At 42.9% G+C, this 72,089-nt stretch overlaps 2 protein-coding genes across 2 annotated transcripts; one reads left to right on the top strand and one right to left on the bottom strand.

The window, feature by feature from the left end:
• Positions 1–1,975: 1,975 nt before the first annotated feature.
• IL6 (interleukin 6) lies at positions 1,976–9,136 on the top strand. The gene is made up of 6 exons (XM_075316155.1): positions 1,976–2,073; positions 2,420–2,424; positions 2,649–2,818; positions 4,718–4,834; positions 6,727–6,870; positions 8,957–9,136. Exons 1-6 carry the CDS (start codon positions 1,976–1,978, stop codon positions 9,134–9,136), a joined length of 714 nt encoding a protein of 237 aa, XP_075172270.1.
• Positions 9,137–40,440: 31,304 nt separating this feature from the next.
• Positions 40,441–71,720, bottom strand: TOMM7 (translocase of outer mitochondrial membrane 7). The gene is made up of 3 exons (XM_075316720.1): positions 71,570–71,720; positions 51,166–51,214; positions 40,441–41,072 (listed from the first exon to the last, which is right to left on the bottom strand). Exons 1-3 carry the CDS (start codon positions 71,670–71,672, stop codon positions 41,057–41,059), a joined length of 168 nt encoding a protein of 55 aa, XP_075172835.1. The 5' UTR covers positions 71,673–71,720; the 3' UTR covers positions 40,441–41,056.
• Positions 71,721–72,089: the final 369 nt, after the last annotated feature.

The following is a 72,089-nucleotide window of genomic DNA, read 5'->3' as shown; positions in this document are numbered from 1 at the left end:
TTTTAAAACCAGCCAGATAAAGCCATACGGCTGAAGGCTGCTATTCTCAGGATGGGGAGCTCCACGTTATGGGGAGCTCCCCAGCCTAACAATATCAGCCAACAGCCGCCCAGAATTGCCGCATACATTAGATGCGACAGTTCTGGGACTGTACCCGGCTCTTCCCGATTTGCCCTGGTGCGTTGGCAAATCGGGGTAATAAGGAGTTATTGGCAGCCCATAGCTGCCAATAAGTCCTAGATTAATCATGTTAAGCATCTATGAGACACCCTCCATGATTAATCTGTAAATTACAGTAAATAAACACACACAGCCGAAAAAAATCATTTATTAGGAATAAAAAACACAAACATATACCCTGGTTCACCACTTTAATCAGCCCCAAAAAGCCCTCCATGTCCGGCGTAATCCAGGATGCTCCAGCGTCGCTTCCAGCTCTGCTGCATGGAGGTGACCGGAGCTGCAGAATACACCGCCGCTCCGGTCACCTCCACACAGCTAATGAAGACAGCCGCGCGATCAGCTGAGCTGTCACTGAGGTTACCCGCTGTCAGTGTATCCAGCGGTGGCCGTGGGTAACCTCAGTGACAGCTCAGCCGATCACGCTACTCACCTCAGTTGCTGACTGGAGCTGACCGGAGCGGCGGTGAGTAGCGCGATCAGCTGAGCTGTTACTGAGGCTACCCGCGGCCACCGCTGCATCCACCGCTGGATCCAGTGACAGCGGGTAACCTCAGTGACAGATCAGCTGATCGCGCGGCTGTCTTCAGTTGCTGTGTGGAGGTGACCGGAGCGGCGGTGTCTGCTGTCACCTGTCACTCAGTGTGGGGGGCGTGTCTCACTGTAACCAATCATAGGCGCCGGTGGTCGGGGTAAGCAGGGAATACGAGATTGTTTAATGGGCGGCCGGCTTTTTCAAAACAGTAAAAGCCGCCGGAGCAGTGTGAATGCCGTGCAGCGCCGGGGATCGGGGATCGGTGAGTATATGAGAGAGGGCTGCTCACTTCAGTTACTCAGAAGTTTAGCGGTCACCGGTGAATCCTTCACAGGTGACCGCTAATCAGGACGTGACACAGACAGAGCCGCAGCATGACAATGAAGTCGGGTGAAGTTCACCCAAGTTCATTCTGACAGTGTGGCTCTTTCTGTGTCTGCTGTCAACTACCATTCACCGCTGCTACATGGCTGTCTGTGGCTGCTGTCAGCGGCCATGTAGCAGAGCTGAATGGCAGATGACATAGTAAAAACGCATCCCTACACATTACACACGCTTGTCAAGTCAATAAATAAAAAAAAAAAAAAGGTGCCCAATGCATACGTCACAGAACACGTGATCTAAAGGATCGCACACAAAATTGATCAATTTAACATAGACTACTAACGCACGTGTGACAGCAAATGAACGACCTACGTGCAATCTCATTCAATCGCATATGCGACCTGGGCGTGTCACATCGCATACGAGATCGCACACCTAATTGTAAGGTGTAAAGCTGGCTTAAGGGATTAATGTTGGCTGCATCACGCTTTCACTCGACGAGTAGAATTTTAACACCCTGATGGTATCTTACATTTGTTATCTTATCTAAGTGGGCAGTTACAGTAAAAGTTTATGTTGATGTAATATGCCAAGTTAATATATATATATATATATATTTACTTAAATCTAATATCTAATTTACATGGAGGAATAGATTTCCAGTGACAAACTAAAAATGTCCAAATGTATGATAAAACCCATGTATTGCTTTTACTGTGTTTTTCCCACTTTTTAATATTCCAGAGAGATAGAGAAATAAATAGGCAGATATACTATAGATAGATGGATTACATGCAACTGGAATTCCGTAGTACAGAAACTGATTAGTAGCATGTCTGTATTAACTATATTGTACAGTATATTACACAATTCCACCTACGCCCCCTCAAATGGATTTTCCCCAAGAACTCTCAATAAATACAACCGGTGGACGACATGGAGATCATTCATTCAGAAGTTACTGTCTTTGGGGCTCATTCACTGAAGTGTGGATTAGAAGGAAAAGACATCGGCACAAGAAATGGATTGTATAAGTAAGTGAAACTTTCTGGACATGCTGAAAGTATTTGAGAAGTATCACACACGAGGATCTTGGCTTCTTCTACAACGTGCATTACATAATAGGAAATGCTGAGTTAACCCTGTAGACTTAGAGCTATGTAGCATGACCATGTCACTTTCTCTGCATATCTATCACCATATGTTTAACTTGCTTAGAATTTCCAATAATTAATGTATTCTCCATATTCTCCATTTATTCATGTTTTTCAATCATCTTAGTTATGGTATGTTGTCAACACAAGGATTACACGTTATGTATTGGAACCCCAACATTTTGTGGTGGCTCCTATAAAACCAGAAACTAATATCTTTTTTTAGCTTCTGTAAGTTGAGTTTTCAGAAGGACAAATACAGCAATGGATTATAAATCTGCTTTTCATGTAATATTTGGCCATTTTCATCACAAACCAGGAACAACTGTGTAAATTGAAAGTGTTAAGAGGATGCGTTAAGAGGATGTTCTTGAGGAAAAGGATGTTCTTGAGACATAAAAAGTACTTCTTTGCAGTTGTGAATTTCTTATCAATGACATTATTTCCTATTGTAGGCTCGTCATCATCTGCATGGCCCCTGGTTTATTTGGTGATAACTGCATTATTACCACTTGTGTCATCAGCACCTACATCCACCAACTATCGTTCTACTCATCAAACTAACGGAGGATTCGAGAATGTGCCAAATCTCTTAGTAATGGAGACAGGCAAGCTTTGTACTCAGGTGAGTGTCCCTAGATGATTTATTCCTGCAGATAGAAAATGACACATTTTTCTATTGGTATTATAGCTTGTTTCATCATTAATATCTGTTTCTTTGTAGGGATTATTCATGATTTCTATTAGCATAAACACATCAATTCAGCGTCAGTCATATCTTGATTTTTTTTTACGCTTTAAACATTTCTCTATCAACTGTTGGTACATGTGCAGAGCCCTGTATGTTTAGCTTTGTGAACTACGGCTTCTCCCATGCACTTCTGTACAATGACCCCTTGGGTGCCATATATACAGAGGTATTCTTCCCTAGAAAAAAAATGCTTATAATGGAGAATACTGTCATTTATACAGTATCGGATAGTGTATGACACAATTTGTTTTTTTTACTTAAAGAGGTTGGCAACTACTTTAATATTGATGGCCTATCCTTAGGATAGGTCATCCATGTCTGATCAGCCGGAGTCCGAGACCCGACACCCCTAGTAATCAACTGTTCATCGTGCCGGTGGCAGCAGCAAGTCGCCGGAAATGCTCAGTTCCAGAGCTGCCCCGTCTACTGATAGCAGCCACGGCTGGGTACTGCACATTCGTCTACCATTCAAATCAATAGAAGGTGAATGTGTTGAACCCAGTGGCCGCCACTGCTATCAGAAGATCCTTAGGATAGGTCATTAATGTCTGATCAGCTGTACATGGTGCCGGTGGTGCCAGTTAGAAGATAGGCTAGCTCTGGAACTGAGAATTTCCGGCTGCCTGTTGCTGCCGTCCGCACTGAGAACAGCTGATTGGTGGGTGTGCTGGGCATTGGACCTCTGCCGATCAGTCATTGATGACTTATCCTAAGGATAGGCCATCAAAGTTAAAGTAGTGGGCAACCTCTTTAAGTGTGAATCTTCAGATATAGTATAAGCTGACATACCTCTATAGAAGCCCTAGTAGGCTCTATACAAAATAGGGCCATAAAACAGTCATGTATAGGTGCCTCTAAGAGAGCTCTAGACCTAAAATCGACAGGTAATAATAGTATAGCTTACATGCATAGCTACTAATATCATAGATGTGTATATAAAGCGATTGGAGGATCTAAGAATTGCTATGATCAGTTTTACCAAAGCCTGATAACAAAGAACAATACCGACCCTTACTCCACACCAAACTATGGTGACTGAAACTTTTTATCTGATTGTTTTGACTAATACTAGTCTCTATACAATCTCACTGGCTTTTCCTGTACATTTTTTCCAGTAAATTGAGTATTCATATGTGTCTCAATCTTGGGGTGAGATACTCATGAATACTCCCTGGGGTGTTTGGGCAGCTAAGCACATCTCCTGTGTCACTGAATACCGAATACTCCACAATTGTGTCATTTCTGCTCAATATGATGCACTCAGCCTCATTCCCTGAAATGCACGCTCCAGAAGATTTTTATGTCTTGGCCTTAAATGTTCTTTAGTGGTCCAAGTTGTACTTTTGGTTTATAATTTAATTTATTTTCTTTTAGCTTTCTTCCTGTAAGAATATAATGTTATGTGAAATCAGATGCACAAAATAGGCCTTATTTATCAAAGCTGACAGAAGACAGGCCTTGTTGCCCTGAGCAACCAATCTGTGCTCAGCTTTTATTTCTTATATTGCATTGGTAAAATAAAAGCTGTTCTGTGATTGGTCATTTTTTTCTGTAACACATTTTTGATAAATTTGGGCCACAGGTGTTACGGGTCAATCATGTTCTGTATAAGACAATTATCTATGATTTACCTGTTTGTTTAATAAGGGAATTGACCAATTTTGAGTGGATGTATTCTCCATACAGAATACATTTGAGCATTATTTATAATGAGGTCATTTGCTCTTTATGTAATTTTAAATATATTTGATTTTTTTTTTTTTTTTTTTACAGATCTGCAAAACTCCCAACCTATGCCGTACCAGTATTGAACATTCTCTAAGAGTAGATCTGAAACTCCCTGAAATTAAAAACATTGAGTCTGGATGTCTGAGCACAAAGTTCAATAAGGTATAACAATATTTATGTTCATATTTTTTTGATATTTCTAATATAATATAATAAACACCTCATATTCAACACAAAATAAAAATTAAAGTGGTAACTTTCAGGAGAATTTGGTATTTTAATGGACTGAGGAGAGGACAGTTTTGCCATCTCTTATAGTTAAGCCAAAAAACCTTGAGGTACTAGACACATTAGATGGCTGTTGGCCAAACGACAAACGACAGCCTTCTCCAACGACACTTACATACACAGGAGAGCTCGCTTGGCCTGGTGACGTGTTGGCCCGCGGCTTATTTCCAGCAGAACAATGCGATTAGGCAGCCTGAGTTTGGACTTGCCCAATTTGCACCTCTCCAGACCATCAGTAGGCCTATCCTGTCCATATCGGCAGGTTCGTCCATCATTAGTCTAATGTGTATGGGCGCCTCTAAAAGCACATGCTGATAAAATTGTGTGAGAACATCTACAACCCATTCTCTTTAGATGGGTTCTTGTACTATCTGGTTTACCTCTCCTGGGCTTGAGCTTATAAATTTAGAGGGAAGTAGGATTCAGCACTAACTAAAAACAGCCTTAGATAGATGGGAACTTCATATCCAAGATCCCATCCCAATATGTAGTAGGTGTAATAGCAAATACCTCCAAGTAGATATGTAGCATTCGTCTCCTAATATAGCCATGTCTCTTACCTCATGTTCAGGACATTTCAGCAGCTTAGGTATCCATGGTTACGACCATGCATACAGTGACAGTTAGTTGCTAGTGGTCACAACCATGAAAACTTAAACTGCTGTATTGCCCTGCTCATGAGTTAAGAAACATAGCTAATCAGGAAAGTATGCTACATTTTTAATCGGAGGTATTCGCTAATATAGTATATTTAATAAACATTATATTCATATAATTTTTGTAGTGGTTCTTTCATATGTCTCTCATAGGACCAATAGCTTTTGGATTGACATATTTTTTGCTTGGTTTGGTTATAACATAGGCTATACTTATAAATGTGAGGTACTTAGTACACAATTTGATGAATTTGCGTGAGCCCATCAAGGCAAAGTCTTGAGGTGGGTACCTCTGCTAACAGACATAACTGTCCTGGACCTAGGCCTGCACATTTAAAGGGGTATTCCCATCTCCAAGATCCTGTCCCAATATGTAGGAAGTGTAATAATAATAATAATAATAATAATAATAATAACAAATATCTTCAATTATAAACTGACATGGAGCTCCAAGCAAAATGAAATAAATGTTCATGTGCAGGTTACTATAAATGCAGTGCACTAGAATACATAGAAACAATTTAGAGAATTATTCCCATCTACAAGATCCTATCCCAATATGTAGTATGTGTAATAATAATAATATTAGCAAATACCTCCAATTAGAAATGTAGTCTACTTCTCCTGATATAGCCATGTTTCTTACCTCATGTGCAGGGCATTTCAGCTTAGGTATCCATGGTTATGACCACAGGCTACTAACTAACTGCCACTATATGAGTGGACGTAGCTATGGATACCCATACATGAGGTAAAAGACATGGCTATATCAGGAGATCTATACTATAGTTCTAATTGGAGGTATTTGCTAATATTATTGTTATTACACCTACTACATATTGGGATGGGATCTTGTAGATGGGAATAATCCTCTAAATTGTTTCTATATATTCTAGTGCACTGCAATCATAGCAACCTGCACATGAACATTTATTTCATTAGGAGCTTCATGTCAAATTCATTTTTTACAGCATAAAATTTCTTTCTAATGTATGCTTTCACTAAGAACATCTTTGGATGGGGTTAAAGTATACATCTAACATGTATTAGAAAATAAAATAGTGCATGCTATGTACAAATATAGTGTTTAACATATTTATTTCTCATTAGGAAAAATGTCTGTCCAAAATCTACAGTGATATTCTGAAGTTCCAGGTGTATTTGGATTTTCTAAAGGAATCTATGCCAAGCAGTAAAAACATCATTGAGTTTATACAGGTCAAGTCCATCAGTTTGGCAGACAGTGTAAAAAATGTAAGTTTCTTTTATCTATTCCAATATTAAATTTTTTTAGAGTTTCGACAAATTTAAGTGGTGGCAGAGGCATATCTAGGCGGCCCCCCGGTCCTTGGACAGAGAGAGAATATCCGGGAGGGCTGGCGGGGCGCAGAATTGTGTGACGGACATTATGTAGGTCGTTTTAAAGCAGTGAAATGAATCTTTAGACCAATTATGCAAAGAAACTACAATAAAAACTACATCCTTATGCAGGAGTCATGTGTTCTGATCTGGACAGTTACTTTACATTTAGTATAATGACCCCTCCATTTATCTTTTTAGCTTTGTAGTTTCCCACTGCTTAAAAGTTTTGGTAATTACTGTAAAATGTGCTGTCCCCAATGTAGTTCACTCAATATAAACCTTCCTAAAACTAAATAAAGGACTAAAACTACTCTATTTCTCTGTTATAAGCAGCAGAGCGTGTAATGGGAGATTGGTAACTTTCGATTAGTAATAATGTTTTCATGCTATATTTGCTTCACTACTTGATACGATTATGCTTGAGATCTAGACTTTGTAGAAAGAACTGATTTTGTCCTCATATCCCCCAGATACCCCATATAATGCCTCTGTTGCAAACGCCACAAATTTTTGGATTGTGATTTTAGAACATTAGAGCAACTTATGGAAATTTTTGCAATAATAATGCTCTGTCATGTACCATTTTCAGGAGTATACTAGGAAATCATATTTGTGATACTCCATAATATAACATGGGTCAACACTAGAGAAAGGCAAATAGTAATTATTTGTGTTCGGATAATGCTTACTGAATACCGAGTATTCCAGTATTTGTCAGTACAAGAAAAATGCTCCATTTCGCCTTTGACTTGCATAAGGTTCGTTATTCAAGATGAATACTGGAATAGTACCTTGGAATTCGTTACGAATAATCCGAACACAAATAGTTACTATTCACCCATCACTAGCCAACAGCATTTAGAGGAACTCATTTGCGAGGTTAGAAAATGAGAGCATCATCTTAGGCCACTCTCACACTGCGTTCCTCTCCCCATTCAGTGGTCACATCAAGGCTTCCGTCCAAACCTCCTACAAAACGGGTTTTAGACATATGCGCCGATGGGACATTGATGAGTCTCCGTGTGCTCTGTCATGTACCATTTTCAGGAATATACGCTTACTGGAGAAATCTGGGTGTCTGCCTCAAATAGGAGTACACTCCAGAAAATGGTGCACAAAAGAGCACATGGTGACTCCGTCTGCACCATTATAATCAAAAGCCCCTTTGGCGCATACATCTGAAAACCATTTTGCGAGGGGATCGGACAGATGCCCAAAGAAGACCACTGAACGGGGAGAGGAATGCAGTGTGAAAGCGGCCTTAAGGGTGCTTTACATGCTGCGACATCGCTAGCGATTGCTAGCGATTTCGTGCACGATAGCACCCGCCTCCGTCGTACCTGCGATATGTGGTGATCGCTGCCGTAGCGAACAATATCGCTACGGCAGCATCAGACGCACATACCTGCTTAGCAACGTCGCTGGAGACACCGAACAATCTCTCCTTTAAGGGGGAGGTTCGTTCAGCGTCACAGCGGCGTCACTAAGCGGCCGCTCAATAGCAGAGGAGGGGCGGAGATGAGCGGCCGGAACATGCCGCCCACCTCCTTCCTTCCTCATTGCCGGTGGACGCAGGTGAGGAGATGTTCCTCGTTCCTGCGGTGTCACACGTAGCGATGTGTGATGCCGCAGAAACGAGGAACAACCAACGATATTATGAAAAGGAGCAAAGTGTCAACGTTCAACGATTTTTGACGCTTTTGCGATCGTTGATCGTCGCTCCTAGGTGTCACACGCTGCAATGTTGCTAACGACGCCGGATGTGCGTCACTAACGACGTGACCCTGACGATATATCGTTAGCGATGTCACAGCGTGTAAAGCACCCTTTACTGTCGCTGTGGGCTGCACCTTTAATTTTCCTTTTTACAAGATCTTTTTCCAGAAACAGCACCACCTTGGGCTACTTCTGGTATTGCATCTAAACCCAGTTGACAGTTTCCATATAATAAAAACCCTTCCCTCTTACTGTATTCTAGATAGTAGAAATTCCTTCAGAAGACAAGGAAGACTCCGCTCCAGAAATTAAAGTGTCTGACTTACATTCTGAAGATCCATGGAACCAAAACCTTACAAGCTATATCATCCTACAATCGCTCAATGAGTACATGGAGAAGGCAGCTCGAGCTCTACGTTACAGTGTGACAGTCACTAAATGATGAAACTCCCTCCACATTACTACTATGTAGTGAAAATCTGCTGTTCTATTTTCAGAACATTCACCGGGGTTTACGTTGTTAAATGTTAACTATTTTAACTATTTTATTTATAGTCTATTTTATAATTTCTTTATTTAAATATTTATATTTTTGTAATTTTAATAATTATGGTACCATGTTTTATTTATTTGACTTTATTGGTATGTTGTTTTTTATTTATAATGGATTTTTGCAGAGTCTAGTCATTACATTTTTTGCCTAGTGAAGAGGTCTGTAATGACGATATGGTCACACTATGCAGGGAATGTTTACAAAGAATGAGTAAAACTATGCTCAATAAATGCTCTCCATTTTTTAAAGAATTTTTCTGTGCTTTTTTCTTTTTCTGAAATATCAAGAATTTCTTTAGCGTCTCTACTACTTCTGATACCCCCCTGACTATTATTGTAACCAATGTCTGAGAATGTTAAAGGTACCACTCGTCTTCTGTCTTTCACTCCCACCCGTGTGTCAACAGAGACAAGCCTGAGGGGTTTTATGGATCTCTACACTCCAGATATTTTTTATGTAGTCAATAACATCTCCCAACACATTTTGAATGTTCGAACATTCCCACAGACAGTGAAATAGATTTGCACTCCGTAAACTATATGTCCTTTATATAGCTGATTAATCTGCAAAACAGATACAAATCCATCTGCTCACTGTCTCCCTTTCCTTAGTGTTAAGGGGGCTTTACACGCTACGATATCGTTAATGAATTATCGTCGGGGTCACATTGTTTGTGACGCACATCCGGCATCATTAACGATATCGCAGCGTGTGACACTTACCAACGACCTTAAGCGACCGCAAAAGTGGTGAAAATCGTTCACCATGGAGAGGTCGTCCTAAAACAAAAAATCGTTAATTGTTTATTATCGATGTTTTTCGTCGCTCCTGCCGCAGCACACATCGCTGTGTGTAACACCGCAGGAGCGAGGAACCTCACCTTACCTACGTCCACCAGCAATGCGGAAGGAAGGAGGTGGGTGGGATGTTTCGTCCCGATCATCTCCGCCCCTCCACTTTCATTGGCCGGCCGCTTAGAGACGTCGCGGTGACGTCGCTGTGACACAGAACGCCCCTCCCCCTTGAGGGAGGGATTGTTCGGCAGTCATAGCGACGACGACGACCAGGTGTGTGTGACGCTGCCGTAGCGATAATGTTCGCTACGGCAGCGATCACATGATATCGCATGCATGAGGGGGGCGGGTGCTTTCGCACTCGACATCGCTAGCAATTGCTAGCCCACTTTAGAGATAGCAGGAGGCAGGGGGTTATACAAAGATCTGCAGTGGGGATAGGGGCAGTACTTAAAGTTTAATGAAGAGCAGAGAAAATAGGCTATAGACAAGGTGAGAAGCACAAGGAGAGATAATAACTTCAGTTTTGGAGATGTATGGATACATAAAAGTAAAGACTGCAGCACCCTGGGTACACGCAGACCTCTAATCCAGCATGTAGCATGACAGAGATGGGCATTCCTACAAGAGAAGAGTCTTTAACTTCGATCAGGTTATAAACTGAAAATAATGGGATCTGAAAATGAATGAAAGAATTAGGATTGCAGTCAGGAAACTTAGTACAATTTTATTAGCTAAAGATAATCATTAACACACAAATATATATATATATATATATATATATATATATATATATATATATATTAGAAATAGACCCGATGCTATCGCATTGGGAGTGCGGTGAAATTAACATCTGTATATGCTTAGTGGTGCTGACAGGAGCAGTGGTGAGTGGGGCTGAGGGCATACAGATCTGGTGAGTGGGGATGAGGGCATACAGATCTGGTGAGTGGGGATGAGGGCATACAGATCTGGTGAGTGGGGATGAGGGCATACAGATCTGGTGAGGGGGGCTGGAGGCATACATATTTGGTGGGGAGGGCTGAAGGCATACAGTTATGGTTGGGGGGGCTAGGGGCATACAGATCTGGTGGGGGGTTGGGGGCATACAGATCTGGTGGGGGGCTGGGGACATACAGATCTGGAGGGTTGGCTGGGGGAATACAGATCTGGAGTGGTGGCTGGGGGAATACAGATCTGGTGGGAGTGCTGGGGTCATATAGATCTGGTAGGGGGGGTTGGGGCATAAAGATCTGGTAGGGGGGGCTGGGGGCATAAAGATCTGGTGGGGGGCTGGGGGCATACAGATCTGGTGGGGGGCATACAGTTCTGGTGAGGGGGTATACAAATCTGGTCTGGTGGGGGAGCTGGGGGCATACAGATTTGGTGTGGGGGCTGGAGGCATACATATCTAGTGGGGGGGGCTGGAGGCATACAGTTCTGGTTGGAAGGGCTAGGGGCATACAAATCTGGTGAAGGGGCTGGGGGAATACAGATCTGTTGGGGGGGCTGGGGGCATACAGATCTGGTGGGGGACGGCTGGGGGCATACAAATCTGGTCTGGTGGGGGGGCTGGGGGCATACAGATCTGGTGTGGGGGCTGGAGGCATACAGATCTGGTGGGGGGCTGGAGGCATACAGATCTGGTGGGAGGGCTAGAGGCATACAGTACTGCTGGGGGGACTAGGGGCATGCAGATGTAGGGGGGCTGGGGGCATACAGATCTGGTAGGGGGGCTGGGGGCATAGAAGTATATGGAAAGACATATAGGTCCTATCATTAAGAGAAGGGAGGATAGGCTGCAAAAGAAGGGAGGATAGGCTGCAATGCAAGGTGAAAAATACAATGCAGTATTGGGGGTGAAGAGTGGTCACGATGGATGGGAGGGGGAGGTCTCCAACGATCGTTTCGCTAGGCACTTTTTCCAGGGGCAGTATCTGTTCATGGTTTATTTCAACACGTGACTATAGACAGCCATATGTGAGATCTCTCTGAATCTTACTCCATTTATTTTGGATGCTTACCCACAATTGGAGTTGTTATGCTATCCCTTATACAATAGAAAGACATCAGGCATTACTTTTTGATAAATCATCACTTTAATATATGATAACCTTTTCATTAATCTAGTGGTCACGCTGGCTGGGAGAGGGGGCTCAATTCTCGTTTTCCTGTCTGTTTACGCAGGTTTCATGCAATTTTTTGCTAGCCCTGTTACTCACCTGATCCTTTGTATTTTAATCCTATTTTTGCAACTGGAGATTATGTATGTAGCTATATATACAGTACTGATAAAAAGTTTGGTCACACCTTCTCATTCAAACAGTTTTCTTTATTTTCATGACTCTGAAAATTGTAGATTCACATTGAAGGCATCAAAACTATGAATTAACACATGTGGAATGAAATAGTTAACAAAAAAGTGTGAAACAACTGAAAATATGTCTTATATTCTAGGTTCTTCAAAGTAGCCACCTTTTGCTTTGATTAGGCCTTGTGCGCACTAGGCGGAATTTCCCGCAGATTACCCGTGGATTTGCTGCATGTTTCGCTGCAGAAAATGTTCATAACATCTCTGCAGTGATTCAACCAGCAAATATTATGGGGAAAAAAATGATATGCGCACTAGGCGGATTTTGACAGCTACATGTTTTACTGCGGGATTCCTGCAGCAAAAACAATTGCATGTCACTTCTTTTCTGCAGGTAGCTGCGGGACTGGCTACCGGAGGAATATCCAGTAATGCCAGGCCTTGATTCAGTTACTTGCACTGAACTCCGGAGCTGTCACCTGAGCTCCGGAGTGCAGCGTAGACAAAACTGCGAGCGCCGAGTGATTGTTTCCCCAGCGATTGCAGTTTAGTTCAGGCCGGGCTGAACTAAACTGCAATCGCCGGGGAAACAATCACTCGGCGCTCGCAGTTTAGTCTACGCTCCAATTGCCGGGGAATCAATCACTCGGCGCTCACAGTTTAGTCTGAGCTGCAATCGCCGGGAAATCAATCATTCGGTGCTCGCAGTTTAGTCTAGGCTGCAATCGCAGGGGAATCAATCACTCAGCTCTCGTAGTTTAGTCTATGCTGCACTCCGAAGCTCAGGTGGGAGCTCCAGAGTTCAGTGCAGATATCCGCGGCCAGGCCTGGTATTACTGGAGATTCCTCCAGTAGCCAGTCCAACGCGGGCTGTGGCATTTCCGCAACAAATCCGCAACAAATCCGCACAAAATCCGCAGCAAAACGCAACAAACCGCATGCGGATTTGGATACGGATTTCGGTGCGGTATTTTCCCGCAGGTGTGGAAATCTGACTGAGACTCCAGAATTTTCTTAAGAAAGTTCCTTTTTCTAGTGCGCACAGGGCCTTACTGCTTTGCACACTCTTGGCATTCTCTTGATGAGCTTCAAGAGGTAGTCACCGGAAATGGTTTTCACTTCACAGATGTGCCCTGTCAGGTTTAATAAGTGGGATTTCTTGCCTTATAGATGGGGTTGGGACCATCAGTTGTGTTGTTCAGAGGTCTGGTGGATACACAGCTGATAGTCCTACTGAATAGACTGTTAGCTGCTTTTTTCTTGCCATAATACAAACAGTCTATTCAGTAGGTCTATTAGCTGTGTATCCACCAGACTTCTGCACAACACAACTGATGGTCCCAACTCCATCTATAAGGCAAGAAATCTCACTTATTAAACCTGATTAAATATAGAGAGGGAACCACGGGTATATGCCGCGCTTAAAAACCACTGAAGTTGAAATGATGTGAAAATTTCTCTTTTATTTACAGCATTCCTACGCGTTTCAGAGACAAAGACCGTCTCCTTCTTCAGGGAAAAAAGAAACTGGCACAACCCTATCAGGTGAGTGTTACTGTTCCTTTCCTATCACCACTTGTTATATCGGGTAAGACCCTATTGCGCCCTTTGTCTCCCCCTTTTTTACTTATTAAACCTGACAGGGCACACCTGTGAAGTGAAAACAATTTCCGGAGACTACCTCTTGAAGCTCATTAAGAGAATGCCAAGAGTGTGCAAAGCAGTAATCAAAGCAAAAGGTGGCTACTTTGAAGAACCTAGAATATCAGACATATTTTCAGTTGTTTCACAGTTTTTTGTTAACTATTTCATTCCACATGTGTTAATTCATAGTTTTGATGCCCTCAATGTGAATCTGCAGAGTCCTGAAAATAAAGAAAACTCTTTGAATGAGAAGGTCTGTCCAAATTTTTGGTCTGTACTGTATACACTACACTTCAAAAGTTTGGGGTCACCCAGACAATTTTGTCTTTTCCATGAAAAATCATACTTTTATTTATCAAATGAGTTGCATAATGAAAAGAAAATATAGTCCAGACATGGACGAGGTTAGAAATAATGATTTTTACTTGAAAAAATAATTTTCTGTTTCAAACTTTGCTTTTGTCACAGAATGCTTCTTTTCAGCAATTCCAGCTTTGCAGATCTTTAGCATTCTAGCTTTTAAATTGCGGAGGTAATCTGGAGATATTTCACCCCATGCTTCCAGAAGCCCCTCCCACAAGTTGGATTGGCTTGATGGGCACTTTTTGTGTACCATATGATCAAGCAGCTTCCACAACAGCTCAATAGGGTTGAGATCTGGTGACTGGGCTGGCCACTCCATTACAGATAGAATACCAGCTGCCTGCTTCTTCCCTAAATAGTTCATGCATAATTTGGAGGTGTGATTTGGGTCATTGTCCTGTTGTAGGATGAAATTGGCTCCAATCAAGTGCTGTCCACAGGATGTGGCATGGCATTCCAAAATGGCCTTCCTTATCAAAATCTCTTTTACCTTGTACAAATCTCCCACTTTACCAGCACCAAAGCAACCGCAGACCATCACATTACCTCCACCATGCTTGACAGATGGCTTCAGGCACTCTTCCAGCATATTTTCAGTTATTCTGCATCTCACAAATGTTCTTTTGTGTGATCCAAACACTTCAAACTTCGATTCGTCTGTCCAAAACACTTTTTTCCAATCTTCCTCTGTTCAGTGTCTGTGTTCTTTTGCCCATATTAATCTTTTCCTTTTATTATCCAGTCTCAGATATGGCTGTTTTTTTGCCACTCTGCCCTGAAGGCCAGCATCCCGGAGTCGCCTCTTTACTGTAGACGTTAACACTGGCGTTTTGCTAGTACTATTTAATGAAGCTGCCAGTTGAGGACCTGTGAGGCATCGATTTCTCAAACTAGAGACTCTAAAGTACTTGTCTTGTTGCTCAGTTGTGCAGCGGGGACTCCCACTTCTCTTTCTACTCTGGTTAGAGCCTGTTTATGCTCTCCTCTGAAGGGAGTAGTACACACCGTTGTAGGAAATCTTGCAATTTCTCGCATGGACTTTCCTTAATTTCTAAGAACAAGAATAGACTGTCAAGTTTCACATGAAAGTTCTCTTTTTCTGGCCATTTTGAAAGTTTAATGGAACCAACATTTGTAATGCTCCAGATTCTCAACTAGCTCACAGGAAGGTCAGTTTTATAGCTTCTCTAATCAGCAAAACTGTTTTCAGATGTGCTAACATACTTGCAGGGTTTTCAAGGGATTTCTAAGCATCCATTAGCCTTCTAACACAGTTAGCAAACGCAATGTACCATTAGAACACTGGAGTGGTGGTTGTTGGAAATGGGTCTCTATACACCTATGTAGATATTGCATTAAAAACCAGACGTTTGAAGCTAGAATAGTCATTTACCACATTAACAATGTGTATTTCTGTTTAATTTAAGCTTAATTGAAAAAAATGTGCTTCTCTTTCAAAAATAAGAAAATATGTAAGTGAGCCTAAATTTTTGAACTGTAGTGTATATACAGGTGCATCTCAATTAATTAGAATATCATCAAAAAGTTAATTTATTTCAATAATTTAATGCAAAAAGGGAAACATATATTATATAGAGTCATTTCAAACAGAGTGATCTATTTCAAGTGTTTATTTCTGTTAATGTTGATGATTATGCCTTACTGCCAATGAAAACCCAAAAGTCATTGTCTCAGAAAATTAGAATAATTACCACAAAACACCTGCAAAGGCTTCCAAAGTGTTTAAAATGGTCCCTTAAGGCCGCTTTACACGCTGCGATATCGGTACCGATATCACTAGCGTGCGTTCCCGCCCCCATCGGTTGTGCAACACGGGCAAATCGCTGCCCATGTCACACCTCTTCCCTGCGACGTCGCTGTGACCGGCGAACCGCCTCCTTTCTAAGGGGCGGTCCGTGCGGCGTCACAGCGGCGTCACTGAGCGGCCGCCCAGTAGAAGCGGAGGGGCGGAGATGAGCGGGACGTAACATTCCGCCCACCTCCTTCCTTCCGCATTGGGGCCGGCGGCAGGTAAGGAGAGGTTCCTCGTTCCTGCGGCGTCACACGGAGCAATGTGTGCTGCCGCAGGAGCGAGGAACTACTTCGTACCTGCAGCAGCAACGATATTCGAGAATGGACCCCCATGTCACCGATGAGCGATTTTGCACGTTTTTGCGACGATGCAAAATCGCTCATAGGTGTTACACGCAACGGCATCGCTAATGCGGCCGGATGTGCGTCACAAATTCCGTGACCCCAACGACTTCGCATTAGCGATGTCGTAGCGTGTAAAGCCCGCTTTAGTCTACTTCAGTAGGCTGCTGACTTAACAGATGTCCAGAAGGCAGTCATTGACACACTCCACAAGGAGAGTAAGCCACAAAAGGTCATTGCTAAAGCAGCTGGCTGTTCACAGAGTGCTGTATCCAAGCATATTAATGGAAAGCTGAGTGGAAGGAAAAAGTGTGGTAGAAAAGGGTGCACAAGCAACCGGGATAACTGCAGCCTTGATAGGATTGTTAAGAAAAGGCCATACAAAAAGTTGGGGGAGATTCATATATATTATATATACAATATTCAAGATTTCGTTTTCCTTTCATGTAAACAAAGAGGTCTATGCCAACCAGTGAAAATAACTCCATACCACTTAAATGCAATTCCCAGCACATTTTTTTTTGCTGATGCTCAGGGGCAGATATATCGTTAGTAAAACCTGTGCGGCCGCAATGGGGCCCTAGAGGTTTGGGGGCCAATTTCTACTTCCGAAACAGGTGGAATTGTGCATTTTGATGAACTTTTGAGCTGTAAAGAGCCCATATATTGTTGTTGTATAGGGGCCTTCTTCTGTCTATGTCCATCAGTGCTGATGCTAATGATAGTGGAGGTTTGAAGCATTTTTTTATTGTGTGTTGGTGACCTTTACACACCAAACACTTCAGAATGGTATCTGTCTGAGATGCTATGGTTCCGACACACTTCCACTTTGCAATAATAGCTCTCACAGTTGTCAGATATTTAGGAAGGAAGACAATTCACAAACTGACTTGTTACAAAGGAAGCATCTTATAGCAGGAACACAATCTAATTCTCTTTATAACGAGCCGTTCTCTCATAAATGTTTGTAAAGGCACATTGTATAGTGAGGGGCTGGTTTGTATACACCTGTGGCAATCAGACTTAATAAAAAAAACATGAATTCAGTTATTGAAAGTTGTTTTCCAAAGTTTTCGATCATATAGAATAATATCAGAGCAACATACGGTAGTTCTTTGAGACTGTTTTACACAAGTGTGGAAAAAATACTGCTAAGTATGCATGCTTTCAAAAATAGAAAATGTTAATAGTTCATTATTACCAATAAACAAAATGCAAACTGTATCAACAGATAGAAATCTCAATCAAATCAATATTTGGTGTGACCGCCCTTTGCCTTTAAAACAGAATCAATTCTTCGAAGAACAGTTGCACTTAGTTTTTGAAGGAACTTGGCAGAGGCTGTCCTTAAACAATTGGACAACTAACCACAGATTTGTGGATGTCGCTTGTGCAAATTCTTTTGTCTCTTCATGTAATCGCAGACAGACTCGATGATGTTGAGATCAGGGCTCTGTGGAGCCGGATCATCACTCTCAGGACTCCATGTTCTTTATACTGAAGATACAAGGGCATCTCAATAAATTAGAATATCATCAAACAATTAATTTATTTCAGTAATTCAATACAAAAAGGGAAACACATATATAATATAGGGTCATTACACACAGAGTGATCTATTTCAAGTGTTTATTTCTGTTAATGTTGATGATTATGGCTTACAGCCAATGAAAACCCAAAAGTCATTATCTGAGAAAATTAGAATATTATATAAGACCAACTGAAAAAAATGATTTTAAACTCAGAAATGTTGGCGCCAACTGAAAAGTCTGTACAGTAAATGCCTCAATACTTGGTCAGGGCTCCTATTGCATGAATTACTGCATCAATGCGGCGTGACATGGAGGCGGTCAGCCTGTGGCACTGCTGAGGTGTTATGGAAGCCCAGGTTGCTTTGATAGCAGCCTTCAGCTTGTCGGCATTGTTGGCTCTGGTGTCTCTCATCATACATTCTGTATGGGGTTTAGGGCAGGCGAATTTTCTGGCCAATCAAGCACAGTGATAATGTAGTTACTAAGCCAGGTATTGGTATTTTTGGCAGTGTGGACATGTGCCAAGTCCTACTGGAAGATTAACTTTCTATCTCCAAAAAGCTTGTCGGCAGAGGGAAGCACGAAGTCCTCTAAAATTTCCTTGTAGACGGCTGTGTTGACTTTGGTCTTGATAAAACACTGTGGACCTACACCAGCAGATAACATGGCTCCCCAAAGCATCACTGAGGAAACTTCACACTAGACCTCAAGCAACTTGGATTGTGGCCTCTCCATTCTTCCTCCAGACTCTGGGACCTTAATTTCCAAATGAAATGCAAAATTTACTTTCATCTGAAAACACCTTGAAACACTGAGCAACAGTTCAGTTATTTTTCTTCTTGGCCCAGGTAAGACGCTTCTAGCATTGTCTACTGGTCATGAGTGGCTTGCCACAAGAAATGCGACCATTGCGACCATTGTAGCCCATGTCCTGGATAGATCTGTGTGTGGTAGCCCTTGAAGCACTGACTCCAGCAATAGTCCACTCCTTGTGAATCTCCCCCAAATTTTTGGATGGCCTATCAAGGCTGTGGTTATCCCGGTTGCTTGTGCACCTTTTTCTTCCACACTTTTTCCTTCCACTCAACTTTTCATTAATATGCTTGGATACAGCACTCTGTGAGCAGACAGCTTCTTTATCAATGACCTTTTGTGGCTTACCCTCCTTGTGGATTGTATCAATGACTGCCTTCTAGACATCTGTCAAGTCAGCAGTCTTCCCCATGATTGTGTAGCCTAATAAACCAGACTAAGTGACCATTTTAAATGCTTAGGAAGCCTGTTTTATGGTATTTATTATTTCTGAGAAAATGACTTTTGGGCTTTTATTGGCTGTAAGCCATAATCATCAACATTAACAGAAATAAACACTGGAAATAGATCACTCTGTGTGTAATGACTCTATATATGTGTTTCCCTTTTTGTATTGAATTACTGAAATAAATTAACTTTTTGATGATATTCTAATTCATTGAGATGCACTTGTAGTTCTTAATTATGTTGGCTGTATGGTAGCTGTTTCCAGGAACTGCAGCTTAATTGCACAGGTGAAAATTTGGAGTTCTCCACAATGGCCAACACAGAATGAACGAAACTGAGCGTCGGCAGCTATGCTGATCAGTTGCTTTCAGCTTATGACATGTACACAGTGAGCATAACTAGAATATGACCCCATTCACTATGCAGTGACTATTGCCAAGGACTGCAGCTCAACAGAACAAGCACAAATCCACCGTTTTCAACAATGACCACTACACAGTGAAAGACGCTGTGTGGCTCCAGTCATACACTACATACATTCAGCCATTGCTGGGTGAAAGCAACTGCTGTGTTTGAAGAGACAGTCTAGAAGAAATAACTTATTTAGAGAAAAAAATGCCGATGCAGTTTTAACCGTATTTCTACAGATCCTCTTCACAAACCCACGACCATCAATATGGAAATTTCATGTAGACATTCATTCCCCTAAATGGCTCTCCATAAGACATTAGGGTGCATTATGTCGGCCACAGAACATGCCGTTCTCTGTTCAGGCACAGAGGAAGCTTCTGAACATACCTTAATTCGGCAAATGGACAAGAGTTCTTTTCATTAGACAACCCCCATAACAAATGCTGAAGCCTGTTCATTCTAGAGGTAAATAAGGAGGGAAGGGATGGATGGTATTTTTAGTTACACCACACAGATAAGTAAATGTCATATAAATGTCATATATTGGTGATCCTGTGATGAGCAAATTATTAAGTATTGAGGTCTGGTTTTCATGTATTTTTAGCGTTTAGTTTGCATACAAATAGGTGATGGGGCAGATTAAGTACCATTTTTGTTGCACTGTGAAGTATGCAGAGGTATCCGAGTCAAAACAAATGGAGAACTCATCACTTTTTTTTTATCACCTTTATTATCCCTGTCAATCACATGAATGCGGGACAGTAATAACAATCTGTGAAGGACCCATAGTGGTTAGTGCCACAGACCTTTAGTTCAGAGCCTTTGTTTAGCTTGATTCCTTAGGGTATGTGTGCACATCTTTTTCAGGTGGATTTGGACTAGAATCTACTTGAAATAGAGCAGTAAAAAACATGAAAAAATGAACATGAGGCATCCTTGACACATCGATTTCTACATGTAGAGGAGACACGGACACATAGACCTATTAAATTTAATGGGTTTGTGCACACGGACCAGGTGTCCATGTGCTTCACACAGCGACATGTACGTTTTCTACAGCACGGGTGTCACACAGACCACACACTGATATGTTCGTGTGACATCAGTGTGACACGTACTGGAGAAAACACAGGTCACACATAAAAAAAATATTTTTTTATACTTTCCTGTCTCCAGAGCTGCTCTTGCTTCCAGGTCTTACTCATTATGCTCATGCAGATTCACTGCACTGACTGTGGACCTGGAAGTAACAGCAGCATGGGAGATAGGTAAGTATACAATTTCATTTTATGAGCATCCTGAATAGGGCTTGTGCAGAAAATATACCCTATGGGAACAAACATGCTAGAAATAGGAGGAAACCCCTATGGCTAAATAGAGCTGTAAGGGAAGCAATAAAAGAAAAACAGAAAGCCTTAAAAGAATTAAAGAGGGTAGGTAGTGATGAGGCATTATATAATTATAGAAAATTAAATAAAATATGTAAAAAGCAAATTAAGTTAGCTAAGTTTGAGACAGAGAGACTCATTGCGAGAGAAAGTAAAAATAATCCTAAAATATTCTTTAACTACATAAACAGTAAAAAACTGAAAAGCGATAGTGTTGGCCCCCTTAAAAATAGTCTTGGTGAAATGGTGGAAGGGGATGAGGGTAAAGCCAACCTGCTGAATGACTTTTTTTCTACGGTTTTTATACAAGAAAATGCCATGGCAGATGACATGACCAGTGATACCATAAATTCACCCTTGAATATTACCTGCTTAACCCAGCAGGAAGTACGCCGCCGCCTCAAAATCACTAAGGTTGACAAATCTCCGGGCCCGGATGGCATACACCCCAGAGTACTACAGGAATTGAGTTCTGTGATAGATAGACCATTATTTTTAATCTTCTCTGATTCCTTAATAACAGGGTCGGTACCGTAGGACTGGCGCATAGCAAATGTGGTGCCAATATTCAAAAAGGGGACAAAAACTGAGCCGGGAAATTATAGGCCGGTAAGTTTAACCTCTACGGTTGGTAAAATCCTTGAGGGTTTCTTGAGAGATGCTATACTGGAGTATCTCAAGAAAAATAACCTTATGACAGAGTATCAACATGGGTTTATGAGGGATCGGTCCTGTCAAACTAATTTGATCAGCTTCTATGAAGAGGTAAGTTCAAGCCTGGACCAGGGAAATGCAGTGGATGTTGTGTATATGGACTTTTCAAAAGCTTTTGATACGGTGCCACACAAAAGGTTGGTACATAAAATGAGAATAATGGGGATAGGGGAAAATATGTGTAACTGGGTTAAAAACTGGCTCAGTGATAGGAAACAAAGGGTGGTTATTAATGGTACGTACTCGGACTGGGTCTCAGTTCATAGTGGGGTACCACAGGGGTCAGTATTGGGCCCGCTTCTTTTCAACATATTTATAAATGACCTTGTTGGGGGCATGCGGAGTAGAATTTCAATATTTGCAGATGATACTAAACTCTGCAGGGTAATCAATACAGAAGAGGATAATTTTATATTACAGGGAGATTTATGTAAATTGGAGGATTGGGCTGAGAAGTGGCAATTGAAGTTTAATGTAGATAAATGTAAGGTCATGCACTTGGGTAGAGGAAATAAAATTTATGATTATGTACTTAATTGTAGAACACTGGGTAAAACAGACACAGAAAAAAACTTGGGAGTATGGGTGGATGGTAAACTTCACTTTAGTGGCCAGTGTCAGGCAACTGCTGCCAGGGCTAATAAAATAATGGGATGTATTAAAAGAGGTATAAGTGTTCATGAAAAAAATATAGTTCTACCTCTGTACAAGTCACTAGTGTGACCGCACTTAGAATACTGTGTACAATTCTGGTCACCGATATATAAGAAGGACATAGCTGAACTGGAGAGGGTGCAGAGAAGAGCGACCAAGATTATTAGAGGAATGGGTGGGCTGCAATACCAAGACAGGTTATTAAACTTGGGGTTATTTAGTCTGGAAAAACGAAGGCTTAGGGGGGATCTAATCACAATGTATAAATATACGAGGGGACAGTACAGAGACCTTTCCAAAGATCTTTTTACACCTAGGCCTGCGACTGGAACACGGGGGCATCCGCTACGTCTTGAGGAAAGAAGGTTTAATGATAATCACAGACGAGGATTCTTTACTGTACGAGCAGTGAGACTATGGAACTCTCTGCCGCATGATGTTGTAATGAGTGATTCACTACTAACATTTAAGCAGAGCCTGGACGCCTTTCTTGAAAAATTTAATATTACCAGTTATGTATATTAGATTTTATGACAGGGTATTGATCCAGGGAACTAGTCTGATTGCCGGATGTGGAGTCAGGAAGGAAATTTTTTCCCCATTGGAACTTGTTTGCCACATTGGGGTTTTTTTGCCTTCCTCTGGATCAACATGTTAGGTTACGGGTTGAACTAGATGGACTTAGAGTCTCCCTTCAACCTTAAAAACTATGATACTATGAACTATGATACTATGTAGTCCGTGTGCTATCCGGTTGTCAAACGGATAGCACACGGAGAGCATACACACGGACAAACATACTGACCTGTCCCACAGACCGTCACACTCATGCGTTAAATGCACGGATGTGTGAAAAAGGCCTAAGGCATAGCAACGTCAAATCGACATTGCTGTGCACATGCTCAGGCTTTTATTACTTCTTTTAACTGCTTCAAGGGTTGGGAACTATGAAGCAGTTAAAAGTAGTGGCATGCTTAGCTTATTATTCACTATATTTAATTTATAGAAAAAAAGATGTCAATTGGTTGAGCTGCCGCAGAAAAAAAGGGGGAAAAACTAGCTGCAAAATTGCTTCAGGATAAAGACCACCAGCTTTTTCTTAAAGCTACTTCACCTAAGAAAACCTTGGCGGGTGTGTCAGCATCTTAAAGTGTGCACGCAACCTTAGGAGAGTCACGCAGCTGTAAAACTTGGACAGGGATCACAACGCAATGCTCAGACTGGCTGGTGACTCCCCCAACCTGAGCATTACAGCTGCATAGAAATACTTCCTGTCATGTTTTCGTCAGGAAAACCACCGGCCAGTGCGACTATTGCGTTACAATCCCTGTCAGTTATAAAGCCATGTAACTCCTCCCTTAGTGTGAGTCCTAATCCAGTGTTTGGCATTAATAGGATTGTCAAGAATTGGTGCTAAAGTCTATAATCACATTGCGTGATGTCAGGATTCTCTAGTACTGGAAGCAGGCAGTTGTATGCAATTTGTATATATGTATTCATGTGTCAACTAGACATGTCTAGCCATAGTTAATACAAGTGAATTGAGTGAGGCCGGACAAGTCTAGTCGGATGTGGCTACAAGTATGCAAATCACATACTTGTGATCACGTAATCCCTCCATTGGCTCCCAATCCTCCACCGTATCCAATTCCCTAACACTGACCTACAAAGTCGTCCATACTCTGTCTCCTCCATATATCTCCGAACTAATCTCCCGCTACACTCCAACATGTAAGCTCTGGTCCTCCCAAGATCTCCTTCTTTCCTCCTCTCTCATTCACTCCTCATGCAACCGCCTCCAAGACTTCTCCCGAGGATCCTGTCTTCTGGAATTCGCTGCCTCAACACGTCAGATTATCTGCTTCACTTGCAAGCTTCAAACGTAACTTGTAAACTCATCTGTTCAGAAATGCCTATAAACTTCAATGACCCCACTGCGTCACCACCACTACAGCTACTGCCGCCCAATCAACACCCCACCACCTACTGTCTTCTCCCCAATATCCTATAGAATGCAAGCCCACAAGGGCAGGGTCCTCTTCCCTCTGTACTAGTCTGTCTACTGTAACTTGTATATGTATTCTGCATGTAACCCCTTCTCATGTACAGCACCATGGAATTAATTGTACTCTAAATAAATATTAATAATAATAATATAACTGACCTCTCTTGGCACGAGAGAATCCTGACAGCATGCAGTGTGCGAGATGTGAGGATTCACAAGGCTGCAGTCACAGAGTGACTGCAGACTATATCCACAGGCCTGGACAACCCCTTTAAATACACAACTCCTACATATACATGAGTAAATATGACTGTCCTTCCTTATCAAACTTTATTTTTTCCACTAAAACAGCATTTTTCTTCAAATAAACCTGAAAGCTCATAGGTTTGTATACCTTGTGCTGTTGTATTGTAATTTCTCTTAAAGAGAACTGATCAGTTTAATCATCCTCTGACCAAGTGCCAAATTCTTCACTGTTGAATGGCGAAGTGCAATTAATCACGCCAGGAAATTTGGTTTCTCAACCAGTGAATTATATTTATGAGGCTCTTGAAAATAAAATTGTGCTTCTATGAAAAGTTTGGAATTTGGCAAACCGCATATTTTTGGAAAGGTTATACAAATTACAGATATTTTGAAATTCATTGAGATATTCAGTACAACCTCGTCTATTAGTAATTTTTCCCTATAGTGATTACATAGCTGTATTTGCTTCATTATCTGCTCACAACAATAAGTGAACACACTTTTGTAATATCTGCATGACACAACCGGATGACTAAACATTAAGGGGCAGATAACAGGCAATTTCAACTCTGGATTGGTTCTGCTTACAACTGTGGTCATAGCTACATCCTCTCCATCGGTGTGCCAAGTTTCATATGCAGTTCAGCAATTTTTAACATTCTACAGATCTCCTAATTGTCAACCCCCTATATCCACATCATAACAATATTGTAGAGAACTTCTCAAACTACTATGTAACTGAACAGTATTTATATCGGTCTTATAAACCAAGCTTTAGTTTAACCTTTTTTTTTAATGAAATGTTTAAATTTCAAAAGGGAACGATCAATTTTGTTTTCTTTTAGCTATGAAGTCGTGAGGACATGTCTAAGTATGCCTTAAAATAAGGTCAGGGATTTATTGAGACTGGCATTGTTCACACTGATCTTGACGAGAGGGCATTGCGGAGTCAGAGGCTTCTGATTAAGAGTCGCATTGCCACAGGTACTGGAGTCAGATTTTTTTTTCGTAAGGTACACCGCAGCTTGTCGTGATTTGACGAATGGTTATCGTTATTTCCCAACCCAACTCCAGCCAGTTTGGTGGAATTGGCCAAAAGTGGTGGAAAGGCCATGTTGGGCAAAACGTTTGAGCTTTTCCAAGCAGTTTACACGTAATCGCTTTGATGAATTATGGTGTTAGACTAGATAGTCCTAACCTTATTGCCTGTAATTAAGGAGTTATGAACCCAGTACTGCCTGTTCATAAATAGTATGCAAATTAGCTTTCCACCAAAAGAGAAACCCATCTGCAGACAGTGCTGATAAGGTACTTGATCCTCAACTCCAGTCCTCAAGAGCCACCAACAGGTGATAATCCTCTTACCTGTGCAATACTAAGCTGGGTTCACACATAGCGACAGCGACAACGATGTCGCTGTTACGTCACCATTTTCTGTGACGTAGCAGCGACCTTGTAAGTCGCTGTTATGATCGCTGCTTAGCTGTCAAACACAGCAGAAGCAGCAGCGATCATAACGTCGCTACATGTGCAGAGAGCAGGGAGCCGCGCACACTGCTTAGCGCTGGCTCCCTACTCTCCTAGCTACAGTACACATCGGGTTAATTAACCCGATGTGTACTGCAGCTACATGTGCAGAGAGCAGTGCACACTGTTTAGCGCTGGCTCCCTGCTCTCCTAGCTACAGTACACATTGGGTTAATTACCTGATGTGTACTGCAACTACATGTGCAGAGAGCAGGGAGCCGGCACTGTCAGCGTGAGAGCGGCGGAGGCTGGTAACGAAGGTAAACATCGGGTAACCACCTTGGTTACCCGATGTTTACCCTGGTTACAGCTTACCGCAGCTGCCAGACGCCGGCTCCTGCTGTCTGCTCGCTTCATTTCGTCGCTCTCTCGCTGTCACACACAGAGATCTGTGCGTCACAGCGGGAGAGCAACAATAAAAAAAACGAACCAGGGCTGTGTGTAACGAGCAGCGATCTCACAGCAGGGGCCAGATCGCTGCTCAGTGTCACACACAGCGAGATCGCTAATGAGGTCACTGCTGCGTGACAAAAATCGTGACGTAGCAGCGATTTCGGTAGCAATCTCGCTATGTGTGAAGCACCCCTAAGGAAATCCTGATAACATGACCTATTGGTGGCTCTTGAGTACTGGAGGTAGTGAACACTGGCCTTCAGGCTACTTGTTGGCTGGGTCTGGGCGAAAGGTTTTTGAGTCTATGCGGCATTAAATGGACTGTTCAAACCAAGTACAGAAACACTTGCATCATGGCAGGGCCAATCATTTAAATACATCATCACTTCTGCTTGTTCTCCCTCAGTCACCATCCTCCCCTCTTTTTTCATTACCGCTCTGGCTTCATAGAGACACAAGAGCAGGGACAGATGGAAAACAAGCTGGTGGGAAGGTGGATTTAAATATTTGGCCCCACCATGATGTACACACTCCTGTACTTGGTTTGAACACTCATTCTGTGCTGACAGAGTCCATTTTAGATTACACTCACACTGGCGTATATTTCGGAAAAGTGCAATGCGAGAAAAAGGGGAATGCACTCAGACCCATGTTATTCAATGTGGCAGTGCAGATATGCAATATTATCCAGCTGTATTTGGCAGCAGGAAAAAATTGCAACATGCTGTAAGGCTGGAGTCACACTTGCGTGACTCGGGTGAGGATCAGGCTGTGTGCACACGTTGCGTTTTTTACCGCGGAAACGCTGCGTTTTGAACCGCAGCGTTTCAGTGGCAAATTGCATGCGTTCAGCTTTCCCAGCAAAGTGTATGGGAAAGCTGAAAAATCAGTGCACATGCTGCGTTTCTTTCCGCAGCGTTTTGGATGCCAAAAATCGGTGCGGAAAGAAAAGCAGCATGTCACTTCTTTTGTGCGTTGTGGCTGCGTTCTCTCCCCCATTGAAATCAATGATGTGGGGTCAGAACGCAGCTACACCGCATGGACCTGCTTTTTTGTTGCGGTCCGCGGGCTTTGTCGGCACGCCAGAACGCAGGCATTTACCTGGAAGTGAGGTCAAGAGGCTTCCTGTTGACCTCACTTCCTGGCAAAGCCCCCGGTGTCGCCAAACTGCCCGCCCCGACCCCCGACCCCCCTCCCGAAAATCCAACATGGCCGCGCGCACAGTAGCGCACCGGCCGCCCTGCTCCTATGTTATTTGTCGCATGTGCCTTGAGACATGCGACAGAAAAATGCACCCAGGCCCTGCCCGTTCACCCCAATTCCCCCCGGTGTCATACATACCTGTCCGGTCGCAGCGCTGATCCCCCGCGGCTCCCTCCTCCTTCACAGCAGACGCCGGCCGGTCACATGAGCAGAGCAGCTGACAGCCAGCACTGTGTTCAGTGTGAGCTGTGCTGGCTGCTCGGCACTCTGCAGCTGTGACCCGGGGAGAGTGGGTGCAGATTTTTGCACCCACTCTCCTCAAATGGAGGGTCTGCCCTCCTAGAAAATGGGGGATACGTTCCCTGAACGTGCCCCCATATTCTAGAAGGTCCAGAGGCGACGTGGGACATCCAAATGGATTTCTGCGGACCCATTTTTTTTATTAAATTGGAGAACAAGGGAATGATTTGGGGAGTGTTTTTTCTAATAAAAAATTTTTTGTTGTCTTTTTTTGCTTTTGTTTACTGTCAATTAGTTATGTCGGGTGTCTGATAGACGCCGTGACATCACTAATTGCTGGGCTTGATGCCAGGTGACATTACACATCTGGTATCAACCCCATTTATTACCCCGTTAGCCAACGCACCAGGGCGCGGGATGAGTTGGGGCGAAGCGCCAGGATTGGCGCATCTAATGGATGCGCCACTTCTGGGGCGGCTGCGGCCTGCTATTTTTAGGCTGGGAAGAGTCCAATAACCATGGCTCTTCCCACCCTGAGAATACCAGACCGCAGCTGTCAGCTTCACCTCGGCTGGTGATCTAATTTGGGGGGACCCCACGTTATTTTTTTTTTTATTCTTTATTTATAAATAAAAAAAAAAGCCTGGGGAGCCCTCCAAATTGATCACCAGCCAAGATGAAGCTGCCAGCTGTGGTTTGCAGGCTACAGCTGTCTGCTTTACCCTGACTGGCTATCAAAAATAGGGGGGACCCCACGCCATTTTTTTCATTTTTTTTTTTATTTTTTTATTGGATAAATACTAAGCTAGGCACCCTTTAGTGCCACATGAAAGGTACTAAAGGTGCCAGCTTAGAATATGCAGGCGGGGGTGGGACGTTCTATATATTTGACATCCCTTCATCCATTGACGCTTTTTAGGCTGTGTGTCCACAATCAGGGTTTGCAGCGTTATGGGCGCTGAGTGTTTTCCCTGCGTCCATAACGCTGCGTTGTGCAGTAGAAGCACAGTGGAAGGATTTTTGGAGATCCCATGCCCACTGTGCTTCTTTTCTCCGCAGCATAAACTGACCGGTAGCGTGGCTTCCCGAGCCTCAGCATGTCAATTTATTCTGCGGAGACGAGAGTGTTCTCTGCAGGTAGCATAGAGCTCCACAGCAGCCTGAACCCAAATCGTGGGCATGGGCAGCTGCAGGAAGGCTGACACTGTGTACTAGACGCCGTGTCGCTGGATCATGGCCACATAGCCTTAGGCCCCTTTCACATGTCAGTGATTCTGGTACGTTTGTGCTTTTTTTTTAAACGTACCAGGATCACTGACATACGCAGACCCATTATAATGAATGGGTCTGCTCACACATCAGTGATTTTTCACTGCACGTGTCTCCATGCGGCGTACCCGCGTGTGCGTGATTGCCGCACGGAGACATGTCCATTTTTTTCTGGCATCACTGATGTTCCACGGACCACGCAGTGGTGTGATCCGTGAAACACGTGCCAGAAAAAAACGTGCTTTTAAAATAAAACTCATTTTAACTCACCCAGCGTCCAGCGATGTCCTCTGCAGCCCGTGCAGCCTGCTGCTTCTGAGCCAGCTCATTATTGTCGCGCATATTCATGATGCACGACACAGCCGACCCGGAAGCAGCTGCTGCGGGGGTCAGCGCCGGCCGGATGCTGCACCGCGGGAGCGATCAGCACCATGGAGAGCGGGAGCGGGTGCAGGTGAGTTAATTTCTAAGTGCAATCACGGGCCACGGAGAACGGAGCCCGGATTGCACTTAGACAACCCATGTGTGCCGTGATTCACGGAACACGGAGGGACATGTGCGTGTTTTACACGCCAGTGAAAAACGTCAGTGTTTTTCACTGACGTGTGAAACGGGCCTAAAAGTGAGAATATTGTTGCTACAGCAACATTTTGGGTGAAGTAGATGTGGATTCAAAATGCTTAATATACTCCTGAATAAAATCCTTGATGGGTGCAGATTCCAAAATGGGGTTACTTGTGGGGGTTTTCTGACGTATAGGTACCTAAGGGGCTTGGTGCGCGAAGTTTATTTCAACTTTTCCAAAATTCAAATGGTGCTCCTTCCATTCCAAGCCCTCCCATTTATCCAAACAGAATGTGGAGAAGGAAATGACATCACAGGTTTTTTTTTCCAAAGGTCTGTGTTCAACCAACTTTATTAACACTGACAAGTCTTAAAAAACGCACCTAAAAAAACGCATGAAAAACGCATGAAAAACGCATGAAAAACGCATGCGTTTTCGATGCGTTGTTTCTCAAAAAGCATTGTTTAGAATTCTCCCCTCTGCCAGAGGGTGCGTTTTTTTCCGCGCGGAAAAAAAAGCAACGTGTGCACATACCCTTACACTGCCCAGCCACTGGCTCTCCTGACAGGAGCGGGTCAGCTGCATGCATTTCTAGGTAGCGCACGCTTCTGTCAGAACAGCCACCGGCCAGTACGATATGACTCCAGTCTAAATGTGTGAATCCTACAAGACTCACCTATTCAAGTCTATGGGTGTGGGGGGAAAAAATTGGATGGCACCCAGACCATCCGAGTGGCATCAGTTTTTTGCAGATACATTACTATTCTGTAGCACAGAACACTTTAAATGGTCCTGTAATGACTGTAAATGAATAAGAGATGCTGAGAAAAAAAACTAATTACACACGGATGATACGTGAGAAACAAAATCGTCTGACTTTTCAGGATGAAAATAGGACCAATTTTTTTATACACTAGTGTGAGCGCTCCCTAAGGCTGCGTTCACATGTGAAGTACTCATCCTTTTGAAATGGATCAAAGAGCAACCCTTACAGGACTAAAAAAAAGTTGTGCACACAACTTTTTTGGTCCAGCTGAAAAAAAAAAATGTATTGCAATGGATCTGTTTGGTTTAACAATAAAATTAATGGAAAACTGATCCATTAACTCCTTCTCGACATGGCGATTTTCCATTTTCACTTCTTCCTAGCGTTACTAATTTATTTTATTTGCTTAGGGCATGGCCAGACTGTCGAATATTCGGTCTAAGTGCAATCTGACAAAACATCGGATTGCACTCGGACTAATATTAGTCTATGGCGCCGTGCACGTCAGATTTTTCCTTGGACAATGTCTGTAAACACAGGGTGAACATACAAACTTCCCGGCGCTGCAGAGTAGCAGTGCTAACCACTGAGCCACCATACTGCCCTTCTTCTAAGGGCCATAACTTTTATGTTTCACCCTGTTAGCTGCGCGAGAGCTTGGTTTTTGCATCTTGAGCTGATATTTTTATTGAAACAATTTTGGGGTATATATATTTTGATTCCTCTCATTACATTGGGGTTTTTTTTGTTTTGTTTTTTTTTTTTTATAGATGTTGAGGTTGTTGACCTGCTGTGAAACCACTGTTGGTTGAGAGAAAAGTGTGATTCTGTAGGGGCAGATTTGAACATTTAGATTTCTTCCATTCTTTTTTTTTTTTAAAAAGTTTAAGCTTAAGGGGACTTAAATCTTCAATAGTCTGATCACTTGTATAATACACAGCAATATCACAGGACATCTTCAGAGGGCAGCGATTAAATAAACCATAGTAAGGAACTGCAGCGCTGGCCCCTGATTATGTTCTGTTCAAGGAAGGGTGATAAACGCTGCAGGGAAGTGAGTGCAGCCCCAGCCTCCTTTGACGTTGTGTTTGAGACTCCTCCAACAACACGTAACATGAAGTGGGGGAAAAAAATGAAACACAGTTATTATCTAGTTATGAAGAAGTGTAGTGTATTGTATAATAAAGCTACTTGGAAAAGAAAGTGGTTAGGGTATAGAGATAGACAGTAGAAAGAAGATTTTAGGTGCTGGACAGCCCCTTTAATTGTCTTATGGTTTAACTGGATAATGTCAATTACCTGCTATGATAGTTTAAAGTGTAAATGTATCTGAGATGACATGCAGCAGACACCACAGATTAATAAGCAGTAATTGGACAAGAAAAAAAAAATCAGGCATGATAAGCTTAATAGTGAAAGATGATCAGTTGAAGGATGATTAATTGATACACATAAAACATGACTGCTGAGGGAATATAGAATGCATTACAATTGCTGCATGAGAGATTACTTCTGTTACGGAAACTGTTCAAAATGAAACTCCGCAAAGATAAGGATATGCAAGGGCACATAAACACTATGATGGAAGTGGTGGTTAACGAAGATCGATGGATGAGGATTAGAGATGGGCGGGCCCAGAATGTAAAAGTCCGGATCCGCGCGTTTTCAAAGTTGCCTGGGTGCCAGACCTGGGATTCCAGCTGTTTGATCCAGATCCGGCACTTGAGAAGTTAAAAAAAATTAAAGAAAAAATAGAGCAAATAAGAATGAAGCAAGCACTTCATACTTACCAAGGCTCTGACACAGCTGTAAACTGCTCCCGTGCTGCTGTATGTTGCTCCTGCGACCTCCGCACATCAATGCTCGTCCATATGCAATCAGCACTACTTTACCCGCCCACGGGTCGGCCTGGCCTCTGATTGGTTGCAGTCAGACGTACCCCAAGCCTGTGTGACCGCGTCTGACTGCAATCAGTCATCACAGCTCATTCTCTCCATGGAGTGCACAGCAAGTAATCATGCTCTATGGCCGCTCGCTGAGACAGATATAGCAAAGCTAGAATTGCCATGGGACCTCGTGTGGATTACGTCGGACCGACAGGGTGTTTTGGGGTTAATAAAATGGTGAAAGAGGGTGGATTTATTCCAAATAAAGGATTTTTTCAGTGTTTATTTACTTTCACTTACAGATTAGTGATAGCTGTGGGCAGTTATTAACCCTTTATTACCCCGATTGCCACCACACCAGGGAAATTGAGAAGAGTCTGGTAAAGCACCAGGCTTGTCGCATTTAATGGATGCGACAATTCCGGACTGGTGCCCCATATTCTAGAAGGTTCAGAGTCGTCGAGGGACCTCCTTATTTTCAATAAATTGGTGGAAGAGGGAATGTTTTGGGGAGTTTTTTTTTTCAAATACATTATTTTTTTTGTCTTTATTTTTTTCTATTACTGACTGGGTTAGTGATGTTTGGTATCTGTTTAGATGCCGTGACATCACTAACCCCAGGGCTTGATGCCAGGTGACATTACAGCTGGTATCAACCCCGTATATTACCCCGTTTGCCACCGCACCAGGGCGCGGGATGAGCTGGGGCGAAGCGCCAGGATTGGCGCATCTAATGGATGCGCCACTTCTGGGACGGCTGCGGCCTGCTATTTTTAGGCTGGGAAGAGTCCAATAACCATGGCTCTTCCCACCCTGAGAATACCAGACCCCAGCTGTCCGCTTCACCTTGGCTGGTGATCTAATTTGGGGGGACCCCACATTTGTTTGTTTGGTTTTTCTTTTTAAAAAAAAAAACGCCTGGGGAGCCCTCCAAATTGATCACCAGCCAAGGTGAAGCTGTCAGCTGTGGTTTGCAGGCTACAGCTGTCTGCTTTACCCCAGCTGGCTATCAAAAATAGGGGGGACCCCACGTCGTTTATTTTAATTATTCATTTTTTGGGGGGCTAAATACAAGGCTAGGCACCCTTTAGTGCCACATGAAAGGCACTAAAGGGCACCAGCTTAGAATATGCAGGGGGTGGGACGTTATATTTGTTTGACATCTATCCATTCATCCATTGTAGCATTTTAGGCTATGTGCCCACGATCAGGGTTTGCAGCGTTTTGGGCGCAGTGTTTTCCCTGCGTCCATAACGCTGCGTTGTGCAGTACAAGCACAGTGAAAGGATATTTAGAAATCCCATGCCCACTGTGCTTCTCTTCTCCGCAGCATACACTGACCTGTGGTGCAGCTTCCCGAGCCTCAGCATGTCAATTTATGCTGCGGAGACAAGTGTGTTCCCTGTAGGTAGCATAGAGCTCCACAGCAGCCTGAACCCAAATCGTGGGCATGGGCAGCTGCGTTCTCACGTGGACAACACTCACATCTCTGCAGGAAGGCTGACACTGTGTACTAGACGCCGTGTCGCTGGATCATGGCCATATAGCCTAAAAGTGAGAAATATGTTGCTACAGCAACATTTTTGTGAAGTACCTGTGGATTCAAAATGCTTACTATAATCCTGAATAAAATACAGTTTCCAAAATGGGGTCACTTGTGGGGGGTTTCTGATGTAAAGGTACCCAAGGGGCCCTGAAAATGTGACATGGTGCCCGCAATTTATTTCAACTTTTCCAGAATTCAAATGGTGCTCCTTCCTTCCAAGCCCTCCCATTTATCCAAACAGAGGTTTTTGGCCACATGTGGGGTATCCCTGTGCTCATAAGACATTGGATAACAACCTGTTGGGTCCACGGTTTGTTGTTGCCTCTTGAAAAAGTAAGAAATATGATGCTAAAGCAACATTTTTGTGAAAAAAATGAAAATTTTCAATACGGCAACCTAAGCTTATTAAATTCTGTGAAGTACTCTTGGATTCAAACTGCTCACTATACACCTAGATAAAAGCCTTGAGGTGTCTTGTTTCCAGAATGGGGTCACTTGTGGGGGACCTCCACTGTTTAGGCACCTTAGGGGCTCTCCAAATGCAACATAGCATCCGCTATTGATTCCAGCCAATTTTGCAGTCAAATGGCACTCCTTCCCTTCCGAGCCCTGTCATGCGCCCAAACAGTTGATTTCCACCACATATAAGGTATCGCCAAACTCAGGAGAAATTGCACAATAAATTTCATGGTGATTTTTTTCCTGTTACCCTTGTGAAAAAAAAACTACCTGGTTGAAATAACAATTTTGTGGTAAAAATGTATTTTTTTATTTTCACAGCTCAACATTATAAACTCCTGTGAAGCACCTGGGGGTTCAGGGTACGCACCAAACATCTAGATAAATTCCTTGTGGGGGTCTATATTCCAAAATGTGGCCACATGTTGAGGAGCTTCACTGTATAGGCACCTCAGGGGCTCTCCAAATGCAACATGGCGTCCGCTATTGATTCCAAACAATTGTGCAGTCAAATGGCACTCCTTCCCTTCCAAGCCCCAGCATGTACCCAAACAGTTGATTTCCACCACGTATAAGGTATCGCCAAACTCAGGAGAAATTGGACAATAAATTTCATGGTGATATTTTTCCTGCTACCCTTGTGAAAAAAAAGCTACCTGGTTGAAATAACAATTTTGTGGTAAAATTTTATTTTTTTATTTTCATGGCTCAACGTTATAAAATTCTGTGATGCACCTGGGGGTTCAGGGTACTCACCAAACATCTAGATAAATTCCTTGAGGGGCCTAGTTTCCAAAATGGGCTCACTTGTGCGGAGTTTCTGCTGTTTAGGTACCTTAGGGGACCTCCAAATGCGACATGGTGCCCGCAATCTTTTTCAGCCAAATTTCCTTTCCAAGATTCAAATATTGTTCCTTCCAATCCAAGCCCTCCCATTTGTCCAAACAAAGGTTTCAGATCACATGTGAGGTATCACCGCGCTCATAAAAAAAGTGGGTAACAAACCTTGAGGTCAAATTTTTGGAATTGCCTCTTGAAAAAGTGAGAAAATTGATGCTAAAGCAACATTTGAGAAAATTATTAAAATTTTCAATATGACAACGTAACGTTAACAAAATCTGTGAAGTACTTGTGGATCCAAAATGCTCACTATACCCCTAGATAGAAGCCTTGAGGGGTCTAGTTTCCAAAATGGCGTCACTTGTGAGGGGTTTCTTCTGTTTAGGTACCTTAGCGGACCTGTAAATGCAACATGGTGCCCGCAATCTATTTCAGCCAAATTTGCTTTCCAAAATTCAAATATTGCTCCTTCTGTTCCGAGCCCTCCTATTTGTCCAAACAGAGGTTTCTGACCACATGTGGGGTATCGGCTAGCTCATAAGAAAGTGGGGAACAAGTTTTAGGGTCCATTTTGTTGTATTATTTCTTCTAAAAGGGAATAAATTTGGGTTAGAGCAACATTTTTAGGTAAAATTTAATTTTTTCTTTTTTTCATTCCACATTGCTTTTGTTCATGTGAAGCACCTGAAGAGTTAATAAACTTCTTGAATGTGGTTTTGAGTACTTTGGGGGTGCAGTTTTTAGAATGGTGTCACTTTTGGGTATTTTCTGTCATCTAGGCCTATCGAAGTCACTTCAAATGTGATGTGGTCCCTAAAAAAATGGTTTTGTAAATTTTGATGTAAAAATGAGAAATCGCTGATATACTTTGAACTATTCTAACTTCCTAACAAAAAAAAAATTTGTTTCCAAAATTGTGCTGATGTAAAGTAGACATGTGGGAAATGTTATTTATTAACTATTTTGTGTCACAGAACTCTCTGGTTTAACGGTATAAAAATTCAAAAGTTGAAAATTGCTACATTTTCAAAATTTTTGCCAAAATTCAATTTTTTTCATAAATAAACGCAAACAATATTGTCCTAAATTTGGTACTAACATGAAGTCCAATATGTGACGAAAAAACAATCTCAGAATCACCGGGATCCGTTGAAGCGTTCCAGAGTTATAACCTCATGAAGTGACACTGGTCAGAATTGCAAAATTTGGTCTCGTCATTAAGGTGAAAATTAGCTCCGTCACTAAGGGGTTAAATAATAATAGTAATAATAAAAAGGCTAGATGCAGTTCCTCTTATTTTGATACACAGCCAAGAGGAGCGCGGGGCAAGGGCTGCAGCCTGTAGCCCTGGCTTTATTTGTGCTGGTATCATATGGGGGGACCCTACGCTTTTTTTTTTTTAATTTTTACTGTACTGGTATTTTCTCACTGACTTATGACTCGCACGAGGGCAGTGAGAAAATCTCACATTGCACTTGGCCCTATGTAAGACAATGTTGCAGCTCACATCTGCATGTTTTTCCTCAACCCTGATCGGACTGAGGGAAAACTCGCAGCATGCTCAGATTGTGGCAGGTATTACCCTTACGTGTGACTCGCACAAGTCTTAAAAGGGGTGGTTCACCCATATTTTTTATTGTCTAGATCGATATTATATTGAGAAACAATGTTTCTCTCAAATACCTTGTGTTGTCAATAGTGCCTGTGAGAGGCGCTATTGCAGACTGCTGCTCCCCAGTCCAGTGACGTACCCGTCAAATGCTGCCACGTCACATCCGTGCAGCCGGCTACAGTCTTCCAGACTCTGAGCTGTGAGCGGTGTTTCACTGCTGTCACAGCCCATTTTCTCCCCCCTCCTCCTCCCTCCTAGCACGGCGTGTCTCCTGCCCCCCCCTCTCCTCCCTCCCTCCTAGCACGGCGCATCTCCTGCTCCCCCCTCCCTCCTAGCACAGCACGGCGCGTCTCCTGCTCCCCCCTCCCTCCTCGCAGAACGCTGCAAGCAAGAGACGTGCTGTGAGTGAGGAGGGAGGAGGAGCAGGGAGCAGATGGGCTCAGAATGTAGCCGGCTGCACGGATGTGACGAGGTAGCATTGGACGGGTACGTCACTGGACGGGGAGCAGCGGTCTGCAATAGCACCTCTCACAGGCACTATTGACAACACAAGGTATTTGAGAGAAACATTGTTTCTCAATATATATCGATCTAGACAATAAAAAATATGGGTGAACCACCCCTTTAAGTCGCAACACCCAGCTAGCCACTCTATGGACATGAGCGTGCAGCTGCATAGAAATACATGCAGATGCATGCTCCAGTCCAGAGAGCAGCAGGCCATGCCGGCTGATGCAACTCAATACTCGTGCAAGTCACACGAAGTGTAACACCGGCCTGTCTGTGAGTCTCCTATCACTTGCACCCATACAAGTCTACGGGTGCGAGAGAAACGTCGGACTGCACTCGGATGTTTTCCAAGTGCAGAGCAATAAACGCATAGGCTGATAATGGAGGAGATGTGGGGATTAACCCCTTTCTCTTCTCCCCAGCTGTGTTCCGATCGCAGGATTGGGTCACAGTCACATGAAACTCGGACCAAGCTCGCAGCAGAGCCAGATCCAAGGGTCATTAGCATATTTCTGTTGGGTATAAAAATCATTAGCATATCCCATCCGATGCCATACGCCAGTGTGACCCCAGCCTACGATATAGACGAGCATAGCGCTTATGAGTGGAAGCAGTTAGCTGACACTCAGTGTGGGGGCGCGGCTGTCTGCAACCAATCACAGGCACCGGTGGGGAGGGAAAGCAGTGTCTATTCAAAGACGGCTGCTCCGGAAGTGAATGTGCAACCTGGAAGCAGCTTGCCACCATGACATAACATGTGTCAGTACAGTGTGCCCGCTCCTATCTCCCTATCCCTTTTACCAACATTTTTAATCTCCAGTTTCTGATCCCCATAGACTTATTTGGGATCCGGATTCCGGATCAGAATCGGATTTTAAAAAAAAAAGTAACATGGACCCACCGATCAAAGTTTTCTTTGAGTTCGCCCAGCTCTAGTGAGGATATAAAAGACAGACATATTTAAGGTCAGTTTACCTGACACAGTGCACCGAGTAATGCTCTAGAAACAAGGCCTTGGACAGACCTGACGAGTGATAAAGACCAGTGTAGTAAATAAATACCAAAGAATAGGAGCTCGTATACAGGGCTTCATAGAAAGCGACAGTGGAATTGCTCCTAAAGCAACAGATACAAGGTCACACCTTCTCAGCGGTTTCCCCAGAAATGTTACTCCAGTCACCAGTATGGTTAAAGGTGACAGGCAGGCATAGCTGCTTCAAACTGGCAAGAAAATCCCAAAAGTGACAAACACTCCATGTTGTGTAAAAAAAAAATATTGCGACTTATCAAAGGATTGTACCCCAGTTTTCTGGCATTAAAGCGTTACTCTATCAGCCCAAATAACTATCTACACATGGGTAGACGTCTAGGTCACAGTCATCCCAAAAGCATTAAGGAACTGCTAAGAAGGAACCCAACAAAGGATCTGAAAGTGGCAATAGTGCAAATAATGCAACATGTGAATGCGATATTAAATCTAAGGCTACAAGAGCACCATTTGTCAAGGAGAGTTTAAAACGTAGGAAACACATATCTGTACCTTAGTGACTATAGAAACACCTGACCACAAGATCTTTCTTTCTCCATAATCTTCATTTGTCTATTACCGGACATCTCAATGTGCTGGCAGTCCATTTTGCTTTAACCAGGATGATTATGACACTTTTGTAAGAATGGATGAGGAGTTCATGAGGAGGTGGAAGGTAAGTGGCGCTCATAAGTGGAAGAATATGAACATCTCTCGTTTGAGCAATGACCATTTACACAGTACTCACAGTGCTTGTTATAATGTTGTCAAATTTATTCTGTCCTTTAAAGAAAGCCGACACATCGAGTCTGATCCATGGTAAGCATGCATCAAGCAGGCTGCATGGTTTCAGTCAGGTATGCTCCACTCAAATTCTGCAGCATTTCAGAGAAAAGCATACTTTAAAATCCAATGGAGACCGAGCCACACCAGACACCAGTCAGAAATGCAGGACTCCAGGCCCACTCTGCTTGAGTGACAGGAGAGCCCTGCATGGATGTATATATAGAGAGACCTGGCATTGAACGACAGCGGGTGCAGAGAAGCTACCGGAGACTAGTTTCTCACGTGGGTCAGTCCCTGGCAGCTTTTAAAGGGAACCATCAGGATTGTCATAGAGAAAGTAAAGCCAGTGCTATACTGGCTCTAGGATGCGGATTGTAAGCATACAGAGATTGAATGTTTTGTTTCAGAAATATGTGCAAGTAAAGACACAGCAATGCACTGCTATTTGACTGACAGGTGCAACAGGAAGGGAATATGCGGTTCGGGATTTGCTATTTATTCCCGCCCCTGTTTGCTGCCTGGCCTTAATAGATGCTAAACTGTATGGGCTCCTTCCAGGTATGAGTAATTTCTGTCATGTGATAGGGGTGTGTTTGAAATGCTACCCCTACAGTCCAACAACTACTAAGGTCAGGCAGCAAACAGGGGCAGGAATAGATAGCAAAACCCAACCCACATATTCCCTTCCTGTTGCACCTGTCAATCAAATAGCAGTGCATTGCTGAAACTTTACTTGCACATATTTCTGAAAAAAACATCCGATCTCTGAACAAAAGCCATGCTTACATTCAGCATCCTAGAGCCAGTATAGCACTGGCTTTACTTTATGTATGAAGATCCTGCTGGTTAATTCTCTTTAAAGTATGTTTTTCTGAAATGCTAGGGTTTCATACATGGTTGGAATCATGCAGCTAGTGTCTAGCTGATGTATTTCATCACTTATACATATTATACTGCTAAATATGATGGTAGATGCTCCAATATCTTACTTTTAACTGAAAAATTGCAGTTCATATTCCATTCATATCTTGTGTGAACATTAGAGATTTCTGCAACATAGTGCTTTTTACCTGATAAAGACACGTTCATTTTAGCACTTGTAAGAACATATCATTTATTAGAATCTTTTGCTTTTTTTACTTCTTGTATCTAATAGGTATGAATTTGAGAGAAGAAGCAAGTTCTACAGATTCTGACAAAACCGGCTGATAAAACCTCATTATTCTGCTATATCCAGGGTACCCCTATCCAGGGAGATCTGATGAAGAGGCAGGTAGCAGCCAGCGAGTGCAGAATGGTGCTTTACCTTTTTGCATACCTATGCGCCTTCTCACTCTCTAATGGCGCTTCACAAGGGAGCACCTCGCGGTCACTGGCATTCTTTTTTTAATGGGCAGAATTACCATACAATGCTCAAATATAGATTTATAAAGAAATGTACAGCAGTAGGTGGACAACACAGAACAATGCAAAAGACAAATGTTTAAATAATGTTTAAAAAAGGGGAAACAAAAACTAAAAGGTCTTCACACTTCAGCTGCTTCTTCGGGGACACTGTACTGAATGAGAATAACTTGTAAGACGTGTCACAGATCCAGGTCATATAATCGGTTAGCAGAATTGCTCATAGTTTATGATGGTTGTATTGGTCGCTGTTCCCTCTTCTTCAGTACTTTGTTTTCATACATCATGATGTCAAAGTCTTCATCCCCATAATAAACTGAAAGAGAACAGAATGTATTGTTATCATAGTATCATAGTATCATAGTTTTTAAGGTTGAAGGGAGACTCTAAGTCCATCTAGTTCAACCCGTAGCCTAACATGTTGATCCAGAGGAAGGCAAAAAAACCCCAATGTGGCAAACAAGTTCCAATGGGGAAAAAATTTCCTTCCCGACTCCACATCCGGCAATCAGACTAGTTCCCTGGATCAATACCCTGTCATAAAATCTAATATACATAACTGGTAATATTAAATTTTTCAAGAAAGGCGTCCAGGCTCTGCTTAAATGTTAGTAGTGAATCACTCATTACAACATCATTCGGCAGAGAGTTCCATAGTCTCACTGCTCGTACAGTAAAGAATCCTCGTCTGTGATTATGATTGGTAAACCTTCTTTCCTCAAGACGTAGCGGATGCCCCCGTGTTCCAGTCGCAGGCCTAGGTGTAAAAAGATCTTTGGAAAGGTCTCTGTACTGTCCCCTCATATATTTATACATTGTGATTAGATCCCCCCTAAGCCTTCATTTTTCCAAACTAAATAACCCCAAGTTTAATAACCTGTCTTGGTATTGCAGCCCACCCATTCCTCTAATAATCTTGGTCGCTCTTCTCTGCACCCTCTCCAGTTCAGCTATGTCCTTCTTATATATCGGTGACCAGAATTGTACACAGTATTCTAAGTGCGGTCGCACTAGTGACTTGTACAGAGGTAGAACTATATTTTTTTCATGAACACTTATACCTCTTTTAATACATCCCATTATTTTATTAGCCCTGGCAGCAGCTGCCTGACACTGTCCACTAAAGTGAAGTTTACCATCCACCCATACACCCAAGTCTTTTTCTGTGTCTGTTTTACCCAGTGTTCTACAATTAAGTACATAATCATAAATGTTATTTCCTCTACCCAAGTGCATGACCTTACATTTATCTACATTAAACTTCAATTGCCACTTCTCAGCCCAATCCTCCAATTTACATAAATCTCCCTGTAATATAAAATTATCCTCCTCTGTATTGATTACCCTGCAGAGTTTAGTATCATCTGCAAATATTGAAATTCTACTCCGCATGCCCCCAACAAGGTCATTTATAAATATGTTGAAAAGAAGCGGGCCCAATACTGACCCCTGTGGTACCCCACTATGAACTGAGACCCAGTCCGAGTACGTACCATTAATAACCACCCTTTGTTTCCTATCACTGAGCCAGTTTTTAACCCAGTTACACATTTTCCCCTATCCCCATTATTCTCATTTTATGTACCAACCTTTTGTGTGGCACCGTATCAAAAGCTTTTGAAAAGTCCATATACACAACATCCACTGCATTTCCCTGGTCCAGGCTTGAACTTACCTCTTCATAGAAGCTGATCAAATTAGTTATGTAGACTTCCACTTATTCCCACGGTAATTTTTTAAAGTCTGTCATCCAAAATGTACTCTTGAATCTAATTACAGAGCCTTGTATGAGCCGACGCAACAATAAAAAGATTATTTAAAGGGAATCTGTCACCAGGGTTTTGCCATTTCATCTGAGAGCAGCATAATGTAGGCAAAGATTCTGAAACTAACCATGTTTAGATTAGATCGCTGTGTGCAGCCATTCAGACTTTATCTCAGAATTGAGTGTAGCAGAGTTGAGAGCTGTCGTGCCCACACCAGGCTCTCAATAGAGATTGTGCATTGACTGTGAGATGTCACTCACAGCAGGGGGCGTGCTGGACCACTGTGCACGAATCACACCAATGTTAATCATAGAGCAATAAACCCTTTAGTATGAGTAAACAATAGCTCCAACACAGATAAGAGAAACACAGATGTTTTTTCTTTTTGAAACTTCGCAGCCTGCTGTCCTCAGCTTACATTGCAAAATTCTAGTGACAGATTCCCTTTAAATTCCTCTGTTGCTAAAAAAAAAAAAAAAATAATCAACTTTATTGTAATATAGAAATGAGGATTCTCCGCGCAGTGGTCAACCCACTTTTTTAGATTCTAGAAAATAGGAAGCATGAACATGATTAAAACCTGAGCGTCGAAACGCGTTGTTCTGTAAGCCATCTGACATATATGCTGTAACTGCTGGATTTTTACTTCATATTTAATAAAAATGGATTTTTAACCTGCTATTCCTGGCGCTGGAATTTCCATTCCTATTTTCTACAATTGATTGGCTGCCTAGCCACATTCCGTGAGCAGGATTTGGATTCTACCAGCAAGGCAGTTTGGTGAGCTGGACTTTTCTCCTTTTTTGTTACTTTTTTAGATTACCGCCACTCCTATGTTGATTGACATGATGACTTACCTACAGCCAGAAATGCAAGTGTCCATATCTACAGGAAAACATTTCTTGAATCAGCAGAATACAAGCTGCCATTTACGCACCTGTATTATGTGAATGAGTTTAAATAGGGGGTTTGTTGTAGCGCTTTGACATCCCCACATTAATAGAACAAATTCCCAGTAATCGATATTGTGAATGAAATCGTGTAAGACAGGCTATCACAAGATTATGGAAAATCGTATGTTTGGAATGTATCTGTGAAAAATGCATGCTATACGGATGGTAACCCATATATGATCTGTTTTATAAGGACCCATTAACTTATAATAAGTAAGTCTGATCTAGATTACTGATCAAAATAATGCCTGCTGTGATTTTACATTCACAGGCCAACAGTCCCGTGTGTAAAAATGTGTTGTCCGTGGGCCATCAGTTCTGCGTAGGGACAGCACACCGACATTTAACCGGTTCCCCTGAATTATCCATAAATCTGCTATCCTACACAAGTACACGTCATAATGGAAAAGGATTTATTTTATGGGTCTTAATGCAATACTAGTAAAACAATGTGGGATTCAGCAAATCTGCAGCTTCAATATCAAAATTCCCCTTCACTTCTCTTTAAGCCGGGACATTACAAATCAAGGGATTCCGTTTACTTCTGGTTGTTGTGGGGTTTCCTGAAAAAAAAGATAGCCTCAGCAAAAAAGCATGCAAAACCACTATGATGAGGTTATGGCTAAATGTAAATAAGGCGCGGAGGTTCCCTTCTCATTGCAGAAAGCCGGGCCTGCTCTTAAAATTCCGTACTTTATAACCAGTAATGAGGAAGTTGTCATAATAATAATAATGGAACTGGTGACCGAGAAGATGCCATGAGCCTACAGCTAGTGCCAAGAAACGCCTTTATCCCGGCATCCAATGAGGCAGAATACCTAGTAATCCAGCACTGGGCAAACCATTTCAAGTGTTGGCTATCCAGGAAGCTGCAACATTGGGGAATGAATGTGCTCTGACCATGCATTTGTGGTCATGTCTGGTATTGCTTAATTAAAAAGGAACTGAGTAGTAGCTGTATAAAATGAGCCTCCAGACTGGTTGAAAAGTGACCATGTGTATCTCAACGGGAGTCGCCCTTCATTTGATACCTGCTGCCTCCTCTAATCAGCTTCTATGGGGAGTGCTATGGTAAGTCTACACCATGCCTCCCCTGTCTTTCTCATTTCACTGCACAGGAAAGGCAGGGAGGTGTGGTTTAGACTTAAGGCTGCTTTACACACAACGATATCGCTAGCGATCTCGTTGGTGATGTGACACGCCAGATTGTAGATGCGATTTGCCGAGATCGCACATAGGTCGTTTTTGTAGCGCCGGGCACAAAACGACCTATGTGCGGTCTCGGCAAATCGCATCTACGATCTGTCGTGTCACATCGCTAACGAGATCGCTAGCGATATCGTTGTGTGTAAAGCAGCCTTTATTCATCATGCCACTGCAGGGGCCATTTTTAAAGTAGGACGAAATAAAAACTAAATCTGAGCAGAGGAAGCCACACGAAAGCAAATGGTGGGCAACGGGTAGGATGACTGTCCATAATAAATATATAATCACTTCTCAATCAAAAGGTGGAAGTGATTATGATTGGGTAGGAGGTTTGCGGGGCCACTTTAAACAATGTGGTTCCTTCTTTTGATTGATGGACAGATCACACTGATGACTATGTACATCCTAGGATACGCAATCAATGTTAATTCCTAGAGCTTCACTTTAAAAGTGATTGGTTGCTAGATTTCACAATACAATCTGCATACAGTTTTAAAGAGTGCAGAGCTGAAGGAAAAGTCTAATTATTTCTAAGTTCAAAGGGATATGTTAACAGAGATACATCTTTGGTGCTATGCGCTTTTCTCCCTTGTATGATGTTGACCAATCATAAAGTAGGTGTTGTCATAAAGAGTAGAAAAGAAGTGTAGTGTAGATAGAGCAGAGCAAAGCGCAATTACAAACACCTCCAGCTTACATGTCCCAGCAGTTAGTATGAGGGGCTGGGCAGAGATGACAGTGTTGTGAGATGAGAGCTGTTTGTCATCAGATTCAGCTGTGCTATATTCCCTCGAGATGAAAGCTGGAGGTGTTTATAAATCACACTCTGCTGTACTCTACATGTTAACTGCAGATCAATGCTGAGGGCAGGGCTGTAACATTATGTCTCGATGGAGAATGCACTTTTGTCTGACCTTCTGAGGCAAGTAATATTTCTTCCATGCAAGACACCTCCTGCTTATAATTGGTCAACGTCATGCAGAAGACTACATGCCCCAGGGACGAATCTCTGGTAACAACCCCTTGAACTTATAGGTTATATATAATCTAAACTTTACAAACCAAATATTTCCACAATGGAGATAAATTAAACAAAATATTATATTCCGTTCTGCATCAATGATGTGCCCAGTGTTAAAATGCTGAAACTGAAAAAAGGTTTTCCTTAAATATCTTCCCTACACCGGATGAGGCAGTTGGAGTTACCTTGAAAATCCATGCCCGTATGGCGGTATAATCAAGATATTAAGAAGATTTTAATATCAGGCGGGATAATGTTTAAAAATGATAATTTGGCCATTCTTACATTAATCAATCTTAGAACTCTAAATAATATTGTATGAAGATTGTACTGCGATATCTGACTTCTACAGAATCAAATAAAAAAATTGCTATATTTATTCCCCAGATGGGTGCCATTGCTGCGTTGTCAGTGTTGTGTCTCCTGGTTTTAAGGGGACATTGTTGTGTCACATGGCTCCTGCAGCATTTAAGTATTCTGTCAGCACAAGACTATGTTCCGACAGAATAGTAAATTCAGCAGCCATCCATTGCTATTGATTGAAAGCAACGGTCACATGACATATCAAGCATCACAGTAATGACATCACATGGGGAGGTTGAAAGTTTAGAATTTCATAATGCTGCATCTTGGGGCACTCAGAAGTGGACAATCCCTTTAGGCCTTTAATTGTTCACAGACAGATTTTATTGTAGATCACCCACGAATAAGGCAGATATAATGGGAGATCCCAATACCTTTGCTGTGGGAATAGAGTAAACAGCGAATTGAAACGGTTTGATAATGGCAGGTACTGATGCACTGTAAAGGCCCCCATACATATTAGATGGCTGCCAAACGAATGATGCCTCATCCAACTCTCCCGCAGACAGAGGTACTCGCTCGGCCGGACACTCCTGTGTTCTCTATGAGGCAGCCATTGGATGACATGTTGGCTGGCAGCTTATCTCCAGAAGAACAATATGATCAGTAGGCCGGAAATGGCCATGCCTGATCGACAGCTCCCTCGACAATCAGTTGACTAGAGACCCCATACACATAGAGTGTTGGTTGAACCCATTGATATCAGCAGGTTCAGCAGCCATTGGACTAATATGTATGGTGGTCTCGGGATGCAGATTCTGCGACTACCATGCAATTATTTATTATAAAGAATGTCTTCTTAGTAAAACAGTTTGGCTTCCCGTATTACACAAGCCTGATGGTAGATTGGCGCGATGTATCACTAGAAACAATTACCATCAAAGTTATAAACGACATCCACAAAAATAAACTAAAGTTCAGACCTCAAGATGCTGGAGATAGTTATTCTTATGGTGGGAGTTCTTTCCTACAGGCTTCCGCTCCATGAATTCCAATGATAAACAGGCAATGGATGACAACAGTGAATGGTCTCAATGTAAAATATGGGAATTTTACTAAACCATTTCTAAATGTTATTAAGTTCAACTCTTCCGAAAAATGACTGTGGTGAAAAAGCAGGGAAGCCACTATTTCCATAATAGCTCAGTTTTATAACTTTCCCTCCTTTTTATCACTGTTTAAATAGGAAAAATCTGAACTGCATTTCTTATTGCAAAATGGAGTTTCCAACTGCTTAAGGATTTGGTGTTATATTTCCAGAACGTCAAAGGAATAGTGTATACAACATGCAATCCCTCATCTCACAAGATGCAAATGTTTCCTAATGTTAAAGGGAATCTGTCAGCAGGTATTTGATACAAAATATGAGAGTATTTAGATTTAGCAATGCAGCACAGCTGAGAAGGCTGCCTCTGCCCACACCAGGCTCTGTATGTACAATATCTATAGACCGTGAGCTGCTTAGCACAGCAGTAGGCGTATTGGGTTACCAGGCACGAGGCAATATAGTCCCAGTAATGATAAGGTCATGGTAGTATAGCACATATTACTTGGGAATATGCCAAGTGGACTTTTGTGGCATGTAAATGTTCTCTAGTCTCCCCTTGTATTTTCTGAATTTCAATACCCTGGTACAAAATCTTACAAAATGGCATGAGTTATAGTTCTTATACACATGGTCAGCCGATATACTAGGATACACCATAATGATGGTATACAACAGTGATGGTGATTATAAATGCAGGCGTTGATTCTTTTGTAACGCTATGTGTGAAGAGACTTTTGAATGGAATCCATGATGTGTCAGCTTTCTGATAAGCTTTATATTTCTGATATGATAAAGGCAGATGTAAACCTATGGGGACATTGAATATATTCAAAACTCAGCTGTTTATTTTGTTTGCAATCTTCCTATTTAACTCTTGTAATAATGCAGAAGCTGGGTATATAAGCACAGGGACATCATCCTCCAGCTTGCATTTAGAAAAGATACTGGAGGGGAAACTGCTATGGCCTATGTGTCTTTTCTTGTTGAACCATTCCCACATGTAGATAAGAGGACACAAAGGGAACACTTCAGTGGGTGCCATGGTTTTCTTTGTGCTCTGGTTGTATAATTCTTTTAGATGTTTAAGGGTATGTTCAGTGTATGAGCTAGAAGTAGACAATGCAAAAATTGGCTCAGATTAGGGTACACTCACACTAGTGTATATTCACTCATCAAGGGGTTGGACTATGCAAATGACACTGATCCGAGTGTTATTTTACTGGGATCCGATTCTCTCTCATTTAAGAATCAGAGCTCAGGTATGGAGATGATGGAGAACTTAATTTCTCCATCTTCTCCATTGTCTGTGTTGACATTTATCGGACTTGTCTCGGGTGATATCCCAGTACAGTCTGATGTTTTGCATGCTCTGATAAGAGTTGAATGGGTCTGCGTTGTCTTACATATGCTGCCAATCACGGCATGCAGCGATCATTTTTTCATGCTGAGTGGGGATGAGAAAAAAAAAAGAGCTGGTTGGCACTGCCCCATAGTATAACACTGAAACGAGTGCTATCCAATAAGTCATCAGATACGGTGTTTCCTCAAAAATAAGACCTTTCCCGAAAAAAAGCCCTGGCAGGAATTTTCAGCATTTTCGGCGTAAGACTTAAATATAAGCCTTCCCTCGAAAATAAACCCTAGTTGCGGTTCAATAATAAAGTGTTCATGCAGCTAAAAAAGTAAATCATACTGCAGGACACTTCATTATAGAAAGCAGACACCCCCAAAAGAGAGAAGAAAGAAGACCCTGTGATCATATTCACCAGACGTCGAATGGGACGACCTGCCGTGGAACGTATCAAGGACCTGCGGTGGAACGCACACACACATCAGACTGCACACCCATTCACCACATCCGGCGATACCAATTGCTTCTGGCTGGCAGAAGAACCTGGAACGTGTAGGGCGAGGCCCAGCAGTGGAAGCACTCCCAGGCATCCCAGGTTTCTCTGCCAGCCGGAAGAAATCTGTATCGCCGGATGTGGTGAGTGTGTGCGATTGTGTGCATGATCTGATGTGTGTGTGTGTGTGTGTGTGTGTGTGTGAGTGTGCGTGCACGCAATCTGATGTGAGTGTTGGCCAGAAGCAGGGGAGGAATACGTGGAGCATACCTGCTGGGAGCACCCACCGAAGATCGCAGGAGGACCTGGGACCGATGCAGATGCCTGGGTAAGTATGAATCTCCTGGGAAGGGGGATCTGCTTTTTTTAGGGGTACACTTTCCCTCAACTGTGTTTCCACGAGAATAAGTCCTACCCTGAAAGTAAGACCCTAGCGCGTGTGTCTTATTTTCGGGGAAACATGGTAGTACTCGTCAGAGTTATACACTAATAAGAGTGAGCACTTAGACTAGTTTTTGGCATAAATCACATCACAATGTCACAAACTGCACAGAATCTACATTCTGCATAGTGCTCACCAAGAAAGTTTAATTAAGTGGAAGCATAGATATAAATTTTAGACAGATTATTAAAACCAAAGCCAGAAAATGGCACAAATTGCATTATAAATCTACACTAGCTCCTGTAAGGTGTAAATTTTATTTTCTGACTATTCAGTCTTTTAGGAAGCGCACACTTTTGAATAAATATGTCCCAATTTGCTACAACCATCTTTTACTTTCAGACTGGTTTATGAAAGTCTTAAAGGGGTTGTTGAGGCATAAGGTACTGACCAAGTATCAAAATGATGGCTCAATAAGACCCTATGCCTGGACCACCCTTTTAAATCGAGGGAACTGACTGATCTCCACTGCGGTTCTGATAAGCGCCCCAATCTATAATAAATAACTTAACTTCTAACACTGTAAACCTGTTAATGGAAAATCTGAAGGAAAAAAAAGTCCTTTGTAGATATCTTGTGAAATGTACGAGTTTCCGTTTAAAAAGCATATTAGAAGTAGAATAGGACGTAGAGTAAGAAAATTGGATTGTGCAACATCCTCTGTGACGGTGACTGCAGCTTTCAGCTATTGTTAGAAATCAAAAGTTGACTTAACAAAAGTAAAACAGCGGTCAGGGAAACCTCCGCCGGAGACGTATGAAGAGGCGGGGAAGAAAGTTACTGATGCAAATTAATAAATGCACAAATCAAACATAAAATAGGGATATTTCCACCTACATACAATGGTTTGGGGGAACACTCAGAATATCACCGAGTATAAAAAGAAGCGGCCATGTATTTTCAGTTCCCTTTAACTAACAATGGCTGGATGAGATTTTTTAAAACACATTCAGCGGAATCTCTAGGGGTTATGAGCAATTCTACAGATCCATATGGAGCACATACACAAATGACTATTTACTCTGAAATTTGTAGCAGAAATTTGGGGCAGGACCTAGGGCTTCTGGGCACATTACCAATTTACGCTGCTGTAGGTTAATGGGGCTAATCTCTCTGACGCTACTTAATGAAATAGAGCCCGTCTGAACTTTTCCTACTGAAAACAATGGTGCCCTAGATGTTATTGCCCCACAGCTTATATTACCAGTCTGCTTCTATCCCCATCCCCGGATGATGTCTCATTTCAGGGAGAAAGATAGCGGTTGTAAAAGTAAGGAGACTCCCCACTAACGAACCGTGAAGAGGGAAAAAAAGCAGCTACAGAGATTATCTATATAGGGCGAATGATAATGTTATAAAGCAAATTAGAATTACAGTGTTTAGGGCTTAAAGATAGATATATAAATGGTAAAATAGATATTGGACCTCCCCTTTAAATCAGACAGTGGGATTCCAAAATGTACAACGTATGCAGTACTTCTATCATGGAGTCACTGCATGTACCCTAGACGGCCGGCGCCCGCAGCTACCCTAGACGGCCGGCGCCCGCAGCTACCCTAGACGGCCGACTCCCGCAGCTACCCTAGACGGCCGACTCCCGCAGCTACCCTAGACGGCCGACACCCGCAGCTATAATACACGGCCAAAACCTGCAGCTATAATACACGACCGACACCTGCTGGTTATGGTGCCGTCCAATCTCCCAAGAGAAGTTACATTATATTAGCAAATATTTCAATTTGTCATGTACCCTGTACTACAGTTACCTTAGGATGCTGGGTTCAGGCATTCCAGGGTCTGCTCCCCTCTTAAATCCTAAAAGAAAAAAAATAGGTGATAAGATTTTACAGAAGTAGGTACCTTACAAGCAATCGAAGCAATACAGCATCGGCAATGCGTTTTGAGCATAAGAATGCTTGTAATCATAGCACAAATATACGGACATGACAAAGTATTTAACTTATCAGAAATAAAGAGAACATCCAATCACATTTCAGTACACTGCCATTCCACACACCCTAATTGGTGATATGTAGATCAAGTTACAATTGTCTTAAGTGATTACTTTTGTTAATGTATAGAAATGTACATCAAAAACAGCAAAGAACAAAAGGCACTGTCAAGAAATTTTTGAATATAGAATTACACTAATATTATTCAATTATATCATTATTATGAATATATAATAAGTATCCCAAAAAACAATAATTACTAATAATTTGTGATGGTGGACTCTCAGATAGAAGGGACAAAAAAAATAAATAAAAAAAAATTTGGACCTGGAATTGATCTTGGATATCTGGCCGGATGCTGATCTCCATAAAATTCTATGGAGACATGAATCAGGAGATTGAAAATGGTGGTAGAAGGGATAGGGTGATTGGAGCAAGCGCTTTATACTTACCAGTCTCCGAGCAGCTGCAACACTACTTCCGCTCATTAACCTTATACATATGCACTGCTTCCCCCGCTCACCAGCTGTCCTCGCGTCTGATTGGTTGCAGTCAGACACGCCCTGCATGACAGTGTACTGGCTACTTTCAATCAGAGACACTGTATGTGTGTCTATATTGGTGTAAAAATAAATAAAAAAAATTAGCATAAAGGTCCCCCTATGTTCTGATACCTAGCGCAGATGAAGCGTACGGCTACAGGCTGTAGCCCCCAGTCATGTGCTTATCTTGGCTGTATAATCAACTTAAAAAAAATAAATTTAAAAAAAGGCGTGAGGGTCTGCCTTAATTTTGATACCCAACCATGATAAAGCTGACAGCTGGGGGCTGATTTCGCAGGCTGAAGAAACCCATACTTATTGGGCCCCCTCAGCCTAAAAATAGCAGCCTGCAGCCGCCCAGGATTGTTGCATCCATTCGAGGAGACAATCCCGGAACTTTACTCGGCTCATCCCGATTGGCCTGGTGCGGTAGCAGGTTAATAACAGCTCACAGCTGTCACTAAGCCCTAAATTAAAAGGAAAAAGTTCCGGGCAGCACTCAAAGGTAAATGGTGTAAATGTAAAGACTGGCACTCCTTGTATTCTTTATGCAGACAAATCTTTTAATTGTTCAGTTCCATGGGCAGGTGAGATAGGCTTGTGCTCAAGCCGAAACGAGATACAATGTGACGCCTGCCCATGAAACTGAACAATTAAAAGATTTGTCTTCATAAAGAATACAAGGAGTGCCAGTCTCTTTCTTCATTAAGCCCTAAATTAGTAATGCGAGGAATCTATGAGACTGCCCCCCATTACTAATCTGTAAGTGAAAAGAAATAAACACAAACACCAAAAAAAAAATCCTTTAGACCAGAAGTTTCAAAGTACTTCATGGGCCCACAAAAGCGCAAGCCAATCTCCTCCCCTGCATGAAGGATCAGTTTTATAAACGCCGCATACTGACATATAGCCAGTGGCTCTGGACAAGGAGCATTTCTGAGTGCTGGCATTATTTTTTTGGCATCATTAACATGTTCTGAAAATCACTTTTTAAGTTTACGTGACATAGAGCCTATATACGGTATATTGTAGCTTGCATACTTTACATGTAACTAAATATGCAATTCATGAAGCTTTATATTTTGAAGGTTTTCCCATTTGTAAGGGAAGAAAAAGTCACATTTTTGTATCAATTTACATAAACTGCATCACAGTAACTCACACTTATAACAGACTTTAAAAGAAAGCCAAGAGGTTTTCATCATACGGGAAGAGTTCCTGCCTGGGGGGTAAAATATTAGATAAAGATTTATTTTTGGCAATGACCGACACCATCTTTCTCAATAATTTTTTCTAATATCTTGTTTTAATAAGGGAAGAATTTTCTTGATAATTTCTACTATAAGTAAATATTCCACCAAAAAAGGGAGTAGAAAAAGTGATTGCCATGGATGAAGGGAGGAAGGAAACACAAAACGTCATTTTTTTATTTCTTTAACAAATTAAAGATTAAATTCATGATCATTCAAAAACTTACAAAAAGCATCAATGTCACACACGTCACTATGGATGACTAACGCTAATTCATCGATATAAGTCATGGCTCATCACTGAGTCAGGGCTGAGCGGATCCGGACTGTAAAACTCCGGATCTGCACGGTTTCGAAGATTTCCGGGTGCACGATCCGGATCAGGCGGTGGGGAAAATAATTGAAAAGAAAAAACAGAAATAAAACAGCGTTTCATACTTACCGAGACTCGGTGTCATGGCGGCACACTGTTTCCGGGTCGCGCATTCACTTCCTGTACTGTGCATCGTATGCACACAGCTTTCCGTGTTTTCCACGCCCACCGGCCGTCCTGTCATCTGTGATTGGTTGCAGGCAGACGCGCCCCCAGCCTGTGACAGTATCTGCCTGCCATGTAGTCATCGCGGCTCAGTCATGGTCTGCATAGTCAGCGGTCGTGCTCTATGGCCGCTGGCTATGTAGCAGAGCTGAAGCGGCGTGGGACCTCGTGTGGATTACGCCAGACCTGGAACGGTGTGTTTGGGTTTAATAAAGAGGTGAAGGAGGGTGCGTTTTGTACTTTATTCCAAATAAAGGATTTTTCTCTGTGTCTGTGTTTATTTACAGGCTAGTGTGATGCAGGTATCTCAGACACCTGTGCTATAACTAACCTAGGGTTTAATAGCAGCTGTGCGCTGCTATTAACCCCTTAGGCTATGTGCCCACGCTGCGGAAAATGCGTGGATTTTGCCGCGGATTTCTCGTGGAAAAGCCGCGGATTTTCCAGAAATTTTCAGCACAGCTACTCCCCAGCCATTTCTATGGCATTTGGGAAATGCTGTGCCCATGCTACGGATTTTTCCGCAGCGGAAATCATGCGGATTTTCGTGCGGAAAAATCTGCAGCATGTCAATTATTGTTGCGGATTTCTCCACAGGGTTCCATATACTTACCTGCCTTGATAGAGACCCGAGTCCCTTTCTCCGTCCGGTGTAGCGGCAGCAGCGCAGTGGATCCTGCCAGGTACAGGAAGGAAGAGGTGGGCGGGGCCTGCATGAGCTCCGGTCATGTGACAGCCGGAGCTAGTTCAGGCCCACCCACCTCCAGCACAGTGAACCAGACGCTCCCTGACAGTGACCCGGCCGCCGGAAAGCGAGGTGCTGCATGATGGAGGTAAGTATGAGCACCCCAATCACTGCAGCACTTGTTCTGCATTGAGGATGCAGTGCCGAAGCCATGGTACTGTATCCTCAATGCAGAATGTCCGCACCATATCCGCACGACATTCCGCTGTATATCCGCAGCATTGAAACAGAGAAAGTTCTGTTGCGGATTTCTGGGAGCACCTGCGGAATGTCTTGCAGATATATCCGCAGGACAATGTCCCCGTGGGCACATAGCCTTAGTACCCAGATTGGCACCGCTCCATGCCAACGGGAAGAGTCGGTAAAGTAATGGGATTGTCATATCTAATAGATGCAGCAGTACCGGGCATTTTCAGCCCGCAGCCGGCTTTATCATGGCTGGGTATCAAAATTAGGGGGGGGACCGCACGTCTGTTTTTTTATTTTTTAATTATTTAACAAAAGAAAAGCCGCATGTGGTTCCTCTTCTTTTGATACACAGCCAAGATAAACACAGGGCTGGGGCTTTTTTTTCTGCCAGGAGGTGTAATTTTGGTGCTGAAATCTGGTGCAGACAATTTCAGTACCAAATGTGCACCTACTGGCAAAAAACAAAGGCAAAAATCGTGGCAAAAACAGCGGCAAAAAAATGCGTAAAAAACCCCAACGTGTTTTTATGCCAGGAGATGTAGATTGGATGCAAGAATAAGGTGTAAAAATCTCAGCATCAAATCTGCATCTCTTGGCCAAAAAGATATTCTGCTACGAGATGCAGGTGTGAACTCCGTGACCTCCACCTGAGGTCAGGTTACCTGCGATCACAGGTGAAGGACCGTGAGAACCTCTAGCTGTGACCGCAAATGACCTGAGTGACGTCATCGCTCATTGCGCAGCCCATTCATTCTCTGGAGCTCTCAGCGAGTGGTCGTGCTCTATGGCCACTCGCTGTGATATTCAGATGTAGCAGAGCTGGATGCGGCGTGGGACCTCAGGTGGATAACGCCGGAGCTGCAGGGTGTTAGGGGTTAATAAAGTGGTGAATGAGGGGGTGTGTGTGTTTGTATTGTATTCCAAATAAAGGATTTTTCTCTGTTTGTTCTTATTTACTTTCATGTACAGGTTAATAATGGGGGTGTCTAAGACACCTGTGCCATTATTAACCTAGGGCTTAGTAGCAGCTGTGCTCTGTTATTAACTCCTCATTACCCCGATTGCCACCGCATCAGGGCAATCGAGAGGAGCCGGTATTGCACCAGGATTGTCACATCTAATAGATGTGGCAATACCGGGCGGCTGCGGGCTGAGAATACCAACCCCCAGCCGGCTTTATCTTGGCTGGGTATCAAAATTAGGGGAGACCGCACTTCTTTTTTTTTTTTTTTTTTATTTATTTATTTAAATAATAATAATAAAAAAAAAAAGCCACATGAGGTTCTTTTAGGCCGGAGACACACTTGCGAGGGACTCCCGCAAGTCTGACATCGCAGCACAGCTACGCACACTACTGACAGGACCGTGCCATGTGCTTCTAGGTACAGAGAGCGGCAGGCAGGCACGGGTGCTGTCATTCCAGACTCGCACGAGTCTGACATTGTATCACCGACACAGCCGCACACTCTTCTGACAGGAACGTGCATGTGTTTCTGAAACACATGCACATTCACCATACTGACCCGCATACACTTGCACTGCTTTCCTCGCCCACTGGCTGTCCTGACGCCTGTGATTGGTTGCAGTCAGCTGACATGCTGCCACTCAGGGTGGGGACGTGTCTAACTGCAATCAATTACACGCGCCGGTGGGCAGGCAAAACAATGAATATTGAATTGTCAGCTTCGGAAGGGAAAAGCGTGACCCGAAAGCGTGACCTGTGCCATGAGACAGCCTTGGGTGAGTACACCGTGCGCGCTCCTACCTCCCCTATTTCCTCCACAAACGTTTTTAATCTCCGGATTCTGGTCCCCATAGACTTATATGGGCACCGGAATCTGGAGTGGATCCGGACTTTTTTTTTTTTCAATCCGGCAGTGATCCGCCGTTCCCGGATTTTGGCGGGTTCGATCAACTCTAAATATGACGTCTCATCCAGATGATATGTTAAAAAAAAAGGGCTATGGGACGAAAATAGATATTCTTTATCCCGACAGTGACATGTAGACACTGGCAAGAGCTGGAAAACATCCCCCCCCACCTTCCCCATCAGACAAACAAGAATCTGTAAATAAAAAGTGTAATTAAAAACATAAATATGTGAAAGTAAAAAAGATGTATCCAGTATAAAAAAGGAAATGAGAATAATCGGGTAGTTGAGTGTATTTTCCCCCAAAAAAGGATAAGGCATTCAAAGGGAATCTGTCACTAGGTTTTTGCTCCCCATCTGAGAGCAGCATAATGTAGAAACAGAAACCCTGATTCCAGCGATGTGTCACTTACTGAGATGTTTGATACAATCAATGTTTTCTCTGCTGCATATCTAGCAGTTATACAGAGCTCAGGAATATACTGGACTACCTGCAGCACGCCAAGTAGTCCTCTAATGATAATCTACTGAGGGGTTAATCAGTGAATTTATCGAAACTACACTAAGCAGCCCAGTAGGTGACACATTAGGGACTCTGTCTCTACATTATGTTGCTCTCAGATTAGGTGACAAAACCCTGGGGCCGGATTCCCTTTAATATTTTATTATGGAAGATTAGAGGGAAGTCACATCAGAGGCCATTCAATGATTGTTCACAAACCAAGATATTTGACCCATGATACTCAAAAAATGCTTTGTGTCTTTGATGTAATTCTGATCCAAGCGGACAATCGTTCCAGTATAGAACCTATGCCAGATACGATGGGATGTAAAGGGGAAGGAGACCCGTTTTTGTGCACTTTCATTAAGGCATGAAAAATAGGAATGCCAGGATAATCTAGCTAAATTCTGCCTCTTCTAGTGTCATGATATTATGATGTTCTTCATCATCCACCCATACTGTCAATTCACACTAAAAAGAAATAGGGAGCTTCTTATCAAGTTTACAATAGGTGGAAGAATCAGACAAATTTAAGAATCTCAGTTTTATACATTTTATCAAGATCTTCCGATCGGCTTTTTTCAGAGGGTCAAATAATTAGATTATTGTTATTGTTGATCTCAATTCATTCATAGTTTTCTGCTCAGCACTAATTGCTAATAGACATATCCTGATTAGTAAAACAAGCCTTTATAAAGCATATATAGACATATATAAGCCTTTATAAAACTATGTGCCCACGCTGCGGAAAATGCGCGGAATTTGCCGCGGATTTTTCGCGGAAATTCCGCGGATTTTTAAAAAATCTGCAGAACAGCTACTCCCCAGCCATTTCTATTGCATTTGGGAACTGCTGTGCCCACGCTGCGGAATTTTCCGCAGCGGAAATAATGCGGATTTCCCTGCGGAAAAATCAGCAGCATGTCAATAATTCCTGCGGATTTCTCCGCAGGGTCCCATATACTTACCTGCCTCACCGGAGTAACTTTCTCCGTCCGGTGTACAGCAGCGCAGTGGATCCAGGTATAGGAAGGAAGAGGTGGGCGGGGCCTGCACGAGCTCCGGTCATGTGACAGCCGGAGCTAGTTCAGGCCCGCCCACCTTCTCCTGCAGACGCTGACAGAGTGACCCAGCTGCCGGAAAGCGAGGTGCTGTGTGATGGAGGTGAGTATGAGCACCCCGATCACTGCAGCACTTGTTCTGCATTGAGGATGCAGTGCCGAAGCCATGGTACTGTATCTTCAATGCAGAATGACCGCACTATATCCGCAGGACATTCCGCAGCATGGAAACAGACAAAAGTTGTGGTGCGGTTTCCTGGGAGCTCCTGCGGAATGTCCTGCGGATATATCCACAGGACACTGTCCCCGTGGGCACATAGCCTAAGGGAACCTGTCACCAGGTTTTTCCCTTATGAACTGTGGCCACCAACAGTGAGCTCTTATATAGAGTATTCTAGAATACTGTATATAAAAGCCCAGGCCGATCTGTAGAACATAAACACCTTTATAATACTCACCTAGGGGGCGGTCAGATCCGATGAGTGTCGCTGCTCTCAGTCCAGCGTCTCCTCTCTCCTGCGGTTGCAGTCCTCCTGAGTATCGTATGAATGATGTATCCTACGTTATCCACACAGGCCAGCATTGCGGTCCTGCGCAGGCGCACGCTTGATCTGCCGTGCTGAGGGCAGATCAAACTATTGGAATGTGCAAGAGCAAGGTTAGGTCAAAGACCTCACGTGCATGTGCACTACAATACTTTGATCTGCCCTCAGCAGAGAAGATCAAGCGTGCGCCTGCGCAGGACCGCAATGCTGGCCTGTGTGGATAACGTAGCAAGCGTCATGCAAACTGGTGTCAGAAGGAGGATGACCGTGATCGCAGCAAATAGGCGGCGCTGGACCAAGAGCAGTGACGCCCATCAGACCAGACCGCCCCTTTGGTGAGTATAAAAGTGCTTTTCTTTTACATTCTACAGAGTGGCCTGGGCTCACTGATGGAGTTGCAGCTCATAAGGCAAACACCTGGGGACAGGTCCCCTTTACGTCACTCTCAATGGCTTGTTGAAACAAATCCATCATTTTGGCATGGGATTATATATGATAGAAAGGGGGTTTGGAATTGTAGTGGAATGAAAAACAGTAAGCTTAATATTAATGGAAGAAGTAGATTCCAACTGTAAATCCTGTAAGGTCATGATGGCACACTGTTCCTAAAAACGTATAACATGTAGGATCAGACTCACATACAGAAGGGCAGATGATATTTGAAAAACATACCATTCCCTGGTTCAGAATTATGTGCAAAGTGTCTCGTCAAAATTTAAAGATCTTACAAATTTATTAATATCTGGGAGAGTACGGAGAAAATCCGCGTGCATTGTCAGAACGAAACGTAATCCTTTAATATCTGAAGTTGAGGCTGTGTAAGGATGCAAGCAGACATATCCGCCACAGGAGCATTTGAATCTGGATCCAGTAATTGTCCCACTTGCGGTCCCATGTTGTAGGTCCTGTTGGCACTTCTTTTTATGCTCCCTCCCTTCATCCATGGCAATCACTTTTTCTACTCCCTTTTCTGTGGAATATTCTCTTATGGTAGAAATTATCAAGAAAACTCTTCCATTAGAACAAGATAATAGAAAAAAATTCTTGAGAAAAATGTTGTCAGATTCAATGCCAAAAAGAAATAAATATCTAATATTTTATCCCCTGGCATGTACTCTTCCCGCATGATGAAAACCTCTTGGCTGGTCTCTGAAAGTGAACCTATCACCAGGTTTTTCCCTTATAAGCTGTGGCCACCACCAGTGAGCCCTTGTATACATAATTCCAGAATACTGTATATAAGAGCCCAGGCCACTCTGTAGAACATAAAAAACACCTTCATAATACGCACCGAGGGGGCGTCCAGTCCAATGGGTGTCACTGCTTTCGGTCCTGCGCCTTCTCTCTTCTTGCGATCGCCAGTCTACTGCCCAGCCCTGTGTGCCCATGACACGTCCTGTGTCATTCACAAAGAGGCCTCTATTGTGCTCCTGCGCATGCACACTTTGGTCTGCCCACCTGAAGGCAGAGCAAAATACTGTAATGTGCAGGCGTGAGAAAAGGTCAAAGACCACCCGTACATGTGCACTACAGTAATTTGATCTGCCCTCAGCCAAGCAGATCAAAGTGCGCCTGCGTACTCCATTATTCCAGGTGTCTCAGACACCTGGCTATGAGCTCCTGTGATCTACATGCTATACCCAACGGTGTATTGATACCGGGTATATATTTCTTAAACTGTTTGGAAAGGATGACGGGGATGTGACTTTCTCCCCTGTTGTCAGCTTTGATCTCCTGATGAACCCCAGGCACAAATGGGGGGAAACGCGTTGGGAGAAGGGCGAGGTCAAGGACACAACTGAGCGTTGCTGACATATGAATTGTCATTCTTTGCTGACATGCATGGCTCGACAGTAGGCCTGGAGGTGCTACCAACAAATCGTAAAGTACTCAATGGGTGTATTCTTGTTTCTCCCCCACCTATCTATAGTCATCTGATATGATTCATGCCTCTTTCTAGGGATGTTTCTGGGGACATGTTATCCTTGGAATAATGGAGTATGGTGCTTTATCCTTTATATGTGAACTGTAATCCCTGGATTGTAGACATTCAACCAGTGAGCTGTATGTTATTTTGCATCTTTCTTTGCTAGTGAATTTATGAGTGACAATCTAGAGTGCCTTGATCTCATATTGTTCAATTTCAATGGATCCAGTGAATACTGGTGATACCAGTCCTGGGTAAGGCCACGTCTCACTAAGCAACATCGCTAGCAACATCGCTGCTGAGGCACGACTTTTGTGACGTAGCAGCGATGTTGCTAGTGATGTTGCTGTGTGTGAGCAACAACCCGGCCCCTGCTGTGAGGTCGTTGGTTGTTGCTGAATGTCCTGGGCCATTTTTTAGTTGTTGCTGTCCCGCTGTGAAGCACAGATCGCTGTGTGTGACAGCGAGAGAGCAACAACTGAATGTGCAGGCAGCAGGAGCCGGCTTCTGTGGACGCTGGTAACCAATGTAAACATCGGGTAACCTAGAAGCCCTTTCCTTGGTTACCCGATATTTACCTTCGTTACCAGCGTCCGCTGCTCTCACGCTGTCAGTGCTGGCTCCCTGCTCTCTGCACACATAGCCAGACTACACATCGGGTAATTAACCCGATGTGTACTGTGGCTAGGTGTGCAGAGAGCCAGCGCTAAGCGGTGTGCGCTGGTAACCAAGGTAAATATCGGGTTGGTTACCCGATATTTACCTTAGTTACCAAGCGCAGCATCGCTTCCAGGCGTCGCTGCTGGCTGGGGGCTGGTCACTGGTTGCTGGTGAGATCTGCCTGTGTGAAAGCTCACCAGCAACCCGTGTAGCGACGCTCCAGCGATCCCTGCCAGGTTAGGTTTCTGGTGGGATTGCTGGAGCGTCGCTTAGTGTGACGGTACCTTAAGGTGTCACCTAGTGTAAAGATTTATTGCAGTTGACTCTTTTGGGTAGCAACCGCTCTACTAATTTGTGTCTGTTGTATGTGTATATGTGGTTTTGCACTTAGCACTTTATTCTGGTAAATTTGGTGATGGTTATCTTCAAGTTAGTAAGGGATACAAAAGGGGCAGCCGCCGTGGAATGGGAGCACCAAGAAGGTTAGGGTGGTTAAAGCCCCATTGCTAGGCAGGGACCAATTAAGGGTGAGTCATATCCCCTAGGGTCCAGCATCTGAATCTATTAGGTTTATTTACCATTGATCTGAACTGCCCCTAGATACAATTACCCTTACACTGTCCATCCGGTGTATCTAACACTTTATATACATTGTGTCTCTCTGGTTGCATGAATATAACCTTTTTAAATGGATATAGAAATAAAGTATACATTTTTATTAGGAGTTTTTTTTGTTTGGTTTAATTTTTTTTTTCTCACTGACTGATCAATCAGAATTTTGGCAAAAATTCATAATTTTTTTTTAGGCCTTGTGCACAAAATTGTATTCTAACACTTGCCAAACTGAGTTAACCAGAGTTGTAATAAAGCAGGCACAAAATCATACAAGACCCTACTTTACCTTGGTATGCCTATGTCATCCATAATGTGCCTAAAAGAATTAAAGGGGCTTTCCTACAGTACTTTTGGAATGTAAAATATTACTCGTCCGCTGCTGCTTTGGTCGGTGTGTTTTGGCTGCAGCGGTGAGTGACGTCATCACAGCAGAAAAATGTCGTTGTAAGAGTACAATCCCTGTAAAGCTGATTAATCGAGCCCAAAGGCTGCAGACATGGCTTTGTAACCCTTTAGGGAAAAAATTCTAGTTTCATTATTTTTTTTTTTCGCACCTCAGTCTTGGGCTGCCGGCAATTTACGGTTCATACACGAGAGAACTGAAAAAGCATTTGCCAGGAAAGGAAGGCATTAAGCGTGGCATTATCACCTTTTCAAAACGAAACCTCTGAATTCCTCTAAAGTTTGGTAAAAATAAAACCTGCAGATAAATTATTTTGCTAAGGTGTAAAACTGCTGCTTTACAGCTGCCACATGAACATTTAAAGGGGTATTCCAGTCTATAAAAAAACTATGCACTAGATAATTGATCCTTTTTACAGAGTATCCTGCAAGATACAATGACAACAGTTTAATTTATTAATACTGCATTTGAGGTAGTAATTTTAGTTATTGGTAATACTGCATTTGACCACTGAATAATAGAAATTATAGTAATAAAAAGGTATTTCAACTTTATTTAAACCTTGCCCAACGCCACAAATACTGATTAAAAGGGAATCTGTCTGCAGGTTTTTGCTATGTAATCTGAGAACAGTATGCTGTAGGGGTTGAAAAACAAAAATTAACCGTGCTTCTCTTATTAGGCTGTACTTAAACTATGAGCTTTATCACCTTGTGATTATCATTGCTATGACTAGCTGGCTCCTGCCATGTTGTCTAGCATGCTGCCTGCTGTGATTGACACCTCACCGTGAATGTATAATCTCTATTGAAAGCCTGTTGTGTGGGGACAGCCATCTGGACTATGCTACATGACTAAAGCTCAAAATGCAGATTGTGTCAGAATGGCTGCACCCAGTAATCTAAGTGATACATCATTAGATTCAGGATCTCTTTGCCTACATCATGTTGCTCTCAGGTAGCAAAAACCTGCTGACAGATTCCCTTTAAATGACAAAAAATTAAATTCTCTCCCACAACTGCTTGGACCCCATTGACTGCAGCCACAAAGTGATGAATAGAGCAGCATGCACCCTACTAATTACCTATGGGCGTAATTATAACAGCAGAGGCAGGACATTATGAGTGCCCCAGACTTTGAATGGAGTAGCAGGGCGCATATGCGACGACCACTCCATTCAAGTCGGTCAAGAAATCAAGAGAGAGAGCATGCCGGTAATTATTGTGGGTGCTTGAATGCCAACCATCTATAAATTGCCCCCTATCCTACAAGTAGGTGATAATGTCTGCACATCGGGGCACCCAGTCTACAAAATCCCAATTAAAAGGATAAGAATCCTTTACTAGTCTTGCTGTTTCAGCACTCCTTCTGTTGTACAGGTTATAGCATCTACATACTTTGGGCCTTTACCACAGTACCCTTGAATCATAGGAAGAGGATAAGCTTTTATGCCGACCTTCCCAGACTTTCAAGCAGGGGCGGAAGCATCACTGGTGTAACGTGCAGTTACACAGGGGGCCATTACCACCTCCAAAGAAGTTGAAATTGTGCATTATATGGAAATATTAGGCTGCAAAGGGCCCTTACACTGCTCTTCTAGTGGTCCTTCTCTGCCTGTGTCCACCAATGCTTTAAATAATTTTCTACTGACTTGCTGAATGTCTGGGCATCTCCTTTAGTGACATAAGCACCAAAAAATCCACTAAGAATGGATGAAAGCCTTCTTCAGACATATGTTTTTCACTTATTTGTGCTGTCTTTTTCAATGACAGCACACGGACTCAGTCTATGGTGCTATATATTTTCAGGAAAGTGATGTCAATGTGATATTGAAGAATATTTTATTTTCATATTCTGCAAAAGGAGTCAACCAAATGCCAACATTTCGGCTCACACATGAGCCTTTATCAAGGCATGTATATCATGAGGCAAATGAGAGCTAGTGTAGGTACTTGGCTGACCTTGCCACCAGACAGCCAGCTCACCGCTCCCTTTGCACCCAGCCTGCTGTCATTACAGGCAGTCACCCGTCTAGCCTGGTCTCTTATGACTCACCTCTGCCTCCCCTGGTATCCTCTAAGGCCCATATTCTGTCAAGTACCCACACTAGCACTCATTTGCCTCATGATATACATGCCTTGATAAAGGCTCATGTGGGAGCCGAAACGTTGGCATTTGGTTGACTCCTTTTGCAGAATATCCCATTGACATCTTTCCTGAGCGTGCCAGAAATATTAATACTTACATACGAAAAAAAAAATTCTGAGCACCACCATATTATATGGTTGCAGCAGAGCTTCTCCCTTCATATGGTGCTATATACTTGTCCGTATTTTTTGGCAACTCCCCCCCCCAAAAAAAAAAAAAAATAAAAATCACAGACCGATGTCTGTTCTTGATTGATTACAGATCAAAATTACCCATAGAAGTCTGAGAAAATGACAGATCCGTGATTTACATTGCAATGTATAGGAGAGGCTTTGTAATTTATTTAATTTTTCATCACCGATGAGAAAAACTGACACTGACCAACCACTGATGAAAACATGATCCAAATCACTGAAGGAGCGACTTCTCGCTTCCCTGATATGTGACATTCTGGGAATATAAATCATTTACGAGAACCATCAGAAGGGGGAGGGGGCGAAGATGCTCCTCGTCATCAATAGGCACCGTCACGGTCAACTGGTGACAGATCAATCACCAAGGTTATTACTAATAGTGATTCAGATCAGAAACACATAATCATGTTATTTATTCTGCTTTTTGAGCAATAACACTGGAGTATTTTTGTTATTTTCTGGAAAAATATAGAAAATGATTTGCTTCTTCACCCACTAAACAGACCCATCAGTGAGAATCTCCAAACACTGCTTTCTCTGCGCTGCATTCCCTCATTTGATCACTTATGATGGCACTAGAGATTACAGGGAAGCTGTCTGCAGGTTTTTGCTATGTAATCAGAAGACAGCATGAAGTAAGGACTGAGACCCTGATTTTAGGGCTGTATCACTTACTAGGCTGTGTGCTGTACTACAATACTATAGGTTTTATCAGCAAGAGATTATCAGTGTACGGGCATGACAAGTGCCCATATGTGTCCTGGTTGGAACAGGCCCCCTCCTCTGATAAGCAGCTCACTGTCAATATACAATTTACAAACAAAGCTGTGGGGGGGTGTGGTTGGCTTTCTGAGCTCTGCTACATCTAAAAACTGATTGTGTCACAATAGCCAGATCCAGTAATGTAAGTGATACATCATTGGATGCAGGGTCACTTTCTTTACAATTTGCTGCTTTCAGATGAGGTAGCAAAAACCTGATGACAAATTCCCTTTAATTTGCTCGTTTTCTCAATGCCCCACCATTACTCGATCCTAGAACTCAACACACTTCATCAATGTGGGGAAAGCTATTTATTAGAAACCCAACTGGATTGCATTATGTTGATGTTGTCAATTAATGACATATATATAGACTACTTGAGTGGAAAAGGTCATTTTTCCTAACTTTCATTCTTATAAACTTTCATTTCTACATTTCATTCACCATTTCTATATTCTAGCATATTTTGTAAATGTAAGAAAACGTCTTCCCGCTTCCTAGTCAGTTCTGTTTTCCTTGCCAGTAGATGTAAGCAGATGGATGACTGATGTCCCTTCTTCCCATCAGACATGACGGGGATGTCCAGACCCCATTACTTCCCACCTAAATGCAGAATCTGAACTTAGTCCAGGACTGTTTACATAAATAAGCCTATACTCACCTCTGATGCGGGGACACTTCCAGTGATGTCTGAAGCTGCGTTTCCGGGGTCCACGTGACATTGTTATGACACAAGAGCTCCGCAACCAATGACCATCCAGCGTCTGTCTCCCCGCCTTCAGATGTTTGAGCAGGATGGGGGCGCTGCTCTGACTTCCTGCTTATTGTCCGAGAGGCGGGGAGAAGAAAGCCAGCATTAATTAGTCGCTGGACTTGTGTGTGTCATACAAATGTCACGTGGGCCCCAGGAATGCAACTTCAGACATCACTGGAACCTCAGCCACACCAGAGGCAAGTATAGGCTTATTTATTTTTACCGGAGTGAACGAGAAGGGGTTCTCCAAGTAGTGAACAACCCCCTTTAAGATTTAGTCCAACCTGTGTTTTCATCATTTAAATTTTCCGGGTCTTTCAGTCCAATGAGAGGTCCTATCAGAGATTCACATCTTTCATTTAATAAGTATACATACATAGATAGATACAGTGCCTTGCGAAAGTATTCGGCCCCTTTGAATTTTTCAACCTTTTCCCACATTTCAGGCTTCAAACATAAAGATAAAAATTTTAATGTTATGGTGAAGAATCAACAACAAGTGGGACACAATTGTGAAGTTGAAGGAATTTTATTGCTTATTTTAAACTTTTGTAAGAATAGAATAAACTGAAAAGTGGGGCGTGCAATATTATTCGGCCCCTTTACTTTCAGTGCAGCAAACTCACTCCAGAAGTTCATTGAGGACCTCTGAATGATCCAATGTTGTCCTCAATGACTGATGATGATAATTATAAGCCACCTGTGTGTAATCAAGTCTCCGTATAAATGTATCTGCTCTGTGATAGTCTCAGTGTTCTGTTTAAAGCGCAGATGGCATCATGAAGACCAAGGAACACAACAGTCAGGTCCGTGATACTGTTGTGGAGAAGTTTAAAGCTGGATTTGGTTACAAAAAGATTTCTACAACTTTAAACATCCCAAGGAGCACTGAGCAAGCAATCATATTGAAATGGAAGGAGTATCATACCACTGCAAGACCTGGCCATCCATCCAAACTTTCATCTCAAACAAGGAGAAGACTGATCAGAGATGCAGCCAAGAGACCCATGATCACTCTGGATGAGTGCAGAGATCTACAGCTGAGGTGGGAGAGTCTGTCCATAGGCAACAATAAGTTGTACACTGCACAAGTCTTATGTAAGAGTGGCAAGAAGAAAGACATTTCTCACAGATAGCCATAAAAAGTGTTGTTTAAAGTTTGCCACAAGCCACCTGGAAGACAGAAGGTGCTCTCGTCAGAGGAAACCAAAAATCGAACTATTTGGGCACAATGCTAAACGATATGTTTGGCGCAAAAGCAACACAGCTCATCACCCTGAACACACCATCCCCACTGTCAAAAATGGCGGTGGCAGCATCATGGTTTGGGCCTGCTCTTCTTCAGCATGGACAGGGAAGATGGTTAAAATTGATGGGAAGATGGATGGAGCCAAATACAGAACCATTCTTGAAGAAAACCTGTTGGAGTCTGCAAAAGACCTGAGACTAGGACGGAGATTTGTCTTTCAACAAGACAATGATCCCAAAACATAAAGCAAAATCTACAATGGAATGGTTCACAAATAAACGTATCCAGGTGTTAGAATGGCCTAGTCACAGTCCAGACCTGAATCCAATCGAGAATCTGTGGAGAAAGCTGAAAACTGCTGTTCACAAACGCTCTCCATCCAACCGCACTCAGCTCCAGCTATTTGCGAAGGAAGAATGGGCGAGAATTTCAGCCTCTTGATGTGCAAAACTGATAGAGACATGCCCCAAGTGACTTGTGCTGTAATCGCAGCAAAAGGTGGCGCTACAAACTATTAACTGAAAGGGGATGAATAATATTGCACGCCCCAATTTACAGTTAATTATTTTTTAAAAAAAGTTTAAAATAAGCAATAAATTTTGTTCAACTTCACAATTGGGTCCCACTTGTTGTTGATTCTTCACCATAACATTAACATTTTATCTTTATATTTGAAGCCTGAAATGTGGGAAAAGGTTGAAAAATTCAAAGGGGACGAAACTTTCGCAAGACACTTTAGCTGTCAATCACTGATAGAACCGCCCACTGGACCAAAAGTCCCAGAAAGGTTTAAATGATGAAAACACAGGTTACGCCAAAACTTCTCTCTGAAAACTATACATCACTCTGCTCCGCTTTCCCCGCTGTATAACATGCTGCCTGCAGACTGGACTGCATTCTCATGGTGACACGGTCCCTTTAAACACGACCGACTTCTTTCTGGATGATAACATGATCATTGTGAAAGGGGTTGGTCATTCCCAAAACACTAATGAAACCACTGATACAAAAATATAGGTAACGAAGACCCTACAAATCATACCTGTAGTATAGATGTAACCAGTTTACATGCCAAAACAAAAAAATATTACATATGCAATTGAAGGGGCTTTGGTGCTCCCTTGGCATGGCCCAGTGCGCTGTTATACCCCTTAATTTGTATACTAAGTATTTAGTCATATCTTGTTGACAGCACTCAGAAGCTGCGCACGGACACTGCAGCTGTGCTCACCTACTGTTACTGTGTGTTCTCCTCCCTGGCTCCGGCCTGTGGACGTCCATGGAACTGGCCAGCAAAGACACTATAAGCTCAGCAGGGCTCCTGCTCAATCAATGGGTTTTTCGCTGAACAAAATTCATTTTAAAGTTGATTTTGATCAATATATCTTGGAATAATAACGATTTCCACAAATTAACGCGCTAAAAAAAAAAAAAGCTCCGAGATATTCTTATATATGTGCCCCTGCTATGTACTATGTAATGGCCGTGCCTGACCATACAGGAGCATGGTCTGATTATACCACATCTGGGCCAGAAGGGAAGTATGAAGACATTACAGCATGGGATCACAAATAATTCTTTCTTTGAAGTAAAACATTTTTAAAAAAACAAAAACAGCCAGGGAGATGTTTTACCTCACCAAAAAGCATCAGCTGTGATCCAGTGCTGTAATATCTGTATACGTCCTCCCCTGCCCAGGAGCTGTGGTATGATCAGACCATGTCTCTGTACACAGTCAGACACGGCCATTACACAGTACACAGCAGGGGCACATATATAGGATTATCTCAGCACAGGAACATTTTTTATTTTTTTTATTTTTTTTTTTTAAATCACATCAAATTGTGCAAATTCTTATTATTCCAAGATTTATTGATTAAAATCCACTTAAAAATAAACTTTTTTTTATGGGAATAACCCTGTAAGCGCTGTCAATGAAGATGTGATGAAATACTCAGTATGAAAATTGAGGGGCAGTAACAGTGCACTGAGCCCTTGGCCACATCAAGAGAGCGCCGAAGTCCCTGATTAGCATACGAAATTGTTTGGTTTTCTAGTAACTAAGCTAATAAAATCAATACTACACGTGTGACTTTTATAGGGGCCAAGTCCCCAAGATACCTATATAAGTAGTTTAATTAGTTTGGTGCTAACAGACTCCTTTTAAAGTAGTGTTGCAGCCTTACAATATTGATGAGCTATCCTTAGGTCGCCCCCACTGACCATCTAATCAGTTTTTCCTGTGGCTCTATTTAAAGGGAACCTGTCAGGTCCAATATATACTGCGCATGATCCAGAGTTCCCAGGACCTCCGATCATGCGCACTAAACTGATGCCGGGTGTAAGCTTCCCGGCTTCAGTGAGGTACAGTGCTCATGACCAGAAGTGCTGGGGACTCCGGATCATGCCCAGTGCGCAGCCATCCTCCGGCGGCCGCCATAAAGAGTGAGGTATGTGCGCGTCGCTGCATATTCATTAGCATGTTATTATGTTATTACTCCCACAGGAGCATGCTACCATGGTAAGGGGGCCAACTGGCCAAGGGAAGTAACGCCCTTGCAACTAGTCCCTAGCCTCATTAGCATATAATAAACGATCTTTAGAAATACAGGGATTGTTAGGCAGGGATTAGCAATATACACCCATAACTGCTCGTGGTTCTGGGTGCATATTGCACCTGACAGGTTCCCTTTAAAGGGAATCTGTCAGGTTCCCTTTAAAGGGAATCTGTCAGCAGGTTTTTGCTAACCCATCTGAGAGCCGCATAATGTAGAGACAGAGACCCTGATTCCAGCAATGTGTCTCTTACTGAGCTGTTTGCTGTCATTTTGATAAAATCAATATTTTCTCTGCTGCAGATCTAGTAGTTATACAGAGCTCATGAATATGCTGGACAACCTGGCAGCATGCCAAGTTGTCCTCTAATGATAATCTCCTGCTAATTAAATAGGGATTTTATCAAATTTACACTAAGCAGCCCAGTAAGTGACACACTGCTGGTATCAGGGTCTCTGTCTCTACATTATGCTGCTCTCAGATTAGGTGCCAAAAACCTGGTGACGGATTCCCTTTTAAGAGTGAATGGATCTGAACTGCTTGGCTCCATTCACTGTGTAGTGGCCGATATTGAGGACTGCATATCAGCTCATAAAGTATGAAAAGAATCCACAATCTGTGGGCTCCAAGGCCTCATGATGTGTGGGCTCATGGATGTCTGCATTAGCACCAGGTCTACCAAACAACTATAAAGCGCCAGTCTCCAGACAGAGCCTTCTGGGAGCAGTCCTCACAGAAGAGCAGATCTGAGGTGTAAGTGTACTGTAGAGAGACTGTGTGAAGCTGGACATGGGATGATAATGACAGATAGCAGTGCATGAAGATGGATGAGAATACTGAGTGAGGGGAAGGTGAGAACCCATGGATGTTCGTATATAATAATAATTTTATTCATTTATATAGCGCTATTAATTCCGCAGCGCTTTACATACATTGGCAACACTGTCCTCATTGGAGCTCACAATCTAGAGTCCCTATCTGTATGTCTTTGGAGTGTGGGAGGAAACCCACGCAAACACGGGGAGAACATACAAACTCCTTGCAGATGATGTACTTAGTGGGATATGAACCCAGGACCCCAGCGCTGCAAGACTGCAGTGCTAACCACTGAGCCACCGTGCCGCCTGCCTTGTTGTGATTTCTGTGGGGAAAGTGTGGCTGTCGTACTGAGAATGGAGGCTCTGGGGTGACTTTTGGGGAGATGGGAGGTGGATGTGACAACTAGAGGGGCTCTGGATATGGAGAGGTTGGGATCACTGCTGTAGAGCACCAGCTGCAGCCCAAGCACCAACCTGAGCTGTTCAGATCCAGTGACTGGCTGCAGACAGAGCTGATGACAGCTGGTTGGGGGGTTGATAAAGGTGGTCTTCACTTTATGGGATGGGAAGACCCCTACACCAGCTATTGGACAGTGATGTTCCCAGGACACCACATCCCTGTACTCAGGGGGTCCATCATAGTGACCAGTGCACACACCCACCGGGATCTGCAGGGCCACCAGTCACAGGCTATGGCACACCTTCCATAATATGAAGACCAGGATGAGTGTGCAGACTGCAGCAATATAGAAAGGACAGAATTCACAGCGTCCCTCTTTACGGCACTGTTGCACGACTTAAAGGGCACAAGCCATAACGCAGAAAAGGAGATGCCACTGCACTGCCAGCACACAGAGCAGCTATGGCAGACACAGTGGGGTACTACTGACCTAAGTACAGGACGAGGGGGACGAAGCCCCAGCGGATCGTGAACTGTCCGCACCTGAACACCTTCTGCAGGCGCTGCTTGGCTTCCTTGCTGAGTTCAGGCATGGCTGCAGAGGACACGAGCGACACCGGAAGGAAGCGGCCGGAGCGGAAGTGCTGCACAGCCGCGAGCGCCGCAGTACTGGAGCGGAGGACGCAGGCAATGCTTGTGCTACAGCGCCACCTAGTGCTCGGGATAGACAGTGCATGCAGGAATCCACAGGTCACCCACTGCGATGCTGCACAGTGATATCCGCGTGAATTTCCTACTCACTGACTGACAGTTGTAAACTAGAATATATTGAATTGAATAAATAAATTGATAAATATATTGAAAAATATCTATTCACAGCATTCCTTAGTATAAATATAATCCGCTCAATCTGAGAAGATCCCCTCTAAGCAGTGCAGGGTCCGGGGAGAATTTAGAGACAGATTTATGCGGCACATTATCTAGGAAGTGAGTTACGTTTTATGTTACGA

This window comes from Anomaloglossus baeobatrachus, chromosome 6 (genome assembly GCF_048569485.1).
Source record: "Anomaloglossus baeobatrachus isolate aAnoBae1 chromosome 6, aAnoBae1.hap1, whole genome shotgun sequence".
In the NCBI taxonomy this organism is placed as follows: Eukaryota; Metazoa; Chordata; class Amphibia; order Anura; family Aromobatidae; genus Anomaloglossus; species Anomaloglossus baeobatrachus.
Note: the sequence above shows the minus strand (reverse complement) of the source record. Positions and strands in the feature narration are given on the sequence as shown.

Coding starts and splice junctions, on each gene's coding strand:
- TOMM7 (XM_075316720.1), bottom strand. CDS start 71,672: ATGCCTGAACTCAGCAAGGAAGCCAAGCAGCGCCTGCAGAAGGTGTTC. Junction 51,215..71,569: donor CCCCCTCGTCCTGTACTTAG/GTCAGTAGTACC, acceptor TTTTTCTTTTAG/GATTTAAGAGGGGAGCAGAC.
- IL6 (XM_075316155.1), top strand. CDS start 1,976: ATGGAGATCATTCATTCAGAAGTTACTGTCTTTGGGGCTCATTCACTG. Junction 2,819..4,717: donor CAGGCAAGCTTTGTACTCAG/GTGAGTGTCCCT, acceptor TTTTTTTTACAG/ATCTGCAAAACTCCCAACCT. Junction 6,871..8,956: donor TGGCAGACAGTGTAAAAAAT/GTAAGTTTCTTT, acceptor ACTGTATTCTAG/ATAGTAGAAATTCCTTCAGA.